At 42.2% G+C, this 72,089-nt stretch overlaps 2 protein-coding genes across 6 annotated transcripts in view; both read left to right on the top strand.

Moving 5' to 3' along the window:
- The first annotated feature begins 14,783 nt into the window (after positions 1 to 14,783).
- ylpm1 (YLP motif containing 1) lies at positions 14,784 to 55,999 on the top strand. Of its 2 annotated transcripts, XM_083791114.1 has the most exons (23): positions 14,784 to 15,605; positions 20,230 to 20,457; positions 21,770 to 21,961; positions 23,957 to 24,486; positions 25,449 to 27,052; positions 27,197 to 28,826; positions 29,114 to 29,231; positions 32,045 to 32,192; positions 32,662 to 32,751; positions 34,173 to 34,347; positions 34,622 to 34,761; positions 34,792 to 34,857; positions 35,384 to 35,535; positions 36,741 to 36,803; positions 37,253 to 37,372; positions 37,970 to 38,146; positions 38,233 to 38,316; positions 38,709 to 38,792; positions 41,127 to 41,219; positions 52,839 to 52,890; positions 54,443 to 54,558; positions 55,052 to 55,237; positions 55,679 to 55,999. In XM_083791114.1, the coding sequence occupies exons 1-22, from the start codon at positions 14,880 to 14,882 to the stop codon at positions 55,196 to 55,198; spliced, it is 6,735 nt and encodes a 2,244-aa protein (XP_083647240.1). In that variant the 5' UTR covers positions 14,784 to 14,879; the 3' UTR covers positions 55,199 to 55,237; positions 55,679 to 55,999. The 2 variants fall into 2 exon arrangements, with proteins under 2 accessions (XP_083647240.1, XP_083647239.1); XM_083791113.1 differs by having other exon boundaries at positions 14,785 to 15,605; positions 34,622 to 34,857.
- A 14,864-nt stretch (positions 56,000 to 70,863) lies between these two features.
- Positions 70,864 to 72,089, top strand: part of LOC310877302 (dihydrolipoyllysine-residue succinyltransferase component of 2-oxoglutarate dehydrogenase complex, mitochondrial-like) — a 22,299-nt gene continuing 21,073 nt past the window's right edge. For all 4 annotated transcript variants that reach the window (XR_014570797.1, XR_014570798.1, XM_083791115.1 and 1 more), the window contains exon 1: positions 70,864 to 70,979. Coding sequence is in view for 2 of the 4 variants with exons in the window: in XM_083791115.1 (XP_083647241.1) it covers positions 70,914 to 70,979 (66 nt within the window). In the remaining 2 variants the exon portion in view is untranslated. The remainder of the gene's footprint in view (positions 70,980 to 72,089) is intronic.

The following is a 72,089-nucleotide window of genomic DNA, read 5'->3' on the forward strand; positions in this document are numbered from 1 at the left end:
ACTATATGTGTTATTGTGTTATATACAACACTATAGTCATCAGAACTATATGTGTTATTGTGTTATATACAACACTATAGTCATCAGAACTATATGTGTTATTGTGTTATATACAACACTATAGTCATCAGAACTATATGTGTTATTGTGTTATATACAACACTATAGTCATCAGAACTATATGTGTTATTGTGTTATATACAACACTATAGTCATCAGAACTATATGTGTTATTGTGTTATATACAACACTATAGTCATCAGAACTATATGTGTTATTGTGTTATATACAACACTATAGTCATCAGAACTATATGTGTTATTGTGTTATATACAACACTATAGTCATCAGAACTATATGTGTTATTGTGTTATATACAACACTATAGTCATCAGAACTATATGTGTTATTGTGTTGTACAACACTATAGTCATCAGAACTATATGTGTTATTGTGTTATATACAACACTATAGTCATCAGAACTATATGTGTTATTGTGTTGTATACAACACTATAGTCATCAGAACTATATGTGTTATTGTGTTATATACAACACTATAGCCATCAGAACTATATGTGTTATTGTGTTATATACAACACTATAGTCATCAGAACTATATGTGTTATTGTGTTATATACAACACTATAGTCATCAGAACTATATGTGTTATTGTGTTATATACAACACTATAGTCATCAGAACTATATGTGTTATTGTGTTATATACAACACTATAGTCATCAGAACTATATGTGTTATTGTGTTATATACAACACTATAGTCATCAGAACTATATGTGTTATTGTGTTATATACAACACTATAGTCATCAGAACTATATGTGTTATTGTGTTGTACAACACTATAGTCATCAGAACTATATGTGTTATTGTGTTATATACAACACTATAGTCATCAGAACTATATGTGTTATTGTGTTGTATACAACACTATAGTCATCAGAACTATATGTGTTATTGTGTTATATACAACACTATAGTCATCAGAACTATATGTGTTATTGTGTTATATACAACACTATAGTCATCAGAACTATATGTGTTATTGTGTTATATACAACACTATAGTCATCAGAACTATATGTGTTATTGTGTTATATACAACACTATAGTCATCAGAACTATATGTGTTATTGTGTTATATACAACACTATAGTCATCAGAACTATATGTGTTATTGTGTTATATACAACACTATAGTCATCAGAACTATATGTGTTATTGTGTTATATACAACACTATAGTCATCAGAACTATATGTGTTATTGTGTTGTACAACACTATAGTCATCAGAACTATATGTGTTATTGTGTTATATACAACACTATAGTCATCAGAACTATATGTGTTATTGTGTTATATACAACACTATAGTCATCAGAACTATATGTGTTATTGTGTTGTACAACACTATAGTCATCAGAACTATATGTGTTATTGTGTTATATACAACACTATAGTCATCAGAACTATATGTGTTATTGTGTTATATACAACACTATAGTCATCAGAACTATATGTGTTATTGTGTTATATACAACACTATAGTCATCAGAACTATATGTGTTATTGTGTTGTATACAACACTATAGTCATCAGAACTATATGTGTTATTGTGTTATATACAACACTATAGTCATCAGAACTATATGTGTTATTGTGTTATATACAACACTATAGTCATCAGAACTATATGTGTTATTGTGTTGTATACAACACTATAGTCATCAGAACTATATGTGTTATTGTGTTATATACAACACTATAGTCATCAGAACTATATGTGTTATTGTGTTATATACAACACTATAGTCATCAGAACTATATGTGTTATTGTGTTATATACAACACTATAGTCATCAGAACTATATGTGTTATTGTGTTATATACAACACTATAGTCATCAGAACTATTTGTGTTATTGTGTTATATACAACACTATAGTCATCAGAACTATATGTGTTATTGTGTTATATACAACACTATAGTCATCAGAACTATATGTGTTATTGTGTTATATACAACACTATAGTCATCAGAACTATATGTGTTATTGTGTTATATACAACACTATAGTCATCAGAACTATATGTGTTATTGTGTTATATACAACACTATAGTCATCAGAACTATATGTGTTATTGTGTTATATACAACACTATAGTCATCAGAACTATATGTGTTATTGTGTTATATACAACACTATAGTCATCAGAACTATATGTGTTATTGTGTTATATACAACACTATAGTCATCAGAACTATATGTGTTATTGTGTTATATACAACACTATAGTCATCAGAACTATATGTGTTATTGTGTTATATACAACACTATAGTCATCAGAACTATATGTGTTATTGTGTTGTACAACACTATAGTCATCAGAACTATATGTGTTATTGTGTTGTACAACACTATAGTCATCAGAACTATATGTGTTATTGTGTTATATACAACACTATAGTCATCAGAACTATATGTGTTATTGTGTTGTACAACACTATAGTCATTTAAAACAAAAGTCAACAGATCTCGATCATTCCTTTTGTGGCTGATTCCTTTTTTGCTCGCTGGAGTTGTCGCAAAAATCAAGTTAAAACACTGACTGGGTTTAGTCAAATAAGCCAGGGGCCTGTTTCACGAAACTTGGATTAACTAATCCAGGATTTAGGCCAAAGCCAGGCTTTTTAAATCCTGATCTTTACAGCCTGGTTTATTCCGTTCCACTAAAGCCAAGCGAGGCTCAGAATCGGTGGATTTGGCGAGCCGGGATCAGCAAGCCTGGCTTAATAGACAGTCTGGCTTTTTGTCTCTAGACCCCTTATGTGGATCACAGATTTACTGATCCTTCTTCTTCATGGGGTATTAAGGCAGTTTGCATCCTTAATAGTTGCATTACAGCCCCCTTCTGTATATCTCATTATCTTTACTAATCTATTCAAGACTTACTGATACAAGGACTTAGCTTCTAAAATAAATACTGCTGCTGTAATTAAAGAGAGAACATACTCTCAATAGTGGATAGCCTGAATGATTAACTACCCCAAAAATATAGTTTACATTTTACCACTACTATTAACTTAAAACAGAATTCTTAATATTGTAAGCATAATGATATTGTCGCATTGTGATATTTGGCCATAACTCCCTCCTCTGAGGGAGCTACCTTTGGGGAAGGGGGTTGTTGTCCAGACAGGGCCGGGTCATGGGTTCATGTAGCATGCCAAAGTTTGTGCTATTGCCATTGAGAATGCATTGGGCGTTTAAGTTAAATAACTCAGAAACTACAAAACATTTCAAAGTAAAAAGTTCCAGCATGTGTCTCCACAGTAAGCTGAATTTTACAAAGTGTGAATGGAGTTTCTAGGTGAAAGTGATTTTTTTAAGTGCCACTATCTGCCTATAAATGTCTCAAATTTGAAAGCACTATATTTCTAAAACTATGAAACATTTCAAAGATTCCTTTTCAGGCACACATGTCCACCGTAGGATGAACCTAAATAGGTTTGAATGGGGTTTCTAGGTGTAAGTATGTAGGACTAGTAGTGGGTGAAACGTTACAATGTTGTAAAACAATGAGTAATGGTAATATTTAGTGGTTTTCACTTTTACAAAAAATAATAATAATAATAATATAATATAATAATTCTTCTTAACCGTGCACTGCACTTGCACGACAGCAAACCTATTCATGGGGAACATTCACCAAAAGCAGCTGATCTACAAGCTCACAAGCTGTCATGATGTTGTGCAGCCTATATATTTTGGTTATTTGATTTTATATAGTGCTTAGTCCTTTAATGCAGACCGATACAAATAAGGCAACATAAACCCATAATAATTGAATAAATCTGGAAAACATCATTGGTTTGTGATCAGTTTGACTGCTTAATGAACAGTAAAGACATCAGGATTAGGTTAAACCTGGCTGTTAGCCTGGTCCGGAGCAGGCTAAATCCAAAGCATTAGTTTCCATGGTAACTTATGTAGCATCACTTTCATGAAACCGAATCAAGCCTCAACATATCCAGGTTAACTGGTTAAGTTAATCTGGCAAGATCAACCAGCTTTCATGAAACCGGTTAAGCACTGATCCAGGATATATTAAGCCAGGATATGTGTTAAAGCCCGGCTTAATCTCTAATCCAAGTTTCGTGAAATAGGCCCCAGGTCGGCTATTATGTTCACTTGTTTGGACTTTTAATTGTTATGTTTCCTAATGCCAAATGTCAGGGTGAATGTGGTTAACACTGAGGATTAGATTGATATAGAATGTATTTTTGGGAAGCACCTGCAAAGCAAACTGCTTTGCATCATTTAGATATCGGGCTCCATTTCCGTCAGCGCTAAACCCCCTTTTTTTTTACTATTTTGCAAACATTTTTCTCTCTCTCTCATTAGCAGGCAACAGTGCAGCACTAATACTATCTCTCTCTCTCTGTTTCTGGCAAACAGCACCCCTACTGGTACTCAGTCATACTCGTGCTCATTAATACATACATGAACACATAGGTGAACACATAGGTGAACACGGACATTGCTGGTTGTAGGAGTGGTTGCACCACTCAAAAAAAAAAGGCAAAGAAGTTTAGGGATAAGGGGTTTAGCGGTGAGGAAAATGGAGCCCCTGTTGTGCTCAGAGGAGACGTGCTGGCCCAGTGATAGGGGTTATGTACTGTACCACACTTTATCTTATCAAGCCAGCATCACCCTATTCAATCTAAATTTTGATTGGACAGACAGTGTGTTGCTGCTGTTGTTGTTCTGGGTTTTTATAGCTTTCAGAGGCGCCGCTCAACTAATTTGTGAAGTGGGGTATTACTAGAGGAGACAATTAGACCTGGGGTTCGATTGGAGTACAGATGCTGACAGACAGTCAAGAGAAGGCTTTCAAATGTCATACCAATTAATCTATCCAGCCATCAAACAATATTCTGTGAAACAAAGTCAGGGGGGGGGGGGGGGGGGTGGGGGGGGGGGGGGGGGGGGGGGCGCCGAGCCAATCAATCTGCATCACTTTTCCCCTCACCGGGTTATGGGAAAATTGATTTGTCAAACAAAGCATTTTGGAAGCAGCGTATGGACTTGTTTTCGAGATCCATTAGCCTCCATTGAGCATTTTGTTTAACATAGGATTTTCATCACAGAGAAAACGCCGTGTCCTCAATATCGGTGACCACAACTTTTAGGATTTCTCTTCTTTTTTTCACTCACTTATAGCTTTATAGAAAGTGCTGCTGATCAACGGTTATATTGTATTATGTTTGATTAAAAATGTATTTATTTCTTTGAAAGGATACGTCTATACCAAAATAATATTAGACCTATAGTATTTCACTTAAAATCGACATAATTCCTTTGTGGATAAATAACTTTGTGCATTTTCTTCCCATTGCGACACAAACAACAATGCATGGAGTCTCCCCGATGCAAAGCAATCTCTCTCTCTCCTCCAGTTTACAAAGCAACAAAGCATTAACCCATTCTGAACGGGCACCCCTTTTGGTGTCAGCATCGTGTTATGCTTTAGCTATTGAAAAATAGCAGATCTACAAGCTCATATCGCGCCACCGAGTGGCGCGATACGAGCTTGTAGGTCTGCTATTTTTTTTAAATCGTGAAAATGTGCCTCAAATTTGGAATATATTTTTTCAGAACGAACGTTTTTAACTCAAATCTTTGCTTCTGGAGAGGTCCCTGGAACAACATATTTTCAGATGGGGGTCTCGGTGGCCAATTACAGATCATTTTTGGGGTCCTTGACATGAAATATTGAGTGATATAGGCCTAGAAACATGAGGTATTTCAGAAAACTGTCAGGATTTAGAAGGCTTTTTTTTATTTCGATGTCAGGCCTAAATGGGTTAAGGCCCGGGCCCGAGCAGCCCCAGAATCACTATTGTATAGCGTGTTTATAGGAGGGCTATCGTTGCCATCCCATACAGCCCCATGGCTGCATGGCCCTAAGCTGTATCATGCTATTCCCTGTGCAGTGGGTATTGTTCAGAGACAGAACTGTATCACATTGTGCCCGTCATGCTGTTTTAGAGGGGAGAGAGAGAGAGGGATTTCTCTCTCACCACCCCCCATCCTCTCTCTCTCTCCCCTGATAATGTATCTCTCCCTAAAGGCCAGGCCTCCGTGACCTTGTCCTATTCAGCGAGGGGTCGTCTTGAAGCAAAAGAGAAGCTGAATCCTGAATGGGCCATTTCCCCCCTTTTAACACCCCTTTAATGTCATCAGTGAAATATGAAGTCATTAGGCGATATTAAAACACTGCTGACAAACTAATTAACGGGAGACATTAAACAGGACTGGCTTGATTAATCCGCTTTAACGATTCTTTTTAAGTGGTTCTGGTCAAAATTAATACAGATTTACTGGTGATCTTAAGGAAGAAAAAATACTCTTATGTGTACCAGACCTGAAGGGCAATCTAAAGTCATTGGCCTTAACCTCCCAAATGTTCACCCTCCCTCCCACCCTTCACTGTTGTTGACTAAAACTAAGACCCTTCACTGTCGTCGACTAAAACTAAGACGAAAGATGTTCGTCGACTACCTTTTTTCACTGACGGAAACTAAATGTGGCGGCGGTGGCTGAGGGGTAGAGTGGCTGGATGGTAAACCGCAAGGTTGCCAGTTCGAACCCTGTGGGCTCCCCCAGAGTTAGTGTCGAAGTGTCCTTGAGCAAGACTCTGAACCTCCTAATTGCTCCTGATGTGCTGGTTGGTGCCTTGCATGGTTTCCACCGCCATCGCTGTGTGAATGTGTGGGTGAATGTGTGTGTGAATGTGTGTGTGAATGGGTGAATGTAATGCAAAATCCATGTAAAGTGCCTTGGATAAAGGCACTATATAAATGCACCATTTACAATTTAAATGGAAACTAAATGAAAACTAAGCTGTGATGACTAAAACTAAGACTAAATATACTGTCAATTTCGTCAACAAATAAAAACCACACTAATGTTAGTGAGGGACTAGTGGACAAGAGAAAAGAGAAAGAGAAAATAAGTGTTAAAACAGTCATTACGACGGCATCAACGCCCGCCAAAATACATTTTAGTCGACTAAATCAACTGTAGATTTAGTCGACTAAAATCTTATTCATATTTAGTCGACTAAAACTAGACTAACACTAAAACATTCCAGGTGACTAAAATGTGACTGAAACTAAATGAAAACTATTATTGAAGAGACTGTGACTAACACTAAAATCAAACTTTGCTGCCAAAAACAACACTGACTGACTTCACTCTCAGTTACTAAAATCACTAAAGTATATTTCCGAGTATGTTCAGAACTCACACCGCTGCAGGCTAATAACATACACTGGGCATATACAGTAGGCCACATACTGTATATAGGCCTACACTGTATAGCAGGGGTCAGTGGCGTGCACAGACATTTAGAGGGGCATGTGCTCAAATGAAAAAAAGGGCACCTTGTGCAGCGCATTTTGGGGCGGGAACCCATTTTGGTGCTTTAGCTATTGAAAAATAGCAGATCTACAAGCTCATAGCGCGCCACCGAGTGGCGCGCTACGAGCTTGTAGGTCTGCTATTTTTCTTTAATCGAAGAACCACTGACATAGAAACATAGCTTTAGATTGTGGGGGGCCTAAATAATATAGTAGAAGCGTTTTTTTATCAAGATTTGATCAATGTCACCACACACTACAAATTAAGAAAAAAGAAAAAAAACATTTTTTTTTCTTTTTTTTTTAAGAGCACATTGCCAAAAGGGCAGGGGGTGATCTAGCACCCCCTAGTGTATATCTGTGCACGCCACTGTCTATAGCCTACACTGTATAGTAGGGGTGACCAAAAGGTAGATCGTGATCTACCAGTAGGCTGTGCAGGTAGACGAAGGTCTCAGGACCGAAACGTTTGCTACTTTTAATTGCACTTCGAGCACAGACCACTTTCAATGAGCATGTTGAGATAAAATAAAAAAGGTTTTCTTAAGTCTCGGTCTAAAGCCCTAATAACCACACCAAAGGGTCCAGACGGTTTTTTTAGCGTTGTCCCTGCGGTGTGATATGTCCTGTTGCACGTTGACCCACGTTGACCCACATTGACCCCAGTGATTCAACCCATGGAATTCAACGGCCCCAAACCAAACCACACCAAAGGGTCAAGACGGTTTTAGCGTTAACTCCTTGCAACCGTTTGGACCCAAGGAGTTGCATGCATGGTGACCCTTTGGTGTGGTTATAGGGCTTAATCTCCTGAGCCCCAATCCCCCGGCGGCGGGGGCTAGATTGTGTCCACCTCATGAACAGCTCTCAGCGGGTAAATGGGGCTGGTCAAGGTCTCAGGTTCCAACTCCGATATTTTAGATTTTCCCTCCCGGACCCCCGTGGGGTTGAAAAGGTTAAGGAGTTTTCCTTATTTTTTAATGCAGTGAGTAATTTTCGGCCAAGTTTTCTATGTTTTTAAGACCACCGCTCCTGTAGTCAAGTTTGAAAGAAATGAAGGACGAAGAAACTGTTTTCTGCAGTGCTTCTGTGCACTGAGGGGCATGTCATGTGGTAGACCACATGACATGCCCCTCAACATAATTATATACGTATATATATATTTTTTTTAAATAAAAAAATAAACTATGTTTGGCTTCTGCCACTTGAATTAAGGTGACTTCACTTGATTGACGTCAAAAAGGGAAGTTCAGACTCCACAATGCAATACTTACTGTTTTCAAGAGTGTTTTGCACCATCATCAGTATTTCAAATGTATGTACAACAAGAACCACTTTACCAATTCCTTTCCCTCTCTATTTCCCCATTCCTAGTGCATCTGTCTAATATGTAACTACAGCAGTGGCGTGCACAGACATTTAGAGGGGCAGGTGCTCAAGTGAAAAAAAGGGCACTTTGTGCAGCGCATTTTGGGGAGGGAACCCATTTTGGTGCTTTAGCTATTGAAAAATAGCAGATCTACAAGCTCATAGCGCGCCACCGAGTGGCGCGCTATGAGCTTGTAGGTCTGCTATTTTTCTTTCATCGAAGAACCACTGACATAGAAACATAGCTTTAGATTGTGGGGGGCCTAAATAATATAGTAGAAGAGTTTTGTATCAAGATTTGATCAATGTCACCGCATGGTCCACACACTACAAATAAAATAAAATAAAAACTTTTTTTATTTTTTAAGAGCAAAATTGCCAAAAGGGCAGGGGGTGCTCTAGCACCCCCTAGTGTCTATCTGTGCACGCCACTGATTTTCAGCAATGGGATCATTCTTTTTTTGGTGCATGGTAGATCTTGTTGAGCTGGTCATGTTGAAAGTAGCTCTCAAGTCTAAAAGGTGTGTGCTCCAGTGTTGATTTTGTCGACTAAAACTAGACAATTTCGTCAACAAATAAAAACGAGACTAAAAATCCAGTATAAGTCATTTTACACTTGGTTGCATGCTGAAAATAGTCGATCTAGGAGTTCACAACGCGTCGCGCTGTGACGCGTTCAAGACTAAATCAACTGTAGATGTAGTCGACTAAAGTCTTATGATATTTAGTCGACTAAAACTAGACACTAAAACATTCCAGGTGACTAAAATGTGACTAAAACTAAATGAAAACTATTCAAGAGACGATGAATAAAACTAAAATAAAAATTTGCTGCCAAAAACAGCACTGGTGTGACCTAAAAGAGTCTCCTTTCAAAGCTTCTGAGATCAAAGCAGATCAACCCTTGATTCCATTTACATTTTAGTCTTTGGTATGGAATCTGTTGTCAACATTACACTCAGTGTATTCAGTGTATTCGATATCAATATGAATTCATCAGCATTATGGGGAAATCAAAACAATTATTAAAGGAGGGCAGTTCATATAACAACAATGATGACAATAATTACATTATTATTATTATAATTATAATTAATATAGGCTACAGACATACGGACCTACAGTACACTGTACAGTCGAGTGCTCCTCATGTAGAGGAAAAATATCTTTATCAATGTCTCCCTCCTGTGGAGATGATCAGCATTACAACGACAGTATAAAACATTGCAGGCTCAGATCCAGGGTCGTCCACTCTGTTGTGAAGTCTCTTCTTAATCCTAAATAATTTATCTGAGGCTGTTTCTCAACTGCTGGCTCGCCCACCACCGGCGAATGAAAGCACAGAAATGAATAGTAAAGTTATATTTGTCAGTCTGGGTATATGCAGCTTCGGCGGGTATAGCAGCCTTTGCCATCTGACTGGGTCCCAAACATCCAGATGGCAAGGCAATATCAGGGACATCTTGTGAATAACTTCTTCATGCACATTTTTCATTTATTTTCCCAGTTTAATTCGTTCTATATACTTTAATTAAGGTCCAGCAGCTTATCGTTTATCTTATTGGGTTCTACGGTTTGGGGAGTCTTAATTGGGACAGGGGGAAAACATAATTTTTGAGGGGCGCTCAGGGTTAGAGTGGCTGGATGGTAACCGCAAGGTTGCCAGTTCGAACCCTGTGGGCTCCCCCAGAGTTAGTGTCGAAGTGTCCTTGAGCAAGCCCTAATTTCTCCTGATGTGCTGGTTGGTGCCTTGCATGGTTTCCGCCGCCATCGGTGTATGAATGTGTGAATGTAATTTACAATCTATGTAAAGCGCCTTGGATAAAGGCGCTATAGAAATGCACCATTTACCATTTACCTCCTATGTGCAGCTTTTGGTGTGTGTGTGTGTGTGTGTGTGTGTGTGTGTGTGTGTGTGTGTGTGTGTGTGTGTGTGTGTGTGTGTGTGTGTGTGTGTGTGTGTGTGTGTGTGTGTGTGTGTGTGTGTGTGTGTGTGTGTGTGTAACCCAAACCTTGTCAAACATTAAATGCCGTTGACAACAATGGGACAATTATGAAAACACAAACATTGATTGATTGATTGAAATATTTATTAACAGTTTGCAGAATTACAGTACATTTCAAGCACAAACTCAATACAAAGACTGTGAGTGGACGACCCAATTAAGCATTACACTTGTTTACAACAGGGTCCACCTTGTTCAATTCATCAAAAACAATGAAGACGACGGCGAGCTAGGACGCAAATTCTGATTGGCCGGAATGAGATGATATATGTATATGATGATGTACGATGATAAGAGCGCCCCTCACTTCACACGGGTGTGATTTTATTCTTTTATTAACGGGGTAAAAGAACATGCCTTTTACAAACCGTCTATAATGCTGGCATTTCGTTGAGTTCAGAGGGAATTATGGTAACAAAAATCAGACCAGTCTGAAGTGAGTGGTTGGTACTCTACAACATAGGGACATACACAGGGACATTGCTGTTCATTGGAGTGCAGGTTGCACCACTCAAAAAACGTTGATTGAGGTGAAAAGTAGTTCTAGAGGTCAGTACAGATAGTAGTCCTTAGGGTGGTTGTATTCCATTGGCTAACCTTTTATCGCAACACACGCACGCACGCACGCACGCACACGCATGCACACACACAGGTGCCTATTATAGATTTCATTAAAGAGGATATTTCCAGAGCACTTAACCTGCCAGTTATAGGTAAAGAAACGTTGATTTGTTGTGCCTGAGCTGTTTTTCTTTTCTTTATTTTCTTTTGTTGTTTGTTATTATGTTCTTGTTGTGTAATGTCTGTTTGTCTTTAAAAAAACCAATAAATATACTTTATAAAAAAATAAAAAAAATAAAATAAACGTTGAATATGTATGTGTTTGGTTCCAAAACACCCCAGAGAATTACCTGCAGGAAAGTGAAGGCTCGTTTGAGAAATATTAAGAACAATCAAAGCATTGATGTCCATTTATTGGAAACACCCAAGTTGAGCTCTTCTATGATTAAAGCGCCAAACGGAAAGATAAGGAGGGAGGGATAGCAGATGTACCCATCATAGGGATGGATGCAGTGGAATTAGGAGTCCTAATTGGCGGAGAACAATATTGGAAAATGGTCACAGGAAAAATGGAGAGACTGAATGAAGGACTATAGTTGCACTGGAAAGTATATTTGGATGGCTGGTGCAAGGAGAAGTCACCACGCTAAATATCATAACTGAAGTTGTGGACATTGAAGTGATGCACATGCGCTGTCAGATCAGTTACGCAACTTTTGGGAAATCGAATCCCTTGGAATCCACATGAAAGAAATGCATTCTGAGAAGGAATATCCCAAGCCGTGCATATCCACGGATATTCCAAGCCGTGCATATCCACGTGCATGCCTATTCCCACTATATAGGCTGACGAAGAAAGGCCACTTGACAGTTTTCAAATCAGCCTCATGGTGGCGCTACAACAGGCCAAGTTGCGTCTCTCACACACACACACACACACACACACACACACACACACACACACACACACACACACACACACACACACACACACGCACTCAGCTAAGGGGTCCCTGCTTCATCTCTCTCTCAGCTAAGGGGTCCCTGCTTCATCTCTCTCAGCTAAGGGGTCCCTGCTTCATCTCTCTCTCAGCTAAGGGGTCCCTGCTTCATCTCTCTCAGCTAAGGGGTCCCTGCTTCATCTCTCTCTCAGCTAAGGGGTCCCTGCTTCATCTCTCTCTCAGCTAAGGGGTCCATGCTTCATCTCTCTCTCAGCTAAGGGGTCCCTGCTTCATCTCTCTCAGCTAAGGGGTCCCTGCTTCATCTCTCTCAGCTAAGGGGTCCCTGCTTCATCTCTCTCTCAGCTAAGGGGTCCCTGCTTCATCTCTCTCAGCTAAGGGGTCCCTGCTTCATCTCTCTCTCAGCTAAGGGGTCCCTGCTTCATCTCTCTCAGCTAAGGGGTCCCTGCTTCATCTCTCTCAGCTAAGGGGTCCCTGCTTCATATCTCTCAGCTAAGACGTTGTGCGGTTGTTCCAATAGCAGACAGCAGATGGCAGCAGAGCCTGTCTCTAATCTCACAATGCTCTAATGTTTTGCCAGTGAATGCAGCTGAAAAAGGTTAAAAAAGGTCATAGTCTTTGAATAAAACTTAAAAGGATCCCTGGCTAATGAAACAAATATGCCATACTTGCCCTCTACAAAATATATATATATATATATTTAATTTATTTTATAAATAAGAAATACAATATTTAAGGTGCTTTTATTTTGTAATTATGTAGGTATAGAGGGCAAGTATAATGTTTTAGGCATATTATTTGTCTCATTAGCCAGGGATCCTTTTAAGAAATGTCTTCCAAGATTTGTGTAATATTCCCAGTCTATCACTTGGCAGCCATGCTTTTAGAAATGTCACAGTTCCATCCAGTATAATGAATGTATTCCTTATTGGTATGGTATCAAAATAAATCTCCTGAAAGCTTCAACAGAATGTAAATTATGAATTCATCAATCCTGGGCATTACAGCATATAGAAAAGGGGAAAATGTCCTATTACACACTGTTATAACCTTATAACCAATTGCTTTAATATATAATTGTACTTGTAATTGCTTGACTATAATTTATATATGCTAATTGGATTCCTCGATCACCAAAACATGCAGGTTAGGCACCAAAAGTACTTGTCTGCCGTGAATAATGATAATCTGACCTTTCGCATGCAGTCAAACTTTGGTAAACTTTTAGTATGTTATTATTAAGGACACCTAATACTACAAAAAACACTTGAGAAACCTTATGGTGCAATTTTTTATTATTATGGTCAAACCATATTGCACCCTCCTAATAAATCACTGACCTATCATAGGCTACATACTCTACTGTATGTGTGTGTGTGTGTGTGTGTGTGTGTGTGTGTGCGCGTGTGTGTGTGTGTGTGTGTGTGTGTGTGTGTGTGTGTGTGTGTGTGTGTGTGTGTGTGTGTGTGTGTGTGTTTATTGTTTATAAGGATCCCCATTAGCTTTTGCCTTGACAAAAGCTAGTCTTCCTGGGGTCCGACACAGACAAACATTTAACATTTATCAAAGGCAATACTTACAATTGTTTACAAACACTAATTCAAAATAAAACATAGTAAAATAAAATATAAAATAAGAAATAAAAAACAAAGAAAAACATAGCAAAAAATCACTTTCAACACATTATACATTTGAATTATTATTTTCCCAGGGTTACTGCAGTATGGTTTACATAAGGTGTTCTTTTAACTTGATTTTAAAGATGAATTTTGTATTTGTATTGGTTATACACTTTGGTAGTGCATTCCAACCTATTACTGCTCTATGATAATAGAAGATTTAAGAATATTTGTTCTTGGTTTAGGGGTGTGTGTGTGTGTGTGTGTGTGTGTGTGTGTGTGTGTGTATGTGTGCGTGCGTGCGTGCGTGCGTGCGTGTGTGTGTGTGTGTGTGTGTGTGTGTGGCTTCTGGCTGGGGCTCCTCAGCATATCCGCTGTGAACACAGTCAAACCGGATCAGCAACCCGCAGAGTGAATTGACCCCCAGTGGTAAAGAACTAAAAACCGGGACCCTTTTTAACGGATATGAGCTCATTTTCTTTTACGTAATGTATACGTAGTACTTCCGACCTTGCGTGCCGTGCATTTTGTTGGCTAGTAGAGAGAGAGGCTAACTAAACTAACTACAGTAGTAAAAGCACACACTGATGCACACTCAATGCATCTTCTTTAAAAAACAACACATATTATTACTGTATCTATTTCTGATGCATCCTCCTTAGCCGCTGTTCTGTTCGATGCCCCGGGGAGTCGGTATAACCAGTGTTTGTAAAAAAGGGTATTAATTTGCACTGTGATGAAAACACACAGACTGTATGAAAGGTCCGCATTCATTCGCTAGCTAAGCTAAGCTAGCATCGTCAGCTTAGCAGCAGCAGCACAGCACAAGGCCCGGATCCATGCTCTGGAGGAGTCGGGACTCGGAAAGAACGGAACAATAAAGGCCTGTAAACTATAGTTCTAGTTCTCGAACCACCATCCATGTATCCTTCTTGGGGGAGTTATGGTGGTGGTGGTGGTCACCAGCAGCCGCAGAGCTTCGGCGGAGGCCGGCAGCCGACGCCGGGCGCCCAGGACTCGCTGGCGGGTGGAGGAGGATACGGCGGCGGTGGCCCCGGAGGAGGAGGAGGAGGAGGAGGAGGGTTCGACGCCGGGAGCAGCGGCGGCGGTTCCGCGGCCGCCGGGTCTCTCTTCTCCAGCCTCCAGGAGCAGCACCAGATGCAGATGGCGCAGCTGCAGATGCTCCACCAGAAGCAGCTCCAGTCGGTGTTGCACACCAACACCGCCGCGGTGCCGGGGGGGCCGTACGGTCACGGTGCCCCTGCCTCTGCCGCCGCCGGAGGAGGAGGAGGAGGAGGAGGGTATTATGGCGGCTCGCAGTGGCAGTCCGGCGGCGGCGGACACAACATGGACATGATGGGCTACGGGGGCTACGAGGAGGCCCCTCTGCCGCTGGAGGAGCCCGAGCCGCCGCCTCCGCTGCCCACCGAGGCGCAGCCCAAGCCTCCCCCGCCCGCCGCCGCGGAGCCGCCGCCGTCGTCGGCGAAGCAGCCCCCCCACCAGAACAACGGCGGTGGTCCCGGTCCCCATGGCCATGGGGGTCCCCACGGGGGTCCCCATGGTGGTCCCCCCCAGCACCAAACACACGAGGTAAAGCAGAAAGAGTCCTCCGCGCCCCAGGAGGACAAGTCATGTTTGTCTCTGCAGGTAAACAACAAAACGACACGTTTAGTGACTTGCAACAGTTTGCATGATGAGTGTCGTCGTGTTGTAGTAAACACAAACAATTAAGAAGTCTTCTAAACACACAGTTAACGTCTTAATTTGAGCTGTACTATATAAATACATATTGTTATTAATTTAGTACTTTGGTGAACAAAGTGCTCCTCAAGATAATAATTCTCATCCCATTTCTTTCTATATTTATTTTTTACATTGATTGATTTATAAACAGTTTGCAGAATTACAGTACATTTCAACTCGATACAAAAAACTGTTAACTGTGAGTGGACGACTCTATGAACTAAGCATTACGCTTGTTTACAATAGGGCCCACCATTTTCAATTCATCAAAATTCATTCAAACATTAATTGTCACTAAATGTCTAGTATTAGACAAAGTCACTTATTCAACCCTTCTGAACCTCGTTCTGAACTGCAGAAGATGGTCTTGGTTATGTATTGTGTACATGGCAATGATGGCATGCCTAAATGCAATGAGTTGCTGCTAGAAATATGTGTCATGTGCAGTTGGACAGTGGCTTGTTAGTGTGTTGTGGGACTGTGTATATCTGTGCATGCCTGCATGGGATGTTTGTAGCCCTACAAGCAGAACCCAATGGTACTGAAGTTTCTGACATTTTTGACGACACAGACCATGGGGTCCTGTTGCAGCAGTATCCTGCCATCTGGTATGCGGACATAATAAAACATAAACACCGTGTTTACGGCCTGTCTGCGCTCTTTGACGACTTTTTTTTCGTGTGAGGGCTTCTGAATCTGTGAACTATAAGTACCTATACATGCCGCTGCGAATATCTCCTGTGGCGCGGAAGCCGTTAAGTATTTTTAATCTTTGTTTGACCGATTTGGTCGCTTTGATTCTTCTTTTCCTTCCTTGTTTATTGACACCTCATTGTACCGCCTATCTGGCTAGCTAGTGGCGCTATAGCTATGACAGAGCAGATCAGAGGCAGGGACGTAGCCGGCACAAGCCAACCGCACACCGGGAGGCGGTACAATAAACGGTAAACAAACAAGAAGAAATAAAGAGACCAAATCGGTCAAACAAAGATTAAAAAATATGGCTTCCGATATTCGCAGCGGTTTGTATAGGTACTTATAGTTCACGATTTCAGAAGCCCTCAAAGGAAAACAGGCCGTCAAACGGCGCAGATACGATGTTAGTGAGCATATTTATGTCCGTGTTCCAAAATTCCCATACGAAAATATAGTTATGAACAGGGACCCTACAATAAAGCGACATCAAAATTTCAGAAAAGCTTTATGGAGGGTTCCGAGAGGGGCTAGGATGTTTGATGATTTGGTGTGTTCAATATTATTATGTTTTATTGTTTTCCGGCCCCTGCCTTGGTAGTTAGTTGGTAAATAACAGTATTATTAACTGTCCAGTGTAGTGTGGAAAAATAGAACTGGGCAGTGGGCATTAGTGGTGGATATTGCTTGCAATCTCACGATACAGAGGCCACAATACGATATATATTGATTTATGGATATATATATATCGATTATACGTTTATTCAAAATAATGACCATGTTGCACAAATACAATAAAATACTCGCAGAGATCACAGAGATCTTTAAATTAAAATAAAATGTCTAAACATCCTAACAAGGGGTCTGGGAAGGGAGTGCATTGCAACTTGCAAGGTGGGCTTTGATAATGTTAAACAACGCTGCGTCACCCAGATAATTCATGCCGTTTATTGCCGTATCGATACAGCAGCCCCTCGATCCATTCACCTATCGTCCGGTTGTTCGATCGATATATTGCCATATCGATTAATTGAATGCACGACAGTGCAGCGGCATAAACGGAGGTCTACGTCCTATCAAATAATCCCACTTGTCGCCCAGGAGTCCAGGACGGAGATTAATGACAGGACGGAACATTAATGATTAGTGCACATTAGTGCACCGCTCCACAGGCTGGGACATTCAATGTCAATGTCAAAGTGGACCCCCTCCATTTTAGTGGATGAGAGGAAAAGTCTTCAAACGTGAATAACCCTAAATCAATCCGTCCAATTCTAACCAAGGATCAGGTTTTTGACGGCCCGTCGCTTGTCGCCTTAAAAGTAATCATACTTCCCGTTGTTGTCGATCCCCTCAGGGGTGTTTTGGCTACATCTACTTCAAGCTACTTCCAAAATGGCGCGGAGCAACCTTGAAATTTGCCCTGAAGAAACAAATCGCTCGTCGTCCTGATTTAATGGTTACAAATACCAAATACAAATATTCTAGGTGTTAAGTGCAAGCTGCCAGATTTCATACAAAATCTCAATTTCCAAATCTTTACCCTCTTTGCATGAGGTAGTGCAAAGAAAAGGAAGCCACCAGTTGAATTGAGCGTTTTTTTATGTTTCAAGTGTGACAAACTGGGACCACATTTTCAGTGAGACGTTTACAATTACAATAGGATTGGGCATTTCTTTCTCAAAAGTCAATAGCACACACTTGTTTTGAGCGTGTAGGTCAGTGACTCAATTGACCTGCATTTGAGTGTCCAGTCATCAAATTATTGGCTTAGGAATGCGCCAAAAAAATATCTAAATTAATTCAATGCTTTGTGGGTTGTGTAATTGATAGAAAATAAGTATTTTTTTAAACTACTTTAAAACTACTTACAGTGAAGACCAATTATATGGAGATGTGGTTGGAATATGGGTGCTCCTTAAGTCCCCCCCCCCCCCCCCCTCATTTATTTGATCAGAATTGAGATTCCTTAAAAATTGCAGGCATGGTTGTTGTTGTTGGGGGGGAGAGGGCGGAGTGGAGTCATTATTTTGTCATTGGTCATTGTTGTCGATATTGTCGACCGTCAGCGTAGCCTTTCTCCCTCGTCAACAGGGAAACAAACCACGTCCAACGGTAAATACACATCGATTACGAAACTAGAAAAAGTGCCCCTCGGGGGCAGGTCAGGTTAGAGGTGGCGCTATAATAGGCCAATGGGAAAAGGGTGACATTTCATCTTACGCCTTGGATGGCAATAGGATGTTTTGACGCATTTTGTTCCAAAAATGTGTTTTGCAAAAATCCACCTGTTTTTTCTTTGCAAAAATCCACGCTATAACAGGCCAATGTGATGTCATGATTTGAGGCTTTTTGTTCAAAACGGGCCAATCCTGCAAACTTTGAAAGCCAATGTTAGCCAATTTGGATGGAATCTGAAATATAGGACAGATCCGTCTTGAACACACATGACTATAGAGATAGTGTGTAACGATTTGCAGGATTTGTGGACTGAATCTGGAGGAGTAATATAAAATAATGGGGTTTTCTGGAAAATGTGGGGCAGAGGTTCATCGTCGGCATCCAGGGAGTGTGTGTGTGCAAAATTTGGCATCTACCGGGTTAATGTTGCCGGAGATTAGCTGTACACGTGCAAAACATACTCTCTCCCCATGCCTTCGGCCTGGTGGAGACATCAGAATAAATATTAAATTAGATATGCTACGTCACGTCGCACAAATCCAACGCATGTATGTAGTCTAACGTAACGAGTGGCGGCAGATATTTATTTTCACCCAAAAACCTGGAAACACAGAAATGGCCACAGAAACGGCACAATGCTTTTAAACCAGAACCATACTCCCTTTAAAGGGGAGTTCCGCAGTAGCCTTTACATTTTTTTACTGAAATCTGATGATAATGTATTAATGTATTAAATTATTATATACGGCGCCATAGCTTTAAGAAGGTAGGCGGAGTCAAACCAGTGAAACAACAACGTGCTGCCGATGCGGGAAGTAACAACATCAACATCTACAACAGATCCAAATAAATGTTCACGCAATTTAAGAAGACATTTATCGTTTGACCGGCCGTGCGCTGTGTGTAAACCGCTGAGGAACGCTCGGCATGGAGCTTTTGTTTTTTTTCCCCTTTTTCGCTACTTCCAGCGATCAATGAACGGATATATCATCATCATATTACGGTAAGAAAACAGCTGGTCCGGAACTCTCCTTTTAAGTCTGTCAATGGCAATGCATCATGGACCATTGAGGCAGTTGTCAACTGACTCACTAAAAACGATCTGTGGTTTCCGAGGCTACTGACTTCACTTGATCACTTCATTCTTTCTGCGCTATCTACGATTATAACTAGGCTAGGGTAAGGCATGTGCCACCTACGTACATGTTCGTACCCAACCTGGATGGGTTGGATGCAACAGGTTAAATGCTGGGAATGTAAGGCTTATGTTGTCAAAGGCTCATTTGAAATTTAAATGGCATTGCCATCTCATCTTATAATGTATCTCTACCACCGTGCTCTGACCACTGGTGCGTAAAAATAAAAGTAATTTATTGTTCCATAATATGCCTGAAGATGACAAAGATGACTCCTTTTGGATATAGCCAGCGCTCACAGTTCACACTAATGAAGCCAGAATAGCCGAAACGTCCCTAACCCTCAAAGTCAAATCGATAAATATAAAGAGTGCGACCTGCCATATTATGATATAGCTCGAATATCTTCTAATTCCCTTTCCTCTCCCTTAATCATTCATGCTTCTTTGTATCATATTTGAATGAGGACCATCTGTCATCTGATTGATTGTCATCTCCTTTATATTCTACCCACTCAGGATCAACAGCAGTATTGGTACAAACAGCACCTCCAGAATCTACAGAAGTTGAAGAATGAGAAGTCCAAACAGAACCAGAGTGAGGGGGGGGGTGGTGGTGCCGCACCTCCACCGCCACCAGCTCAGAACCAGCCCGCTCCCCCTCCCCCAGCGGAGCCACCGAAAGGTGCACCTCCTCCACCTCCGCCAAAAGAGCAGCCGCCGTTGCCACCACCTCCACCTGAGGAGGTAAGCTCACCTAAAATGAGAAATATTGGGGTAGCATTAAAGGACAACTTTAGTTTTTTTCAACCAAGGTTCATGTTTTAGGTTGTTATTAGAGAAAGTAAAAGGTGAGTGTTAATTTTCTTTCATTTGCTGCTTTCTTTTGTTTTTGGGGATTTTAGCAGTTTTTGACAGGGGGGCGGGGGCATTCGAGCACGGGGCTAAATATGTATTTCTTTACAAAATATTATGGCGATTTATTTTTTTATTATTTACTATAGTCCTACTAGACCCCAAGAACTTACATCTGACCACAAAAGATCACAGGATCTATTGAATGTGACAAACTGACATATTGAGCCTATACACACAGTATAAGCCTCCCCCCAGTAGGCTACCTTCACATTCAGTAGATCCTGTGATCTTCTGTGGCCAGATGTAATTTCCTGGGGTTTATTAGGACTATAGTAAATAATACAAAGATAAATCACCATAAGATTTTGTAAAAAAAATACATATTTAGCCCCATGCTCGAATGCCCCCGCCCCCCCCCTGTCAAAAAGAGCTAAAATCCCTAAAACGAAAGAAAGCAGCAAATGAAAAGAAAATGAACACTCATCTTTTACTTTATCTAATAACAACCTAAAACATGAACCTTGGTTGAAAAAAACTAAAGTTGTCCTTTAAAAATGCAGCACGGACAAATCAAGGACTCGTTTCGGCGTCAAGACCTTCCCCGCCGTGTGTCGGATGAGATTTAGATGAGTCATGTCATGTAAATCAAATGACCTGTGCACTAACACATTTGTTTAACCAGCATTATAACAAGGACGAGTAATTTAATGACCTTACGCACATTCACTACGTACCAGAGTTACCTATGTTGTTATAATGCATAGGATGTTGTGTATCACAAAGAATAGATGTGTAAATAAACTACTAATGCATCGGCGTGCAGCCTAGTATATCTACTCGGTGTCACCCGGCAATGACTTCCTCAAATCAGCCAGCAACGGTACAGCAGGGCTGGTGGCAAAACATCTTTTGAGCAAAGGCCCCCAAAAATTTGTTTAATTTTCTGATACATTTTCAATATTCATGAATGCAACCAGGTAACTTTTTGTTTTCAGAACAATCAAACCGATAAAGCCATGTATTTTGTACTATTACTGGATAAAAATGTTACAGTTGCATCAGTAATGTTATATGTTATAATGAACTTACTGCTTAGTGATGTACCATGAGGTCATCAGCCTTCTAATCCTGACTCATCTGCCAGGCAATTTTGGTAAAAAAAAAAAAAGTTCTGATTTCTAGGCTTGTTTTCTTTTTGCAGATGGAACGACTGCAGGACCCAGAGGAGCTCGCCCGCCTCCAGCAGCTGCAGGCTCAGGCAGCCGAGTGGCAGAAGGTGCAGCAGCAAAGGGCAGGCATACAATACCAGGCTCTCATGAAACAGCATGAGAAGCTCCAGCAAATCCTGGAGCAGTACCAGAAGCTGATTCAGCAGCAACCAGCCAACATACAGGTAGCTCATATGTGTTTTCTGTCTTAACGCCACGCAGTCCGTCTTGTTTCTCCCACACACACGCACAAGAAGAGCAGAGCATGGCGGTGTAAGGCAGAAACATGTGGCCTGTAAAACGATGTTACCATCTGTGTCTCACAGCTAACAACAAAACTTCTGGCTTCCCATCATGCACCTGTAAGCCAACATGCACAAGGTTAATTAAATAAGGTTAGGAAGCGAAGACCGTACGGTGGACTCCATGTTGCTCCCTGGAAGGACAGAAGACCGTACGGTGGACTCCATGTTGCTCCCTGGAAGGACAGAAGACCGTACGGTGGACTCCATGATGCTCCCTGGAAGGACAGAAGACCGTACGGTGGACTCCATGTTGCTCCCTGGAAGGACAGAAGACCGTACGGTGGACTCCATGATGCTCCCTGGAAGGAAAGAAGACCATACGGTGGACTCCATGTTGCTCCCTGGAAGGACAGAAGACCGTACGGTGGACTCCATGTTGCTCCTGGAAGGACAGAAGACCGTACGGTGGACTCCATGTTGCTCCCTGGAAGGAAAGAAACATGCGCAATTGAGACCAAGGAAGCTGAACACGGAAGTGTTGGCTGCATGTAGCCCATTGCGCATGTTTCTTTCCTTCCAGGGAGCAACATGGAGTCCACCGTACGGTCTTCATGTTTCTTTCCTTCCAGGGAGCATCATGGAGTCCACCGTACGGTCTTCTGTCCTTCCAGGGAGCATCATGGAGTCCACCGTACGGTCTTCTGTCCTTCCAGGGAGCAACATGGAGTCCACCGTACGGTCTTCTGTCCTTCCAGGGAGCATCATGGAGTCCACCGTACGGTCTCCGCCTCCTAACCTTATTGAATTAACCTTGAACATTCTTTGCACGGCATGACGTGCTTGTCACGTGATCGAGCGTAGCCAATCGGAAGAAGGAAAGTAGCGTAAGAGCTGGTATTGGCCAGTAGTGTAAGATCCCCCCCCCCCTTTCCCCTCACTATATGTTTCTTTTCCCTTTTTGCTTCCTTTATGATGAATTCCTGTTCTGTTCTTTAACTACATAGAAGTGTCTATTCGTACGTCTCTAAATGTTTTGATGAATTGAACAAAGTGGACCCTGTTGTAAACAAGTGTAATGCTTAATTGGGTCGTCCACTCACAGTTGACAGTCTTTGTATTGAGTTTGTGCTTGAAATGTACTGTAATTCTGCAAACTGTTAATAAATATTTCAATCAATCAATCAGCCACCGAGTTTGGTTGAAAACGCAGAGGGGAGCAGAAAGCACAGGCGGGAACAGCCGTTTTGCATACGTCTATGACTTGGCCACCTGAACTGGCGCACATTTTGTGCGCGCCATTACTTTAACCCATTCTGACCTGAGATCAGATTCATACGAGGTTTCCACTGGACACACACTGGTCTGATTAACCCATTCTGACCTGAGATCAGATTCTATAAAAATGTCAGTCGTTCTTCGATTTTCCAAAAATAGCAGACCTACAAGCTCGTAGCGCGCCACTCGGTGGCGCGCTATGAGCTTGTAGATCTGCTATTTTTCAATAGCTAAAGCATAACATGATGCTAGCACCCAAATGGGTTCCCGTTCAGAATGGGTTTATCACAAACATTGATAACAGGAACGTTTTACTTGTATTGTCATTGTATTTGTACACTAGTTGTGAATACATGCTACGCTAACCTGCACTTAATACTTAAAGGTATATTCAGTGATTTCACTCAAAAAACCTTAGGTTTCGTTTTTGGCTGTGGGACCCAGCCTTTCGTCCAATCAGGATAGAGAGTCAAAAACGAAACCTAAGGTTTTTTGACCCCCAGGGGTTAACTGGGGACAGGGAGGAACTCCTTATATGGCCAGCACACTCTATAGTAGGGAGGATTATCACAACAAAACAAAAAAATAAGTGATATTTGAATTAAGTGAAATCACTGAATATACTTTAAATATCTTTCTTTTTAATGCCATTTGTTGCAGTCGATGACCCTCGAAATGCAGCTCAGGCACCATGAAACGCAGCAGCAGCAATTCAACCCACTGTTCACAGACTGGGAGCAGACCTTCGGCCTCTGGTACGAGCAGTTCCAAACGTACCCCCACAAGGACCAGCTCCATGACTACGAGCTCCAATGGAAGCAGTGGCAGGATCAAATGAACACCACGTACGCCCACCTGCAAGAGCGGGTCGCCACTCTGACGGCCTCCGTGCCGCCAGCGTCCGGCCAGTACGGTAGTGGGATGGGGATGATGGGACATAGTGGCCAGTACTCTGGGCAAGACATGCAACAGCAGCAGCAACAGCAGCACATGCTAAGCCCAGGTTTGCAGCAATCCCCGGGTGCTCTTGGAACTAGGAACCAAGGTCCTCGACCCGATGGTTTTGGGCCACATTCAGAATCGCCAACCGGAGCCAATGTTGGAGAAGGCGGACCTGGCGGTATGGGAGCCAGACCCACGGGCTCGCATCCTGGTCAACCACCACACTACAATGGTCCCAGAGACACACAGTGAGTTGGAGGAGCTTTGAGATTTGGGTTTGTTGTTGATAAAACAAAATAAGTTAATTAAGTCCTTGGCAGACATTGAGTTAACAGGATGGATGCCAGGCACCACTAGGGGTGGTAGGTGCTGGGTGCCAGAGTTTTTGATCTAGGACCCTGAAAAACTAGCAGGATGTTTACTTCAGTTTGAACCGGAACTGAAAGTCGCCATTTCACAGCACAGTAATGGAATCAGATAGTCCGTGCGAGTGCAGTTTTCGGCTTAGGCACTCAACCTTTGCAAAATGGGTGATGGTGTTGCCTCTCTGTCCTATTTTTGGCCATTGAAGTTAAAATAAGAAGCCACATTAAGCTGTAATGTTCGTTCTGAATCTGAAAAACTCACACATAACTGAATAGTCTACAATGTTCCATACTTCCTGAATAATTACCAGGATAAGTGTGAAAGTAAAATTTGTTTCTTGTGTGTTGAAGCCTCGTAACTCTTCTCCGCTCCAAAAGTGTTAAACTACATATCCATTGTGGAATGAACACAATCCTGTGTTAAATCTTGCCATTGTGTTAGACCTGGTATTGCGACTGCTGCTATTGAAAATATAAAGTTCAGTTCATCCGATCTGCCGTACATCCTATCAAAGTTCCCTGGGCTCATGAGTGTGAGAAAGTTCACACCAAGATAATTAGAACATTGTTTCCATGCAGCCACGTCTGCTGCTGCTGCTTAATGCATTTCTCCAATGACGTTGCACAGAAGCCCATCTACTATTTATACTTAGAAACCCAGTGGACTGACTGACGAAAGTAAGACTGATTTCCAGGTCCCAGATTTGCATCTTTTCCAGTGAAAGATGAAAGTCCAGTGAAAGATGTCTTTTCAGAATTAACACGTTTTCTCTAGAGAAGGTTGAGGAAGTTGAATGTACTTATTTGGAATCGGTGAATGGTAATATATGCTCATTTTCCTCCAGGTTTGATGGGGACCATGCTCCAAGATTTGACCATCCGACGCAGCACTTTGACGGTCACAACAGATTTGAACATCCGCAAATTGATCAGCCTCAATTTGGCCATCAGTCTAGATTTGATCAGCCCCAAATTGATCAGCCTCAATTTGGTCATCAGTCTAGATTTGATCAGCCCCCAATTGAGCAGCCTCAATTTGGTCATCAGTCTCGATTTGATCAGCCCTCTCGCTTTGAGCGCCCTCCCGGACCTCAAGGCCACCCTCGATTTGAACGCCCCCCAGGACCGCAAGGGTACTCTCGCTTTGAACGCCCTCCTGGACCGCAAGGGTTCCCTCGCAATGAACGCCCTCCTGGGCCCCAAGGCTACCCTCGCAATGAGCGCCCTACTGGACCCCAAGGCTTCCCTCGCAATGAGCGCCCTACCGGACCTCAAGCCTTCCCTCGCAATGAGCGCCCTGCTGGACCTCAAGGCTTCCCGCGCGCCGAAAGGCCTCCTGGTCCCCAAGGCTTCCAGCGTGCCGAAAGGCCTCCTGGACCCCAAGCCGTCCCTCGCTTTGATCGGCCTCCTGGACCTCAGCAGAAAGGTCCCCAAGGTGCCCAGCCTAAGACAGAGCAAGATAATAAATCTCATCCACCCAATATTGACTCCAAACCTCCAGTGAAATTGGCAGGACAGCTGCCAACTACAAAAGTAAATGAATCTAAGTCAGATGGTAAAATGAAAAAGGAAGGGGAAGAAATGGCAACTGACGGCAAGAATCAACGTGGGGGATTCTTTGTTCAAACCGCTCCCATCCCTCAATCAAAAGACGCAAATGAGAAGCCGAAAGCTCCCGATGCTGGTAAAGATTCTGATAAGACTGATAAAGCACCGCCAGCTGGCGCCAAGCCCCCCGTAAAGCCCCCCGTAAAGCCCCCCGTAAAGGCTCCCGTAAAGGCTCCTGTGCCTCCCAAAACGGCAGCTCCCAGTCCCGCCAACAACAAACCAGGAGGAATAGTGAACAAAAGCAACGTGTCTCAGCAAGGACCAAAACCCCCTGCAACAAAACTGGGTGGTTCACAGCTTCCTGACCAAGTAGATTCAAAGCCAGAGCCGCCGCCTCCAACCCCGGCAGCGGTGATGGCACGCGGCAGAGGACGCGGTCAGCCCCCGGAACCCGTCCGTGGACGAGGGCGCGGCGGCGTCGGCGCGGGGCGCGGCGAGTTCACAGGTGCGCCTGCACCTGCACATGAGCAGGAGATGGAAGAAACGCCTTATGACTACATGCCCCCACACGAGACCACGGAGCAGGTGGAGTACCAGTGGCAGGACCCCGCGTACGAGGAGCCTCAGGGTGAGGAGCCAGAGGTTCCCCCGGAAGACGACTTATATTATCAGGAATATCCGGATTATCACTTCCAGGCAGAGGAAGAGTATTATGAAGAACCAGAGATGGGAGGACCTCCGATGGGTAGAGGAGGCCCTCAGATGTGGCGAGGTGGCCCTCCCATGGGCAGGGGCGGGCCGATGATGGGCAGAGGGGGACCCATGATGGGCCGAGGCGGGCCGATGCTGGGCCGAGGCGGGCCGATGCAGGGCCGAGGCGGACCGCCCATGGGCATGGGAGGTCCAATGGGCATGGGAGGTCCAATGGGTAGGGGAGGTCCAATGGGTAGGGGAGGGCCAATGAATAGGGGAGGGCCAATGGGAGGTCCAATGGTTAGAGGAGGGCCAATGGGAGGTCCAATGGGTAGAGGAGGGCCAATGGGAGGTCCAATGGGTAGAGGAGGGCCAATGGGAGGTCCAATGGGCAGGGGAGGTCCAATGGGTAGGGGAGGGCCACATATGGGCATGGAAGGGCCACATATGGGCATGGAAGGGCATATGGGCATGGAAGGGCCGCATATGGGCAGGGGCGGGCCACATATGGGCAGAGGAGGGCCACATATGGGCATGGAAGGGCCACATATGGGCAGGGGCGGGCCACATATGGGCAGAGGAGGGCCACATATGGGGAGGGGCGGACCACCTATGGGCAGGGGAGGCTCTCATATGGGCATGGAAGATGAAATGGACCGGGAATGGGCCGACCCGGAGTCGGCAGAGTACTGGGAGGAGGAGGACCCCTACTGGGCAGACATGAGAGCACCGATGAGAGGCATGAGACCCCCGTTCCCACCGGGCCGAGGGGGCCGCCCGCCACGCGGCCACCCGGGCTTCGCACACCCGGGAGGGGGCCGAGGAGGGCGCCCGCCTCACGGCGCCATGGAACACGATCCTCTGGGTCCTCCGGTGGACCTGGACATGGACATGGACCCCATGAGACACCCCATGCGTCACGGCCACGACCCTCACGGCCCTCCCATGCCTCATGACATGGGCAGAGGCCGGCGGCCGCTGCCGCCGCACGACCTGATGGATCCAATGGCCGATGCTTCATACGACGACGGTTTGGAGAGAGAACCCGGGTGGCATCACCCTCCCCACGGGGACCGAGGCCCTTCTCCCCCGCCGCACGAGATGATGGACCGGGGAGGGACGAGGGGTGGTCTGATGGACCGAGAGGGTATGGGTGGCCGGGGGCTGCATCGTCCCCCGGAAGACTACGACGGAGAACGCGGCGAGAAAGAGCGCGGCGAGAGGGAGCGTGACGAGCGGGAGCGTGACGAGAGAGAGCGAGGCGTGAGGGAACGGGACGAGAGACAGCGAGGCGAGAGGGAACGGGACGAGAGGGAGCGGGACGAGAGGGAACGCGAACGCGGCGCCATAGAACGCGGCGAGAAAGTGGTCACCGATTACGGCCACGGAGAAGATCGATACGGCTGGCGGCCACCGCCCAGGGACTATCCCCCCGACGAGTACGACCGCAGAGACCCATACTTGGATCCCGAATGGGACAGACTGGGCAGAGATCGCCCTCTCCCCGACAGGGACTACCCTCCTCATCGCGTTCCTCCGGCAGATCGCTACAGAGACGACCCGTGGCCAGAGGAGAGAGAGCGAGAGCGAGGCCGCCCGTATCCATACGAAGAGGAGGAGCTGCGGAGAGGAGGAGGAGGAGGGGGCGGCGGCGAGCTCAGGGCGCCACGCGACTACAGGGACGAGCCGCCGTACAGACGGGACGAGGCGCCATACCCGCCGCTTTCGTCTTCCGAGTGGGATAGACCTCCGAGGCCTCCCCCGTCTCCCGACAGAGCGTATCCTCCAGACTATAAGGAGCCCCGGCCGCACTATGACGATATTCCACCTCTGCCGCTCCCCCCGGCCGCGGCCCCTCCCCTCGCCAAAGCTCCGGAGAGCGCCGTCGACCCGGCCGCTCAAGGAGCGACTGGTGGACTGGCGCTCTCGCAACGCCAGCATGAGATAATCCTGAAAGCTGCGCAAGAACTTAAATTGATACGGTAATTTGCCTAGAGACCTTCTTTTCTGATTTCATGATCAGTAATGCTGGTGAAAGTTACACATGATATTGAACAGGTCTATTGTACTGCATTTTTTTGTTTTGTTATACAAACATTTATTTTCCCAATAAATATAAGAGACAAAATGTGGGATTTAGAGAAAAACTGACTAGTTGCAGAACTACTTACTGACTTAGCTTAAATTAAAGATCACTATAGTTCAATTCCAGCTTTTGTGTTCATGCAACAAGGTTGTTTTGTTGACCCATCCGTCTCTTTGTCCACAGGGAGCTGCAGGACGTGAGGCCTCCTCCCAACGAAGCCCCGCCTCCTGAAGTCAAGCCTGCGCTCTCGGCCGGCCTGCTTGGACTGGAGATATCTGAAGATGTGAGGAATGCCCTGAAGGTAAATACAAAACTATGATAATGTAATAGTGTTATCTGAAGATGTGAGGAATGCCCTGAAGGTAAATAAAAAACTATGATAATGTAATAGAGATATCTGAAGATGTGAGGAATGCCCTGAAGGTAAATACAAAACTATGATAATGTAATGGTGTTATCTGAAGATGTGAGGAATGCCCTGAAGGTAAATAAAAAACTATGATAATGTAATAGAGATATCTGAAGATGTGAGGAATGCCCTGAAGGTAAATACAAAACTATGATAATGTAATAGAGATATCTGAAGATGTGAGGAATGCCCTGAAGGTAAATAAAAAACTATGATAATGTAATAGAGATATCTGAAGATGTGAGGAATGCCCTGAAGGTAAATACAAAACTATGATAATGTAATAGAGATATCTGAAGATGTGAGGAATGCCCTGAAGGTAAATAAAAAACTATGATAATGTAATAGAGATATCTGAAGATGTGAGGAATGCCCTGAAGGTAAATACAAAACTATGATAATGTAATGGTGTTATCTGAAGATGTGAGGAATGCCCTGAAGGTAAATAAAAAACTATGATAATGTAATAGAGATATCTGAAGATGTGAGGAATGCCCTGAAGGTAAATACAAAACTATGATAATGTAATAGAGATATCTGAAGATGTGAGGAATGCCCTGAAGGTAAATAAAAAACTATGATAATGTAATAGAGATATCTGAAGATGTGAGGAATGCCCTGAAGGTAAATACAAAACTATGATAATGTAATAGTGTTATCTGAAGATGTGAGGAATGCCCTGAAGGTAAATAAAAAACTATGATAATGTAATAGAGATATCTGAAGATGTGAGGAATGCCCTGAAGGTAAATACAAAACTATGATAATGTAATGGTGTTATCTGAAGATGTGAGGAATGCCCTGAAGGTAAATAAAAAACTATGATAATGTAATAGAGATATCTGAAGATGTGAGGAATGCCCTGAAGGTAAATACAAAACTATGATAATGTAATAGAGATATCTGAAGATGTGAGGAATGCCCTGAAGGTAAATAAAAAACTATGATAATGTAATAGAGATATCTGAAGATGTGAGGAATGCCCTGAAGGTAAATACAAAACTATGATAATGTAATGGTGTTATCTGAAGATGTGAGGAATGCCCTGAAGGTAAATAAAAAACTATGATAATGTAATAGAGATATCTGAAGATGTGAGGAATGCCCTGAAGGTAAATACAAAACTATGATAATGTAATAGAGATATCTGAAGATGTGAGGAATGCCCTGAAGGTAAATACAAAACTATGATAATGTAATAGTGTTATCTGAAGATGTGAGGAATGCCCTGAAGGTAAATAAAAAACTATGATAATGTAATAGAGATATCTGAAGATGTGAGGAATGCCCTGAAGGTAAATACAAAACTATGATAATGTAATGGTGTTATCTGAAGATGTGAGGAATGCCCTGAAGGTAAATAAAAAACTATGATAATGTAATAGAGATATCTGAAGATGTGAGGAATGCCCTGAAGGTAAATACAAAACTATGATAATGTAATAGAGATATCTGAAGATGTGAGGAATGCCCTGAAGGTAAATACAAAAAACTATGATAATGTAATAGAGATATCTGAAGATGTGAGGAATGACCTGAAGGTAAATACAAAACTATGATAATGTAATAGAGATATCTGAAGATGTGAGGAATGCCCTGAAGGTAAATACAAAACTATGATAATGTAATAGAGATATCTGAAGATGTGAGGAATTCCCTGAAGGTAAATAAAAAAAACTATGATAATGTAATAGAGATATCTGAAGATGTGAGGAATTCCCTGAAGGTAAATAAAAAAAACTATGATAATGTAATAGAGATATCTGAAGATGTGAGGAATGCCCTGAAGGTAAATACAAAACTATGATAATGTAATAGAGATATCTGAAGATGTGAGGAATGCCCTGAAGGTAAATACAAAACTATGATAATGTAATAGAGATATCTGAAGATGTGAGGAATGCCCTGAAGGTAAATACAAAAAACTATGATAATGTAATAGAGATATCTGAAGATGTGAGGAATGCCCTGAAGGTAAATACAAAACTATGATAATGTAATAGAGATATCTGAAGATGGGAGGAATGCCCTGAAGGTAAATACAAAACTATGATAATGTAATAGAGATATCTGAAGATGTGAGGAATTCCCTGAAGGTAAATACAAAACTATGATAATGTAATAGAGATATCTGAAGATGTAAGGAATGCCCTGAAGGTAAATACAAAACTATGATAATGTAATAGAGATATCTGAAGATGTGAGGAATGCCCTGAAGGTAAATACAAAACTATGATAATGTAATAGAGATATCTGAAGATGTGAGGAATGCCCTGAAGGTAAATACAAAACTATGATAATGTAATAGAGATATCTGAAGATGTGAGGAATGCCCTGAAGGTAAATACAAAACTATGATAATGTAATAGAGATATCTGAAGATGTGAGGAATGCCCTGAAGGTAAATACAAAACTATGATAATGTAATAGAGATATCTGAAGATGTGAGGAATGCCCTGAAGGTAAATAAAAAAACAATGATAATGTAATGGAGATATCTGAAGATGTGAGGAATGTAATATCAAGAGCTTTGACCCATTTAGACCTGAAGCCTTCTAAACTACCTAAAATATTTTTTCAAAAATGACAAAACATGTATGTTGCTATAATACTTTCCATGGCAACAACTACCCCTCAAAAGGTTTCCAGTCTTGAAAGGTAATTCTTTTACCATAAAACACTGTGTGGTATTCTCCTCTTTTTAGGGCATGGCTGCCACCAGTGGACAGGCGCCCAGCGGTGGTCCGGTGTCTTATGATAATTCCATGGCCACAAGTTACCAACAACAATCCATCCCTCCTCCGGCCGCAGTTCCAGTGATGCCCAAGACTGTGGATTATGGTCACGGACATGGTAGGAAGGGCAACTTTTCATTCACGTTTTTAACCCATTTAGACTTGAAAATTACAAAATGTCTTCAAATCATGACAGTTTTCTGAAAAAACCCCCATGTTTCTGTGTCGGTGGTTCTCAAACTATTTCATGTCAAGGACCCCTAGAATTATATGTAATTGGCCGCCGACCCCCCATCTGAAAATATGTAGTTCCAAGGACCCCCCAGAAGCAAAATTTTGAGTTAAAAGAAAATATATTCAAAGATTTGCGCCACATGTTCACGGTTTTTCAAAAATAGCAGACCTACAAGCTTGTAGATCTTGTAGATCTGCTGTTTTTCAATAGCTAAAGTATAACAGAATGCTTAAAACACCAACAGGGGTTCCCGTCCTGAATGGGTTTTAAAGCATGGAAACAAAATTGAAAAAGAAAGCGTAAAAGAAATACAAAATGAAAACCTTGGGTGAAATGAACCGTCTATATTTAGAGCCTGGCGCCACCGTAGAGCGGATGTCCTACGGCGAGCGGATCGTGCTGAGGCCTGACCCGGTACCGTCCGAAAGACACTACGAGAAAGGTGAGTTCTCTGTACTCTGTACTCATCAAAACCTTGAAGCATATGGTTGCTGTTGGGCAGAAACCTTGTGTGTGTTTTCCTAAATTAACTCATCCTTCGCTAAGGACTTCTTTAACGACTTTTTTAATGAGATTTAGATCTATTTATCTATTTAATGATGAAAGCTATTAAGTTGGCTTACCGTTAATCAAAGCTTCCCCTTCAGGCACAACGCGTTGAAAAAAGAGTGTTCCATTTCAAATGGTGCTGGATAAATAAAGCCACTGTTTAGTGTCTCTTCCCCATGACCGCACATCTAAAATATGAATGCTTCTAAAGTCTCTTAGCGAGTGAATACGCCACACCATCATATATTCTGTATGAAGATCACGACACTGATCTCATCAAACCCTGGATAGCCATACATATGTTGATCCGACCTCATCAAACCCTGTACACTCAATATATATATATACGCTCCATATCTATTAATAAAACTTTATTTGTATAGCACCTTTCATGACATGAAATGCAGCTCAAAGTGCTTTACAGAGCAATGGAGAAAAAAATAAAAGCAAGGCATTAACATTAAAAAAACAAGAGCAGTAATGCAATACAGTGAGGACATGAATAACAAAAAAGGAAAGGATCAATTAAAAGCAAGGGTGTAGTAGAAGTGGGTCTTGAGCTGTGCTTTAAAAATGTCTACAGAGACTATATATGGTTATATATGGCCAGTACATAATTCATTCCATATGTTGATCTGACCCCACCATGCCCAAAAGCGCCAGCCCTCAGGGCGTCTTGATTGGTTATATGTAGTTTTTGTGAAAGGGAGCTATACGGTCCTGGCCCGTCTGGGTTTTATAAATATATCAAACATATAGACAACAAATCAAAAGTATTAGATCTTGTGGCTGTATATAATAACTACATTTGATCCATTGGATTGGAACACAGGTTCTGTATTCCATTTCCTGGAAAGTAACCGTTTTGGACATCTCTGCTGTCAGGAGGAAACCTCATGACTCCAAAATGTTCATTTTTCAGGGAATGAAAATTTTAAAAAAAATCAGGAAATAAGGAAAACCTTATATTTTTAAAACAAAGCAATACAGCCTCATCAAAGTTGGTGTTGTAACTTTATATATTGTCAATTACTTCCATGAGAGGGGGAGAGGTGGTGGAGTTAGTTGCTTTAGCAGACATTTTGAGGGTCCAATGGAGTTAAGAGGTTTTGTCCGAAGCACTTTTTACTACACACAGACGTAAAGGGTGTTCAATAGCACTGATTTATGCCAAAAAAAAAAAAAAACATTTAGTTGTGAGGTTTCCTCCCAACAGCAACGAATACAGTTTCTACCCGACAGTGACGATATGGATCTGGTTGTTTTGGTTATCCAGGTTTACTGAATCTATTTGTTTTCTCTCCTCCTGTGTAGAGTCACTGGGTGGCAGAGACCCTTATGGCAGAGACCCCTACTACGACAGACGCTCGCCTGACCCCTACGAGCGCCGCTCGTACAGCAGAGAGAGAGAGTTGCACAGAGAAATGCCTCCTTCGGACTACGAACGAGATCGATTTGAGAGGGAGCGCTTCCACCAGAGAGATGAAAGGTATGCCACTCGACGAAAACCCTTTGTCCAAACTGTTTATGCTACTTTGTTACATAATGTAACTTTGCTTTCTTTTCTTTTTGTCTTTTTTTAATTTTATTTGCTTCTTTTTTTTATTTATCCAAGCCCACAATCCATGGCTTTTGAAGAAAGGTAGTATATCACATTGTGTCGCACGTTGTGATGAGTCAGCCATGTCTGTGTGCAAAACTACTGGACTAAACACGGTCGTTTAGTTTTGTTTAAATGTAACGTGTGTGTGTATCTTCAACAGACCTCCACTGGGACCCCCGTCTCGCCCCCCGGCCTACAGGGAACGGGAGAGGGACCTGCGAGAGAGGGAGGGGCGGAATAGTCGAGACCGGGAAGATCGCTACGGAAGGTCTGGATACGACCGGCTCTCGCCCGAGCGGGGCCTACCCGAGCGAGGCCTACCCGAGCGAGGCTTACCCGAGCGAGGCTTACCCGAGCGCGGACCGGATCGCTATGGCCACAGTTCCTCACCCTATCGTACGTTAACATTCCGCGTGTTGTGAGACGCTCCATGCACGCTAGGGCATTAAGCAGCTAGTCGACTATTCAACTAGTCGACTAGTAAATCCACTAGTTGACCATGTTGGTAGTGGTACTACTTGACTAGTTTCTTTTGTAGGCCTCGAGATCAGGTAGATTATAGTTATAGTCACCAATGTACACAGTTTATAAATGTACAAAGATTTATTTCCCCTATTTTGTTTTACATAATAGGTAGTTAAACAACTAGTCGACTAGTAAACTAGGCAACTAGTAAAAATGATTAGAAGTGAATGCACGTATACACACACACACACACACACACACACACACACAAAGCAGGGCATTACGTGCACAGGGATGCGACTGATCCCGAGTACACTGTAGTCCTTGTTTGTTCAGCTCAGTTTATTTCACTATTCAGAAAAAATGCATCAATGATAATGAATGATCTGATTTAGAATCATAAACATGGCACGTATAAAATGAGATGCTTCTTTAACTGTATGTGATGTGTACGCAGTGGACAGAAGAGGGTATCCGGAGGAGCGAGTGCCCGGCCCGGCGGCGTCTCTCCCTCCACCTCAACCGGCGCCGCGGGTCGAGAAGAAACCCGAGATCAAGAACATTGACGACATCCTCAAGATGCCCGGCAGATGCTCTCGACCAGAGAGAGTATGTTGACCCATTCTGGGCGCCAACCCCTTTTAAAGCATTGTTATACTTTAGCTATTGAAAAATAGCAGATATACAAGCTCAATCCTACGACCTACGATCTTGTAGGTCTGCCATTTAAAAAAAAATCGCCCGATTACATATCATTTTGGGGGTCCATGACATGAAAATGTTTGAGAACGACTGACGGAAACATAGGAGGTTTTCAGAAAACTGTCAGGATTTAGAAGACATTTTAAAAATGTTGACGTCAGGCCTAAATGGGTTAATGATCACTGCAGCCGGCCCACATTGTTCACTCTTTGTATTGAACAATTTGATTATTGATTGATAATACTGCAACGGGTTGAACGAGACACACAAGTCTTTGAGACACACATACGGGTATTTCGGGGAGGGGCCGTATCATAACTTCATGGGGTGAAAACAACACTTGGCCATTTGGAATTGCATTATGGAACGTACCGTAAACATGGTTACATTATGGAACGTACACATGGTTACATTCCATGGGTTGTTCTCGTCATTACGGTGAAGTATTGTAGTGCAGGTGATTGAAAAATGAAAACGAGACCGCGGAATACAAACAAAGAATCATGTGATGTTGATGATCCCTTCCCCTATTGGCTCATTGAAACATCTAGTCCACAATGGAAACAAAACTGTCCTTCGACATAGAACTGACTAATGTTGTGGTGGTACTCGAGTCCGGGCCTCAAGTCCACATTTTCATTTACTCGGTCTAGTCTTGGTCTCGCACGTAATTTGACTCAGTCTTGACTCGGTCTCAGACCAAGGGACTCAGGACTCTTCTCCCACCGAGTGCACTCGAGTCTCGACATTATACCAGAGCTGTTGGTGCTTAGACTGTGCTATCTTGTTAATTAACAAGTGCAGCTGACGCGCCTGCCTGCTCTCTCATCGAATGAGAAACACCTGGTCTCTGTCTCGCCTCCCGACGGTTTCGGTCTCAACTAGGACTCAACCCCCTCCCACACGCGGTCTTGATTGAAGCATGCGACTTGCCCTAGATACCGTAAAGAACATAAGGGGGGGAAATATATGTGTGTGTGTCACAAGAAACCGATGGTAAGTCCTGTGTTGTGGTCAGTCCTGTGTTGTGTGTAATTGCATCGGTATGATAGAGCCTGTTTTGTCTTCTAGAAGATTATAAAATGTATTCTTTTTCCTCTTTTCTTTCTTAGATTGTGATCATAATGAGAGGGCTTCCGGGAAGTGGGAAAAGCCACGTTGCGAAGCTTATACGAGTAAGTAAAACGGTCATAATGTAGCACAAAGGTAAGGAGTAAGGTTTACTGGGATGATTGAACAGTTATTGTTCTAAGACATTATGGGCTGCATTTTGCATGTCTTCAGTACTAGGTCTTATTACTTAACTAAAGACCTGGAGGCGTGATCAATGCCATTTGGCCAAAGAGCATTGACCACGCCTCCAGGTCTTAAGTTAAGTAATAAGACCTGGTACTTAAGACACGCAAAATACAGCCCTATAGCTTCTCTGAACGATACACAATCTACTACATTTATAATTCTTATTCTTATTTCCAAGGCAATAATTGTTGTGATCAGGTCTCTTTTTTTTCCTTCTCACAAACATCTATCTAAAACATAAGCGATTTATCTCAGTATTATTAAGTAATGAGTTGCCTTTCTCAAATGCAATGTCTTTTTTGTTTGTTTTCTTTTTGTTTGTCAGGATAAGGAGGTAGATTGTGGCGGAGCCCCGCCCAGGGTCATCGTCCTGGATGACTACTTCATGACGGAGGTTGAGAAGGTTCGGAAGGACCCCGACACGGGGAAGAAAGTCAAATCCAAGGTGTGTTCAGAGACTGAGAGTTCCCCTTTTGGTGTTTTAAGCATTGTTATACTTTAGCTATTTAAAGGTTTGGGGGTCCTTGACATGAAATAGTTTGAAAACCACTTATATAGAAACACAGGTTTTTCTGAAAACTGTCATGATTTAGAATACATTTTGTAGCATCTGGTTTCAGTCCCCATTTTGGGGCGGGAACCCCTTTTGGTGTTTTAAACATTGTGTTATAATTTAGCTATTGAAAAATAGCAGATCTACAAGCTCATAGCCCGCCACCGAGAGGCACGCTACAAGCTGCTATAGGTCTGCTATTTTTGAAAAATCGTGAAAATGTGGTGCAAATCAGTGAATATATATTTCATTTTTAACTAACATATTTGCTGGAACTACATATTTTGAGATGGGGGTCCGTGGCCCAATAGAGATATTTCTGGGGTCTCCTTGACATTAAAAAGGTTGAGCACCACTGACATAGAAACATTTAGAAGCCTTTTTTTATCTACCTCAGTCCAAAATGGGTTAATTGGAGAGCTAACTGTACATTAATATGAATGTTTTATTATTATTGCCGTTAACTGTAAAGTGACTAAATGCCTCCAGGAACTGGAGTATGAGTATGAGCCAGAGATGGAGGAGACATACCGCAGCAGCATGCTGAAGACCTTTAAGAAGACCCTGGAGGACGGCTTCTTCCCCTTCATCATCATCGACACCATCAACGACCGCGTGAAACATTTCGATCAGTTCTGGAGCGCAGCCAAAACCAAGGGCTTTGAGGTGAGCCCTTTATTTTTATTTGCATGAGTTGTTCTTTCAAATGTTATCTAATTTACTAAGGAGAATATCTCCCCACATTGTTTTAGGTGTATTTGGCTGAGATCACTGCAGACTCCCAGACCTGTTCAAAGAGAAACGTCCACTCACGCTCACACAAAGATATATCCAAGGTTTGTACGGAAGCCGGCACCACATCTAGAAATAAAGTCAATTGCTATTTCTTTTTAGGGGGCGGCGGTGGCTCAGGGGTAGAGTGGCTGGATGGCAACCGCAAGGTTGCCAGTTCGAACCCTGTGGGCTCCCCCAGAGTTAGTGTCGAAGTGTCCTTGAGCAAGACTCTGAACCCCTAATTGCTCCCGATGTGCTGGTTGGTGCCTTGCATGGTTTCCGCCGCCATCGTAATGCACAATGTAATGCCATGTAATGCACAATCTATGTAAAGCTCCTTGGATAAAGGGCGCTATATAAATGCACCATTTACCATTTAGATAACGGAGAATAATTTCTATAATGGTTCCTAACAGCAACATGCTCTTGGTTCATGGATTCATTCTTTACACAGATATCAAACAACTGGGAGTCGTCACCTCGTCACATGGTGAGACTGGATGTCCGCTCCTTGCTTCAGGATGCTGCTATTGAGGAGGTGAGCTCTGACACATCATATCACACCCTACACCCTACACTCAAACCAAGCTAGAGAAACCATATTTCAACAACGAATGTAATGTTTGTAAAACAAACATAAATGTAGCATCCGTACCGAATCGATGTCGATCGGTATTGATGCATCACCAGCCAAATTTGTAGAATGAATGAATGAATTAAACTTTATTGACAGCCGTAGCCAGTAGATGACAACAATTAAAAACATAATTTAGTTACAAATAAATACATTGGTTCATAAAACTCTAAAACGCTCTCGTAAAAAAGAAGAAAATCTATAAGAGGCACTCGTACCAATGTTTCCACATGAAAGAGCGGTATCTAACAGTGCTAAACCTATAGGATTAGTCAACATCTTAATCACGTTATTATGTGACCCATCAAGTCTGCTTTTAAAGCTGAACATGAGGTTTCTCAAGAGAGCCTGGAAGGTGGTTAGACCAGAGTCGCAGAAGAGCTGACTAGCACTGCCACCCCTAGGCTTCTTCAGGAGAATCCTGAGAGCATCGTTATAAGCAAGTAGAAACATTGTAGGAACAGCTTAAATGATAATCCGCGGTACACATATTAGTGGTTTTTATGCTGAGAATGGCATCCAGTACCATGTTTATAGAGCCTATTAAAACATGAATCCGAGCCGCGCTAATTATGATGATCCTCCGGGGCGACCGTCCACCACCTCTAGGCCCTTCGCTAGGCTACAGATCCAGACTACATCACTCAGGCGGAAGTGACTGTTCTTCTCGGTTTATTTCGCGCATTTCTCCGGCACTGTCGCCATGATCTCACCCAGAGGGCTGGGCAGGATTGTGTGTTAACCACTAGCATTGTATTACATGGGTTTGTTTTTTTTGTACCTGTGTAGAGCCCAAGTTAACAACCACACTTGTCCTTTGGCGGCCCAGTGCTCCTGTTTGTTCTTTATTCTTTAGCTTCCACAAAGTGGTCGCTAGTCTTCCTGGGGTCCACACAAGAATGTATACAGTAAAAACGGATGATAATTAAAATCTAAAACAGAAGTCGCTCTGCATTTAACAGACGACAACAACCAATAGTCACAAATACAGTGTTTACACAAAATAAGAAAATAAGGTACAACAAAGATTTAAAAAAAATACAATTACATCTATAAAGGCAGGGCTTAAAGTTCTCATTCCTGGGGACGGTTTTCAGTCCTGAAAATTTCAATGGGGTCATTTGATGAGATTTGCAAAAAAACATTTTCAGTCTTGGGATGTTTAGTTGTTGTTGCTTTAAGCCCTGTATAAAGGACTCATGAATGCATGTTTAAGTACCTTTTTTAAAAGAAAATCTGCTTCTGGTGTGTCTTAAGATTTATGGGTTGCATAAAAGGCTCTATGAAGAACAGTTGTCGTCATAGTATTTCCGTTGTGGTTTAGCAGCACCAGATGACCTGAGCTCACTTGACGAGTGTAATGTTGGTGACAGAAGCCTGTGTATAACTGCTCATGACTTTGTCTCTGTGTGCAAAGACAGTAGTTCTATGTTGTTGAAGACTAACCCATTCTGGGCGGGAACCCACACACAGATGAGCTATGAGCTTGTAGATCTGCTATTTTTCAATTGCTAAAGTATAACAAAATCCTTAAACCGCCAAAAGGGGTTTCCGTCCCAAAATGGCTTAATATGATTAATCAATTTGACGACATAAGCTTGTAGTTCTGCTATTTTAGAAAATTTGTGAAAATGTGGCACAGATGTTTGAATATATATTCTTTCAGAGCAAACGTTTTCAACTAAAATCTTTGCTTCTTGTGGGGGGGGTCACTGGAACAACATATTTTCAGATGGCGGTCTCCGTCAATTACATGTAATTCTGGGGGTCCTTGACATGTTGAAATGTTGACAAAATGTTTGAGAACCACTGACATGGAAACATGAGGTTTTTCAGAAAAGGATTGAGAAGGCATTTGTAGAATCGTCGTCAGGTCTAAATGGGTTAACCTATTCTGAACGGGCACCCATTTTGGTGTCAGCATCATGTTATGCTTTAGCTATTTAAAAATAGCAGATCTACAAGCTCATATCGCGCCACCGAGTGGCGCGATACGAGCTTGTAGGTCTGTTTTTTTTTTGAAAAATCGAAGAACGACTGACATTTCTAGAATCTGATCTCAGGTCAGAATGGGTTAATCAGACCCAGTGTTTGTCCAGTGGAAACCTCATATGAATCTGATCTCAGGTCAGAATGGGTTCATCAGACCAGTGTGTGTCCAGTGGAAACCTCGTATGAATCTGATCCCAGGTCAGAATGGGTTAAGCTGCAGGCTAAACTGGATGTTTGTGTTTTCAGGTTGAAATGGAGGATTTCAATCCTGATGATCACGACGCGGAACCTGTATCCAAGAGAGAACCCAGGAGGGAGGAGGAAGAAGAGGGCGATATGGTAGGATAAGACAAACCCGCTTGTCATCACGTAGTTGTCAAACATTACGTTTCCACTGACCTTTTTATTCACATCAACAACAACAACAACCCATAGATTCACAGCAAGACTTCTTGTTATTTAGCTTGGTTACAGTGCAGGTTGAGGGACTTTTACTTTGCTTTGTAATGATTGTCACTAGTTTTGTTGTTGCCTTTTTTTGAACGTCAGCTGTAGCCTTTCATGAAACAGGTTCCATCTATCTCGGGTAATATTTAAGCAAAAACACCTTGGAAAAAGTAACCTTCCAGGAGTTCTGCTTGTTGATAACATTAGAGCCTCATTCACACACGCACTGTAACCTGGAAGTTATCTAGACATTAACTGGTGGGGCTGTATGTGTCCGACTCAATAGAACCAGACATGCAAGGAACATTAATTAAGCTGCCCAGCTCCCTTGAGCCAATTATGTGTATGATAATGTCTGAGTGGACATGGTTTTAGTCTGGTGAATTTAAATTGAGCGTGTTGGAAGAGTTTCTTAGGTGTGTGGAGAAAGAATCGATCCCTGAAAAACGGTTAATGAATTAATTCGGCAGGTTCTATTTGCTGTTTTAGGTTGGTTTCTGTGGATCAATGGCGCTTAAGTGAAACGACGTTAAAACGCAAACGACGTCTCTTTCCTACTATAGTTGGGTAAACTTGTCTGTACATTAGAGATGATTTATTCAGCTCGGAGGACGGCTCGATTCCATGAAATGTAGGCAGTGGCTTGTCGTCTAGGTTAAGACCTACCATGTCGTCTACGTTAGACCGACCATGGCAGGAAAGATGTGTTTGTGTTTTGCATCATGGTTGCATCAAGCAGTTAAATTAATCCGTTGTGTTCTGTGGACGGAAATTAATAATTTGTCGCATTTGATCCTCAAAATCTTCCTGGCGCTGGGAGTGACACGTGCCTCTCCCCCAGACACAGCAGCTCGGCTAATAACAGGTTATTTACAGTCATGACAAAAAGGAGAATGTCTGTTTTCTTACTAAAAACGCATCCGAAACAGACATTCTCCTGTTTCGTGCTACATGTATGAAAGGTCATGTCCTCCTGACATTTAGAGGTCTTCGGGTAAGCCTGAGATCCGAAAACACCCGGGATCCGAATCCAAACCCGTCCGGTTCCATCCACGAGAAGTGACTCGCGGGTCGGTTCGAAAGCCCCTACCGTATGTCTTGTAATCTAAAAGTGAAATGACGGTTCCACTAATATCTGAGTGTACCCGGCGATTGGCTGTCACAGCTGTCAATCACCCCCATTTACTGTGAAGTGTGAGTCTTCGTGAGCCACGCAACCGATAAACGGTGACAGACTGAAGCTACTAACTACATTCAAACAGTTCGAGCGGCCGCGATTACATACAGAGTCAATGCAAAGATGAGACGTCATGACAGCCAATGACAGATGGTTTTATTCATCCAAAAACAATACACAAACCTTTTGCAAAGACACAAGTGATATGCTGTTACTGTAGTAGCAGGAATTATGTTAAATATATTGATGTACTGTAGTAGCAGGAATTATGTTAAATATAGTGATGTACTGTTACTGTAGTAGCAGGAATTATGTTAAATATATTGAACCGAGTGTTTTCCAGCTCGGCTGTAGATGTGTTTCGAGGTACAAATGAACGAGCGGGTCCATTTGGTTACACTTCTGCAGTTAAATCATTTTTACATCTGTTATATCAATAATGGTAAAAAATAGGAAGTTACCAACGCTGACCTGCAGCGACCAGAAACTAATATATATATACAAAAATATATATCTGAATGCACCTTAAGAGTGCTCATTTTCCTTCTGTACAACAACGAGAAAGAGCCTCGGGTCCCTGGGTTTTCTCTCTGTGCTGCTCGGGTCGGAAATCATATTCTATTATATTCAACTAGTCGACTAGTAATTCCACTAGTTGACCTCGTTGGTACTAGTTTCCTCCTGTTTTTGTAGGCCTCAAGATCATAATAAACTAGGCCACTAGTAAAAATCACTAAGTGAAAGCCCAAATTTGAGGTATAGGTTGTGGTTCTAATGACAGTCGGACCAATACTACTGTATGTCTAAACTAAAGCCTGTACCCACAGTATACCGCATTGGTGGAAAATTGTACATAAGTTTGTTTACTTATATAAAAGTATTAATACTGCTATGTAGAAGTACTCTGTTACAAGTAACAGTCTACTATTATTATTTTTTTACTTGAAACGTATTGGTATCAAAATGTACCAAAAGTAAAGTAGTAAAAGTACTCATTCTGCTGACTGTCCCATTTCTCAAGGTTCAAAGGTATAAAATCCTTAGCTTGTAGATCGGTGGCTATTTTCAAATGGCCAAAATGTATATAGGGTTCAAGTGGTTATACTGTACGTTTTGAAAATAATAGAAAATGTCTACAAAGTAACTAGTAACTAAGGTTTTCAATTAATTGTAGTGGAGTAAAAGCACAATATTTGCCTCTGAAATGTAAAAGTATTGAAATATGGACACAAGTAAATGAACCTCAAAATTGTACAGTACTATGTACTGAGTTACTTTCCTCCCCCGGTGTACAGTCTCTGAACCTGTGCATAACCTATATGAAAGCAGTCTCTTGAATGGTTTTCATTTAGTTTTAGTCACATTTTAGTCATTCTGGAATGTTTTAGTGTTAGTCTAGTTTTAGTCGACTAATTCTACAGTTTATTTAGTCAACTAAAATGTATTTTGTCTGGCCTTGATGCCGTCGTAATGGCTGATTTTACACTTGCTGAAAATAGCAGTGCGACACGTGAGCTTGTAGATCTGCTATTTTCACTTCAGCATGCAACCAAGTGTAAAATGACTTATTCTGGATCTCTTCGTCCACTATAGTCCCTTCCTAGCATTTTAGCTAGCGGACTGACCTCATGCTTCCTTCTATGCATGAGGAGTCCAAGCTGCTTCTTGTTTCCCCGACCGGATGTAGCGCGTGGAAGGAACACGTTATTCCGACCAGTTCCTTTTCCCCTCCATCAGGCGCCCCGGGTGGTCAGGGGGAGGTCGTTTAGTTTTTCGTGAGGGTACCTAACCTAGGGGACATGGGGAGAACATGTGAGGGTACCTACCCTAGGGGACACGGGGAGAACATGTGAGGCTACCTACCCTATGGGACACGGGGAGAACATGTTAGGGTACCTACCCTAGGGGACACGGGGGGGAACATGTGAGGGTACCTACCCTAGGGGACACGGGGAGAACATGTGAGGGTACCTACCCTAGGGGACATGGGGAGAACATGTGAGGGTACCTACCCTAGGGGACACGGGGAGAACATGTGAGGCTACCTACCCTAGGGGACACGGGGAGAACATGTGAGGGTACCTACCCTAGGGGACACGGGGGGGAACATGTGAGGGTACCTACCCTAGGGGACACGGGGAGAACATGTGAGGGTACCTACCCTAGGGGACACGGGGAGAACATGTGAGGGTACCTACCCTAGGGGACACGGGGGGGAACATGTGAGGGTACCTACCCTAGGGGACACGGGGAGAACATGTGAGGGTACCTACCCTAGGGGACACGGGGAGATCATGTGAGGGTACCTACCCTAGGGGACACGGGGAGAACATGTGAGGGGTTTTTTGCCAACGGCTGATTCGGTCTGGTTTATTAACCAGGCTAACCTACCCTAGGGGACACGGGGAGAACATGTGAGGGTACCTACCCTACGGGACACGGGGAGAACATGTGAGGCTACCTACCCTAGGGGACACGGGGAGAACATGTGAGGGTACCAACCCTAGGGGACACGGGGAGAACATGTGAGGGTACCTACCCTATGGGACACGGGGAGAACATGTGAGGGTACCTACCCTAGGGGAAGGGGGGGGGGGAGAACATGTGAGGGTACCTACCCTAATGGCCGTTCCTCTAATGCCGCCTTTCGGCCAAAATATCTCATTATCAATATATGGATTTACATAATCTTCAGTTCACAGTTCTCATGTGTACCAAGGGTGCTATTGGATAGTAAGTTGTTTTCAACCAGTGGTCCGGTAGCCTCGGACGTTTTTATTTCCAGGGAGAGAAAAAAAATGTCTGGGGCCGAGTCCACTTCACTTCAATTTGGCATACAGTAGCACAAACGTCGATCACTCTCTGCTGATTTCTGATCATCTGCACCTTTGTTAAATTGACGCACACACGTACACACACTCCTCTCTCTCTCTCTCTCTCTGTCGCTCTAATTAATTAGTCATGTCGCACAGCTGCATGCATTCTGCATTCTCCCGGCGGATCCTGCCGGGAGCTGCCCATGCCATAGAAAGCATAGGTGGGTTCCAGTCTAGTGGTCCGGGGACCACCAGTGGTCCTTGAGGGGGTTCCAGGTGGTCCCCAGCTAAATGATGGTAATGATGGTAATCAAATGGACCCTACACTATTAGAAAGTGTAGATTTCTATATATTTTTTGATCAACCTGTTATCTCTACTGTGGTACCACATCAAAATATTCTTTAGATTTGGGTCTGAGAGGCTAAATCTCGCCATCCATTGCTCAAATGATGAATAAATAATAGGCCTTGATATGAAAAAGGTTGAAAACCACTGGGATAGTTCATGGTCTATGGAGCAGCTCTAGATTATGCTAAACTTTTGACAATCTGTCATTTAGCTAAGGGAGAGACTTGTTCATATTCACCAATTAAAACCGTGCGGTACAATTTTATAGAAATGACCTCAGCCTGAATACTATTGTTTTAGGGTCAATTCTCCCTAAATATAGAGCGCATTAGGCCTACAGCTCACTGCAAAGGTCGAGGCCTAATGTGTGCTTCACACCCATAGCCCTATTTTGTCACGAAGAGAAGAACATATAATTTGATCAATGCAGCGCTGTGTGGCGGTCCATGTTTGACGTGCTGAACTCTTCCTGTAGCTCACACAGCGGCGTTCTGAGCACAGTGACACTTCAGCAGGCCTTCTTCATTGGCCAGCCACTGCCATCATGAGATGATGAGATGAGATATACTTTATTGTCCCACGAGGGGAAATTTGTCTTGGGCAAAAGTGCATTAGTACATCAACGCTTTTTAAAACAGACAGACAATACACATAAGACAATACACAGTAGCAGCAAATAGACAAGTCACAAGAGTATCACAAGAGAAGTGCAAATTGCAATAAGAGAAGGTATATAATATAAGTAAAGTGCTAGAGTATTCACAGTTTATAGTATCACAGTAAAGTGCAATAAATAACTGAAGGTCAAGAAGTCCCTTCCCGACTAAGAACTATGAACTATGTGGCGGTTGTTTAGTAGAACAATTGAAGTGGGTTGATATCCGTAGGGTTGATATTGTAAGTTATCAGCCCTAGGGTTACTTGACGCCCACACTGTCCTTTTATTACTCCCTTCACCCAAAGGGCAAATAACCCATTCTGACCTGAGATCAGATTCATACGAGGTTTCCACTGGACACACACTGGTCTGATTAACCCATTCTGACCTGAGATCAGATTCTAAAAATGTCAGTCGTTCTTCGATTTTTCAAAAATAGCAGACCTACAAGCTCGTATCGCGCCACTCGGTGGCGCGATATGAGCTTGTAGATCTGCTATTTTTCAATAGCTAAAGCATAACATGATGCTGACACCAAAATGGGTGCCCGTTCAGAATGGGATAAAGGCCTCAACAGATGAGCTGTAAGCCTCATAATTCCTCATTCTGTTTTGCACGAATACCACAGAGGTTTGACATCCAGTTGTAAAAGAGTGCATCCTGACCTGCCCACCTATAGTTAACTGATCATTAAGCTTATTGGTATTAATTAAGTCAGCCGTACACTTTTGATGCCTGCCCTGCCCGCCCGCCTTATACAACAAACTGGGCGGCTGTGGCTCAGGAGGTAGAGCAGGTCGTCCAATGATCCATGGGTCGGCGGTTCGAATCCCGGCTCCTCCTCCTGTCTACATGTCGAAGTGTCCTTGAGCAAGACACTGAACCCCAAATTGCTCCCGATGTGCTGGTTGGTGCCTTGCATGGCTTCCGCCGCCATCGGTGTATGAATGTGTGTGTGAATGTAATGCACAATCTGTAAATGCACCATTTACCATTAAAACTGCCACACAACTCACTGCTGGTAGTACATTTTCTGCCCACTAGAGGGTGCTTGTGTTCACTAATTAACAACCTCTGACTACAGTAGTACTGACACATGTGTGGGCTCAGGATGCAGATATGTGATGATCCCATAATATCCTGTGATGAGCCCAGGGCTCAAAATTAAACTTTTTTTAATTGGTGCAGTAGCACTGGGGCTACCAATCTCTGAATTAAGGAGCACCAGAAGAAAATTAGGAGCACCCACCAAAATTTAAGAAGCACCAATATGTAATTTGATTTTTTTATTATTGGCATTACACACAAAGACATTTGGTGTATGAGAGATAATATTTTTTGTTTAAGAAGTGCCAATAAACCATTTGAAAATAGATTTTTTTAATAATACATATATATATATTTTGCATGCTCAGAAATGTATGCTCTACAAGTCTGATTGAATCATCTCGTGGGCTGGAACTGTCAGTTCCAGCGACAGTTTTGGTCGCACTACAGCAATTATTTGCAGTGGTACTGGTGCTCCCAATTGTATTTTTAGGGTCGCACAGATAAAAATTCAGGTCGCAATTGCGAGCCCTGGAGCCCTGCGTTGCTAAAACGTATGGCTGTGTGTGTCAATGTAGTCTTAATACACTGTCTCTCCAACCTTTTTAGCCCGTGACCCAGAAGAGAAATGTTACGTCTCCCCAAACTAGTGAACGAGTGCAGATCTCATAACCTGTCGCTTCGTTCGCACCATGTTGTGAGCTTGTAGATCGGCTATTTTCACTACTACTTAAACATTTTGTTTTCCAATTTATGGAGTTTCTTAGATTTTATTTTATTTTATTCATGAAATTAGAGAGAAAATATTTAATTTGTTTTTAATCCATGAAAAAAAGAATTGTCCACGGCCCACAAAAGGGTCCCGACCCACTGCTTGGGGAACGGTGGTCTAAAAAAACTCAACATTTTACAAGGCTCAGTGGTCTTGTGGTTAGAGTGTCCGCCCTGAAACTGGGAGGTCGGGGGTTCGATCCCCGGCCGGGTCATACCAAAGACTGTAAAAATGGGACCCAATGCCTCCCTGCTTGACACTCAGCATCAAAGGGTTGGATTGGGGGGTCAAATCAACTAATCAAATGATTCCCGAGCGCGGCACGGCTGCAGCTCACCGCTCCTTGGCTGCAGCTCACCGCTCCAAGAGATGGGTCAAATGCGGAGAACAAATTTCACTGCGGTAACGTGTGTGACAAATCGTATGACTTTGACTTTGACTTTGACCTGTCCTAGGAAAAGCAATACACTTTTCCTGTAGGTATTTCCTGCTGAAATCCACTGGTTGGTGAAAGGTGGGCCTTGCAGTGAATAACTATAGAGGAGCTCCCTGTGTTTCAATGGATTTTAATTTCCTGAGGCAGCGGTGGACGAACGGTTTGCGGAGCGGTCTTGATATCGGAAGGTCGCTAGTTCGTATCCCCGTAACCGGCACGTTAAAATGACCACCACTGAAGTGCCCTTTGAGCAAGGCATTGAATTGAACCCCTACCATGAAATGTTCTATGAGCAGGGCCTGGCTGTAAACAAGTTATTGAGCTTAGTCCAGTTACCCTGCAGGGTAAACATGGTACCTTTCCTTTCCTTAGTCCAGTTACCCTGGGTAAACATGGTACCTTTAGTCCAGTTACCCTGGGTAAACATAATACCTTTCCTTTCCTTAACATTTCCTATTTGGGACATTTTCAGATTCGATGGTTCTTTAACAGGAACTCAACATTTCCGTTCTCTAAAACCCAATTGAGCCGGCAACGGCTAAACTGAAGGTGTTTATTATTGGCAGTTATCTTATTATATAAATGGTTAAGATCGTTTTTTTGAAAACGGAAAGTATTTTATAGAATATAATGTCAGACTTTTTGTACGGTTCCTGCAGATCTCTTATTAATATTTGTTTGGTGCAAAATATACACTATTAACACACACATGCGCACACACACGTGCAGTCACACACACGCATGCACGATTGCACACACACACACACACACACACACAGTTGAACATGGCTCGTTCCCCCAAACCACCAGAAAGGTGGGAAGGTGTAACGCAGAGACGTAGAATGATGTCACCACGTCGCTGTTTGATGACATCATGGCATAGATTGGTCCAATGATGTGCCTGAATGATGCGTTTTATATTATTTTAAACTATCTATTGAAAAATAGCAAATCTACAAGCTCACAAGCGCGGCAACCGAGCTCGTAGATCTGCTATTTTTTGAAAAATCATGAAAATGTGGTACAAATCTTTGAATATATTCTTTCACAGTGAACGTTTTTAACTCATATCTTCGCTGGAACTACATATTTTCAGATGGGGGGTCCGCAGCCAAATACAGATAATTCTGGGGGTCCTTGACATGAAAAAGGTTGAGCACCACTGACATATAAAGTAGAAACATATGTTTTTCATAAAACTGTTAGGATTTAGACATTTTTTTAGAATCGGCCTCAGGTCTAAATGGGTTAGCAGAACAAGCTGGGTAATGAGATTGAAGCCAACTTCGAGGTTCTTTATTAAATCAAAGTGAAAACTAAAAACAAGCGCAAAACCCACATAATCAATATATATTGTCTCAAATACATTTCCACATGACCAATACAAGGTGCGTGTCTCAAAAACACTAATAAATACCATATGGAAAAGTACCAACCACAGCAATAAAATGACAGACAAACCACTAACCATAAAATGACAATAACCTTATTCCCTCTTCCAGTTCCAGCTAGGTGCATTGCTACCACCAGGGGTCTCTCCAGTAGCATGGCGTCACTCTAACCATAAAGCCAAGAAATCAAAAAATTACAATCCAAACGGTCCCATTTCCATAAGTGTTATTTTTCGGCACTCACTTTGCTCCATTTAGCGGTCCGTTTCCATCCCGTTCCTCAGACAATGTTCAATGTTTATTCTTTTAAATTCTCTAAACTCGTTTCCAAACGCATGAGAAGCAACCCTTTTGGTGTTTTAAGCTTTTTTTTTTATGTTATACTTTGGCTATTGAAAAACAGCAGATCTACAAGCTCATAGCGCGGCACCCGGTGCTGCGCTACGAGCTTGTAGATATGCTATTTTTTTAAAATTGTGAAAATGTGGTACAAATCTTTGAATGTATATTCTTTCAGAGCGAATGTTTTTAACTCAAATCTTTGCCTTTCTCCATCTGAACATATTTTCAGATGGGGCCGGCGGCCAGTTACATATAATAATTCTGGTGGTCCTTGACAGCTTGAGAACAAATGACATAGAAACTTAGGTTTCTCTGAAAACTGTCATGATTTAGAAGACATTTGTAGAATCGTCGCAGAGAACAGTTGTTGGTTGATAGCTTCTCACTGCAGATTAAACAAACAGGCATTCAATCTGCATTGGCTGTGAAGGCAAAAGCCTCTGTCCACGAACTGTTAAATCCTCTGTTTTTCGTCGGCTATCTTTATTTCTCTCCCTGTAGAAGCCATAGCGTAGCAGGCAGCAGCCTCACACACCCACCGGTTTGTGTATAATATACACCTGGTCGGCAAATTTTAGTTTAGTTAAGTTTTCCAATTTTGTAAAAATGTGTAGAATAAATATTAAGAATGCTTGTCACGTTTGGCCTCCTACAGAAACCATAAATGAAAAATAATTTATTTATACTTTTAATGCTACAGGGGTGTGCTCTAGAGTACTTATAAACAGTCTGGGGCGAGTTGGGAGGCAAGTGTTGGTAAACGTTGACCCTATTCTGATTCTGGTAGTTAGATGGATGACACCTGGAGTGCTTTATTTCATAACCATCCACCCATCTTCAACCGCTTGTCCGTATTCGGGTCGCGGGAGCAACAGCTCCACCAGAGTGCTCCAGACTTCCCTCTCCAGAGCAACATTAGTGACTTCCTCCTGGGGGGGATTCCGAGACGTTCCAAGGCCAGTGAGTCGATGTGTTTCCTCCAACTGCGCCTTGGTCTGCCCCGGGGTCTCCTCCCAGTGGGACGTGGTCCTTGGTCTGCCCCGGGGGTCTCCTCCCAGTGGGACGTGGTCCTTGGTCTGCCCCGGGGTCTCCCAGTGGGACGTGGTCCTTGGTCTGCCCCTGGGTCTCCTCCCAGTGGGACGTGCGTCGAGGACCTCCCTACTAGGGAGACGCCCGAGAGGCATCCTAACCAGATGCCCCGAACCACCTCAGCTGACTCCTTTCCAGGCGAAGTAGCAGCGGTTCTACTCCGAGTCGCTCTCGTGTGACTGAACTTCTCACCCTATCTCTAAGGGAGATGCACTGTTAAACGCAGTAAACTTTAAAAGGCGGAGAGTTATAGTTTAACAAAGCTTTTATAGTGCTGAATGTTGCAGAGCTGGAATGCGGCAATGCAACGGTCGTGGATTCATTAGTCAAATAAATGGTCGACTCATAGTGGAGCTTGTAATGATGGGAACAAAATTTTTGAAAGCAAGAAATGGATCTACTATTTGTATGGGAGAAAAAGGGGTTAAATGTAATGGTACTCTTGTGGTAGAGCGTTGGTGAATCTGTAAGGCTGTACAGCTTGTCTACTTTTCTATGCCACATAGTTGTGGTCTCCTGTATGTTGCCTCCGACAAGGTGGTTGTGTTTCTCACCCATCTGTTGGTCTATCTGTGACCAAACATATCTCAAAAGGTTCTGATTGCCATTAAAATTGACCTATAGCAAAGCCCCTCCCCAAACTGCTATGGTCCAATCACAGCTAAGCATAACATGAAATGGACAAACCTCTCCACCAATAGTTTTCCTATTATGATAAAAAAAAATGTTAAAAAAAAAAAGAAATGTCACGCACATATTTTTCCAGTGCATATATGGCAGGCCTTGTTCATGGATTTGGAAGAGATTTGGAAGGTCTGGTTCCAAAAATGAACCAGTATTTAATGTGTAAAATCCATGATATTTACATTAGAATGAATGAGCCTGGCTGGAAAGTGTCCCAAGCTTGTAGGTCTGCTTTTTTTGTAGGTATTCTTTCAGAGCGAACGTTTTTAACTCAAACCTTTGCTTCTGGGGGAGTGGTCCCTGGAACAACATATTTCCAGATGGGGCCAAATACAGATAATTCTGGGGGTCCTTGACATGTAAAAGGTTGAGCACCACTGACATAGAAATTAGAAACATAGGGTTTTCTGAAAACTGTCAGGATTTAGAAGACATTTTGTTGGTCTAAATGGGGTCATATAATCTTTATCAAGGCCTTAGTTTGGACACATAAGCTTCTCTCAGCTTACAGAGGAATCATAACATCAAAACCTGTTTGCATGTCTGTGTTTAACTCTACGCCTACCGTGTAATTGTCATAGCAGTGTCATTCCTGCAACTGTTGTGATATTTTAACCTGTCAAAGTAATTCTCTCTTTTATTTTTTAAATGTGTTTTCTATGCTCTCTCTCTCCTCCTCCTTTTCCATTATCCCAACCCCTTAATCATTCATAAGTTTAACTGTTGCAGTGTTTCTCTGTATAATATAGGCTTACATTCCAAAAAGCAAATGGGAGATGGACACTTCTGAGGCAAAACTTGGTAGGTATTCCCTTTTTTTACATGTGTTAACTAACCCTATGCCATAACATTTTAGAAGACATTCTTTCCCCCCCTGAGTCGATTTCAGTTTGACATGATTTGATGTATTTATGTCACAGTACGATTGGAAAACCAGATAAATGTGCACTTGGTTTCGTCGCTAGAGGCGTGCCGTCAGAAGGTGACATGTGGGGCGGGCGGTGGTTCAGCGGTAGAGTGGCTGGATGGTGACCGCAAGGTTGCCAGTTCGAACCCGGGCTCCCCCAGAGTGAAGTGTCCTTGAGCATTCTATAGCGCCTTGGATAAAGGCGCTATATAAATGCACCGTTTACACGAGCCACAAGAGGCACCGCCGAGCGAGTCGCCGTACCGAACGTTGCGATGTCTCCTTCAGCCGACGCTGCGCAGTCCGACTAATATGTTCCCGATAGTGACAGCATCGCAATGCATCGCCCTCTAGTGTCGATTACACAGATCGAGAAAACTACTACACTCTTTCAATCTGACTGGTCTTCCAATCATACTGTAACATTTATATTTCTTACATACCGGTAGATTTTTAAGATGATATCTGGCCACACGTTTACACCGTCCAGTATCTGGATCAGAATGGGATAATGCAACATATGGTGTGTTTTATATACATCTGTGTTGTGTCTGACCTTCCCCAGTTTTGCGAATAATGCCTTTTGTATCCCCCCGTTACACTGCCACTCTGCAGTGACTTGTTCCGAGCATGTGGCAGCATTTACATTTTAAAGATGGAGTGCCATGTTTTTTCTTTTATGTGGACACCACCCCCACCTGTTCATTAAGTATGCCTGGTTTGCCTGGTGGGTTGGCGATCCACCTGAATCTGAAGCCGCGCCCACAGCTGCTTGTTGTATGATAGTGTGATGTCACTATATCAATGTTTTTTTTCTAATTGGCACGTTTGACTGTCAAGGTTTCAGCCTCGGGGAAGAAATCCTAAATACAAAGACATTATTGCACATGACAACCACACCAGGGGGTCTAATGAAGTACCGTCACCTCATAAACAAATGACATAACAACCACACCAGGGGGTCAAATGAAGTACCGTCACCTCATAAACACATGAAAAACTGGGGGGACAAAAATACTAAAATCACGGCACTCCATCTTTAAAAATGACAACGGCAAAGTTATTCAAAATTTTGCTCACATTTCTGTCACACATCTTGAATTGAACATAATTGATACAAAACAATGATCGTTAACAACATTTCAGACCAATTATTATAGGCCTGTCAGAAGAATATCCAAGTTTTTTATTGGCGCTTATACAATACAGCAGGTAGCAAAAACGTTGGCAGTGCAAACATTGTGCTGCTAAAGCTTTATGGATAAGAACAGAGGGGACCCTGTTCTGTTCTGTTCTGGACCCTGTTCTGGAAATCTTGTAAAAAAAAAAAGGCTTGTCATTAATTCAGAAGATGCAATAATATGCCAGGTCAGGGAGTTATTACAGTACGGTGTCATGTGGTGCTGGAGGGTAACCTGGACACACCGTTCATTCTTTTTGATAAAGACAAGTTGGACGGGCTGATGGGCGGCGGGAAGAGGAAGCGCGAAGACGAAGACATGGACCCGTTTCAGCTGCCCGACGACTACAACACCCGCATGTCGGAACCCGGGAAGAAACGGGTAAATGGAACGGATCTGGAACAATCTTTGATCGCTTTATAATTAACCCATTTTGGGGCGGGAACCCCTTTTGGTGTTAGCATTATGCTATGCTTTAGCTATTGAAAAATAGCAGATCTACAAGCTCGTGGCGCGCGCTACGAGCTTGTAGGTCTGCTATTTTTGAAAAATCGAAGAACGACTGACATGGAAAAAAAATTCAGAACACTGTCAGGGTGTAGAAGACATTTTTTTTTAATCTGATCTCGGGTCAAAATGCGTTAATGAAAACTAATAATATAATGTCAGTGACATTGAAAAAGGCAGCAGAGCCGAATATAATATATCTATAATTGTCTTGCTGTTTACTACTGAATTAAGTTGAGTTCAGTCCCTGTTTGTAGTGATGGTGTTGTCAACAATAACTGCATATGATACTCTTTAATATGAAATATTAGAAGAACCATATCATTTTCCTGCTCATGACGCGCTGCGGTCGCTCCCCCTCCCCTAGGTCCGATGGGCGGATCTGGAGGAACAGAAAGAGGCCGATAGGAAGCGAGCCATCGGCTTTGTGGTGGGTCAGACGGACTGGGAGAGAATCACCGACGAGACCGGCCAGCTGGCCCAGAGAGCGCTCAACCGTACTAAGTATTTTTAAGAAGAAAAAACATCACTCTTTTGTCTTTGTCATATAAAGGTATGTATCATATTCTACTAAAATACACAATCAATTTTATAGTATAGAACTTAGTGTTTGGCAGTAAAAGGCATAAGAGTATGCAATTGACTGTGCAGTTCACAGTAGTTTATTTATTTATTTCTAACTACTGTTTTTTTTATCTAGTTACACACGCATGTACGTAATGATGAGATGTAGCATGTTTTTTTCAGCTACATTCCTACATGTATGTAGCTACATTCCAGCTACATTCTTGTATGATGACAATATGCCATTTCATGTTAAGTTAATCTGCTAGCAGAGTAAAGTATCTTAAGCGTAATTGCTTCCAGTTATCTATTTGAATTGAATGCCAAAAGTTAGACTAAGTCTAGTTGAGTTGAATACCAACATTTTGCAATTCGAACAAATCCAATACAAATGTTTTCAATTATTATTTTTCATTTTTTTTCTCTGCAGGTATCCAGACTGTGAATACTTGTGGATGAACTGCTCAGTGGAATGGAACACTCATCTAGAAGAAGAAGAAGTTACTTTTCAAAAAAATTCAAAAGATTAATTTCAGTGCTGGGTATTGCAGTAAAATATTTACTTTTTAAATGAATGTTCCTGATATCGACTTTATAGTTTTTCATTTTGTCTCCCGTGCTTTTGGCTACGCAGTATTGTCGTATCCAGTGGTCTTTGCGTTGTCGTTTTGCACTGTTCTGGGTATACCTGTAGCAGCTTGTTGTCTTTCATTCTCAAATAAGAAATAATAAAGTTTTACAAAATACCTTATCTGGAGTGTCTTGTCTGATATGAGTGGTCATTGAGCTTGACCAGACAAATCTGTGTGAAGCCTGGCAGATATTGCTTAACCCATTCTGAACGGGAACCCGTTTTGGTGTTCGCATCATGTCGTGCTTTACCTATTGAAAAATAGCAGATCTACAAGCTCATATCGCGCCACCGAGTGGCGCGATACGAGCTTGTAGGTCTGCTATTTTTTTTTAAATAGAAGAGCGACTGACATTTTTTAGAATCTGATCTCAGGTCAGAATGGGTTCATCAGACCAGTGTGTGTCCAGTGGAAACCTCGTATGAATCTGATCTCGGGTCAGAATGGGTTAAAAAGCAGAGTTCTGTACTGGGCAATGTGCAATTGTGTCACAATTGGCTTTTTTGAGTGGTGCAACCACTCCTATAGACGGCTATGTGTGTGCCTGGGTCCCTGTGTCTGTGTCCCTGGCTGTGTGAGCACGAAAATAGTGTTATAGCGTTTGTTCACCACCAAGTGTCACTGTTGCACCGCCTAAAGGCCTATTCACAGTCTGGATGTTCGATGGTGAGGTGACCACCGCTCCGGTGGTGAGGTGACCACCGCTCCGGTGGTGAGGTGACCACCGCTCCGGTGGTGAGGTGACCACCGCTCCGGTGGTGAGGTGACCACCGCTCCGGTGGTGAGGTGACCACAGCTCCGGTGGTGAGCTGACCACCGCTCCGGTGGTGAGGTGACCACAGCTCCGGTGGTGAGGTGACCACAGCTCCGGTGGTGAGCTGACCACCGGAGCTGAAATAACGTTGAGCGGTGGTGAGTAAAAACAGAGAGAAGGGCTGGAGCGGTGGCGGTGGTTTGCTCTTCACCGCGGCTCGTGACGTCATGTTGTAGTTCGGTGGTCACCTAACCACCGGAAATCCAGACTATGAATGAGCCTTAACACACAGACACACACAGGCCAGGGAGGAGGGCTTGTACAGTACAGTACAGTACAGTACAGTACAGTACAGTACAGTACAGCACCACTCACTTCAGATGGGTGTGATTCCCTCTCCCCCCCAACAGTTAGCCTTTTATATAGTGACATTACCAGGTGCCAATACCAGACCAGACCATTCAGTAGCCTGCTTTAAACCAATATTGTCTGGTTTTACACAGATTTGGGTATGGGGTTATATTAGGTAACATGGTTTTAAGAAGGTTGTATATCAGCCCATTTGAAATATATTTTTTTATTGTGCCACAAGTACATTTCCATTATATATTCGTTGTTGTCGGGAGGAAACCAGCTAACTGCATTTTTTGATTTTTTCTTTTTTTTTAAGTGCTTTTGAATACACTGTTTAAAAAGAATTCTTGAACCAATGGAAAGTATTTAAAAAAATGCTTTGGACTAAACCTCTTAACTCCATTGGCCCCTCAAACTGTCTGCTACAACAGCTAACTCCACCACCTCTCCCCCTCATGCCAATAATTGACAATATATAATAAAATCACAGATCAAGATTTTTTCTTTTTTTAAGTTTGAACACCAATTTCTGCTCCCAGACACATCTTTACTTAAATGTGGACTTTAAATAAAAATTCTTGATCTGTTCAAGGTTCAAGGTTAGCTTTATTGTCCCTTGCGGAAAATTGGTTTGCAGCCAGATCATAGTAAAAATACACACAACAACAACATTCAATACAGGACTAAGAACAGGGCACCAGAGACAGAGAATTCATGACATACAGCAGTAGCAAAGTCAGCAAAAGTGCATTAGTGGGCAGTATGTGCAAAAGGGCAAGAATAAAGTGCTATCTGCTGTTCAGCAGTTGAATAGCAGCCGGGACAAAGGATAGTTTGAACCGATTGGTCTTTGTGGCGGAGCACCCTCAGCCGACGACCTGAGGGCAACAGTTCAAACTCAGACCGAAGTGGGTGATCCGATACCTCCAGGAGGGAGGAGGTTTTCTTAAGCATCTGCCTCTTGTACAGATCTATAAGTTGGGCTTTTTGGGTTCTCCCAGAAATCTTACTTACATTTTTTGTGACTTTGTTTCATCTTGCACCCAGCCTATTAAGGTGTATGGATGTGTGTGTGTCTTTGGGCTGTTTTTCAGCCTCCTCTGCCACCATATATAAAGTCACAACACCAACTTTGTTCAGGCAGAATTGCTTTGTTTTCAACGTTTCCTGAAAAGTGTATATTTTTCATTTTCTGGAGTTACGTGGTTTCTTCCCGACAGTAGAGGTATTAGAAGCTGTAACAATGTGTGAAGAAGCTGAAATGAGTCTGTTCCTGATAGATTTTTTTTTTATATTTAACTCTTCAGTATTGTCTGATCTTTAGCCAATTGAATTGAGCTTTCTCTGCTCTTATTCAGCCTCATGTCAAAGTCCTGTGTTGTTCTGTCTGGGTGCTTAAAATACAGTCAAATCAATATGAAAACTTGTTGACAAACATGTTTTTGAATTGGGGACTGAAGCCATTTTCAGTTTAACGTCATGCAGTATTATTAATATTCACCGTTGACATTGCTTTATGGAGTGACGATTGGATGTTCCAGAAAACGGATCAGACGTAATGTGAGCCAAGGCTTAATGGGGTTTTGTTTATTTCGACAATATACTGCCAATACATCCGGCCTCATGCAGATATCAGTACCCAAAGTTGTGGACTTTCATGAAAAAATCCAAAATCCACATTGTTACATATTTACTCTTAAGAATTGTATGAGTATCATATTTTGCATGTTTGTTTTTTTTTGTTCTAAAAGTCCAGGACATCTTATAAAATGTCAAAATTATTAGATTGGAGTAAAATGTAATACGTAAAAAAAAAACAGGATCATTGCCTACTATCTAACCACTATCAACATGTTAACACAGCAAGTACAATTGCACAGATTTTGGTTACAGGAAAATGTTCCTTTGTATATCCATTCACTGAAGTATTGTGTGTAGCAGGCCTCTGTCTGTGGAGTGGTCCGAACTCAGAAGTAGAACTGCTGTGATCATATGTTGGATCAACGCCTGACTACAAAACGAGCACTGCGTACTGTGAACCTTTGTCGGGATGTACACATTATATTATGTAGTGAACGTTCCAACATTTGAGATGTTTTTTCATCTTAAATGACAGTGTAAGGATGCAGCATTTTCACTTCACTTGTAGTTTTATTGTGACTTTGATTTGTTTCTGTGAAATTACTCTTCGACTTTTTTCCATGACATGAGTTGTTCGTTCATTCTTCGTTACTAATGAATGTATTACTACACTTTCTCCGAGCAATTTGAGCTGTCATACCTTTACCTGCTGTATGAGAATAGTTGACTCGAAGGGAGGGAGAAAAGAAAATACAGTCCTGTTCATAAATGACGAGATACTGAACGCCAACAGTTAAAAGGCTCAAAACCAAATATTTCAGAGATACTCAAGACGAGAACTTCAGGATCATAAATGGGCCAACATTGATGCTGGGATAAAGGCAGATGAAGCGAGGAACCGTATTTAACTGCACCTGGTAACGGTGAAAGAAGACCTCGCATATTTGATTAATATCAGGTGAACAGGGTCTAAAGACTAACGGGTAAGTTTTGAAGAAGAAGAGAAGTTCTAATTCAAAATATAATTACAGTGTAATCATGCATTCTGTAAGAACAATATTCATCGTTATTACATTTGCTTAATTGTGAACACTTTGTTATTAAATCATTTTTTTCTCTTGTGTGATGTGTAATTTGTTATGTATTTTATTACTGTGTGTGTGTTGTGTGCTCTTAATGTTGACTCGTGTGGAATATAATGGCATGTTTTTTTCCCCCTTTTTAGTAATGTGCTTTCTCTAGAGGCACAAGTGACTCTTCCTCTAGTCTAGATGGAAAGAACACTATTAAAATAATCACATGCAGTCATGATGGCTAAACGGATCATGGTGTACATTTGGCAAAGTCACCCGTAAACACATCAACTGCACTTTTTAAACATTTTAGCATCGCTATTCAGTAACTCCAATCGTAGACTTGAAAGAACTGCTACTTTTGCTGGGATAATTTCAGCGATTTATAGCAAAAAAATACATTGTTTAATTGCACCGACCCATCACATGTTTTACAAATTATTCAAAAGGAAAGGACTTAATGTACTGCCTTCATATTGTTTATTAGGTACATTTGGGCCGTTATGATCATAGGTGTGCTTGTCCATGAGAACTGGCTTCATCAGGCCTCACGGACAATAATTCAGCAAATAATATTAAAAGAAAATGAACAGTGAATATATATATATTGCAAACAAACATGTCACAGAACATGAAGTGTATTCTTCACAACTAGTACTGACTCTTGAATTCAGATGGTGTTTCACTGTCCAGTTTACATATTAGCTTGTAGATTCCCTTCTTCCACGAAGGGTCACAGTCATTTCCCATCGCAATGGCAATGTAGAATTCTCTCACTGTAATCTCTGCAACTTCAAGGAATCGATCAGGAACCTGTTTTATAAACAGAGCAATGTCTTATAACTATTGTGTTCAGATACAGTACTGTGTGTGTGTGAGAGTGAGTTGAATGTATGTACATTACTGATATTCTGAATTATTATCCAGTTAAGGTAAGTCACAAAAAAAAAAACAGGCTTGGCCATACACAAAAGATGATGCTGTCATTTTTGCAGAGTGGTTTGGAGGGGGAGGCCAAATCACTTAACGCTGAGTAACTCCCTTTACTTGTCTTATAGAAAACCATTGGTGAATTTGAATGTAATATAACACATTTCTTTCCTCTGTGAAGCTGCAGCTGTCGTGTGAATTGAGAATGAGTTAATCATTCGTTCGTATCCATATACATAATCCACGTGATGTAATCCAATTATGTCCCTTTGAGAGTTCAATGTCAAAGGTCACCTACTAAAGCCCACTTAAGGACATCTACAAGGTCAAAATGTGTAACGTTGCGACACGTGAGCCTGTAAATCTGCTATTTTCACTATTTAAACACTACTTTTCACCCATAATGACGTCAAAAATAGGGATGCCAGGTTGAAGTCGTTAAAGAAACTTCAAAGGGAAATACTGCGCTAACTTCCTATACTGTACTACAAAAATATGTCTCAGGCTTAGTTGGACTGTTTTTTTTTACTAATCTAGAATTACAGATCTGGTCACATTCTAATACACTTAGGAAGTTTAGATACTTGTAATCAATACTCGACTTGTAAACTTGTATTTTATACATGACTAATTGGGTTTTATTGGCGATTGAGTTTCCTGTGATGTGTCAATATAGTAATATCCTTGGTTTAGGATAAGAGTCTTGTATGTATAGTCTTAGGTTTGTTAATGGCATAGTACAGTAGTTTCCACCAGTGGTGGAAAAAGTACATGAGTAAAAGTACAAAAGTATTGGTATCAAAATGTACTTAAAGTACCAACAGTAGAATGTTATGCAGAATACCGTTTCAAAGTTTTTTAAATGAACAACGCATGAAAATAGCTGATCTGATGCGACATTGTGATCTTGCAGATCTGCTCTTTTCAAATGGACGAAATATAGTGCTGATGTGGTTACAGTGTGTTTTGTAACAATAATGTACAAAGTAAATAGTTAACTCGGGTTTTCAAATAATTGTCGTGGAGTAAAAGTACAATATTTGTCTCTGGGATGTATAGGAAATAAGTGAGGGGGTGCTAATATATTTAAGTCTAACTCATGTTGATTAGCAAATACAAACATTAAATTATCTTTATTGTTAATGGCATTTAATGTTTATGTTAGGGACAAGATGACGTGAATTTTCCCTTCATTGTCTATGGCGTTTTTAAAAACAAACATTGAACAAAAAAACAAACATTCAACCTGTATATAGGATGGCCCTCAAAATGATACCTCAAAATTGTACCCATTTTGGGGGCGGGAACCCCTTTTGGTGTTAGTATTATGTTATGCTTTAGCTATTAAAAAATAGCAGATCTAGGTCTGCTATTTTTGAAAAATCGAAGAACGACTGACATAGAAACACAGCTTTTTCAGAAAACTGTCAGGATGTAGAAGAACATTTTTAGAATCTGATCTCGGGTCAGAATGGGTTAAGTGCAGTACTTGCGTAAATGTACTTGGTTAAGTTTACACCACTCCGACGCATGCCTCTGCTTCGGGTCACTCCCCAGCTCTCAACTCCACACTTCCTGTCAACCTTACTGTTCTGTCAATCAATCAATAAAGGCATAACCCATTCTGACCTGAGATCAGATTCTAAAAATGTCAGTCCTTCGATTTTTCAAAAATAGCAGACCTACAAGCTCGTAGCGCGCCACTCGGTGGCGCGCTATGAGCTTGTAGATCTGCTATTTTTCAATAGCTATAAAGCATAACATGATGCTAACACCAAAATGGGTCCCGTTCAGAATGGGTTTAAAAAGCCCAAAAATTAATATAACTGCTGCATCCTGGGATTGAATTAGCCTTTTATTTGAACCTGTTGCATGTTGTCGTGTCTCCCTGTCTTCTGTCCTGTATCTGTCCATGTTGTCGTGTCTCCCTGTCTTCTGTCCTGTATCTGTCCATGTTGTCGTGTCTCCCTGTCTTCTGTCCTGTATCTGTCCATGTTGTCGTGTCTCCCTGTCTTCTGTCCTGTATCTGTCCATGCCTGATTTGTAGGCCCTACTTGGTTGTGCATTGTCTCGCACAGTGTCTCACTACAAATACGAAATAACACATCTACAAGCTCACACTGCTTTTTAAACTTGTATATTGGCGATTTTAGGTGCGTAACAGGCATGCATATTGTATACTTATTTTCTAATCATAATTGTGTTACGATTAGGTTTTGGGGGGTTTTTTTTAATCAAATTTGTGAATTCCCAAAATTACAAATATATATATATACAAAGACATTTCACCAACTGATTTGCGCTAATCTGTTGGTAATTCAAACAACTTGAATGAACATGAGATTATTTAGTGTCAAGATGGTCATAATAGGCTAGTGGACAATAATTTGATTTAACTTAAAGGTATATTCAGTGATTTCACTTAATTCAAATATCACTTATTTTTTTGTTTTGTTGTGATAATCCTCCCTACTATAGAGTGTGCTGACCATATAAGGAGTTCCTCCCTGTCCCCAGTTAACCCCTGGGGGTCAAAAAACCTTAGGTTTCGTTTTTGACTCTCTATCCTGATTGGACAAAAGGCTGGGTCCCACAGCCAAAAACGAACCTAAGGTTTTTTGAGTGAAATCACTGAATATACCTTTAAAGGTATATTCAGTGATTTCACTTAATTCAAATATCACTTTTTTTTTTGTTTTGTTGTGATACTCCTCCCTACTATAGAGTGTGCTGGCCATATAAGGAGTTCCTCCCTGTCCCCAGTTAACCCCTGGGGGTCAAAAAACCTTAGGTTTCATTTTTGACTCTCTATCCTGATTGGACGAAAGGCTGGGTCCCACAGCCAAAAACGAAACCTAAGGTTTTTTGAGTGAAATCACTGAATATACCTTTAATGAATGCAGTGAGTGGTTGGGAACGTGCACTGAACTCTGAACCTCTGGCACCCGAGTATACCTATTCTGGGATCTACAAGCTCCATGCATTGCAAAGTAACGCGTTGTGCGCTTGTAGATCGGCAATTTTCACAGATTTGGTGTAGAAAGAAAAAAGCTTGAGTTTACTGTACAATAGTACAAAGCCCACCACACGGTCAAATTAAGTATAGAGGGTTTGTGGTTAAAGGTATATTCAGTGATTTCACTTAATTCAAATATCACTTATTTTTTTGTTTTGTTGTGATAATCCTCTCTACTATAGAGTGTGCTGGCCATATAAGGAGTTCCTCCCTGTCCCCAGTTAACCCCTGGGGGTCAAAAAACCTTAGGTTTCGTTTTTGACTCTCTATCCTGATTGGACGAAAGGCTGGGTCCCACAGCCAAAAACGAAACCTAAGGTTTTTTGAGTGAAATCACTGAATATACCTTTAAGATACAGTCATTGGAATAAAAAAAAACTTGTATTGGGTGTTTTGTAATGGTGTTAAATATTGATCACTGCTATTCCTTCTCACGGATAAAATGCTGTTCAACACTAGAGCAATGTCAGTGAAATCCTTATAAATGTGGAATATTGATTTGCAAAGTATTCTCACCAAGGAATAATGTGTTTTCTGCTCATCACATTACACTACTTGACCTGGCAGTAGATCTCTTTAAAATACACCACAAAGTCATTTTTAAGGTGCCAAGCCCGAAGGGCTTATGGTACCTTATTGTGTTTGTCTGGGGTTTTTTTCTTCCGTGAATATGTCAGTTCTGGCTTAACCGTGCAGTTGGTTTCCGTGAAACGCTGCAATATGATAAAGGCCTATACCAAACAGTGAAGACGCGAAGCCCACAACCATTGTCCAAAGGGTGGCGCTATAGCACTCAATTGAAAATACAAACTTTGAACAGGCATAGATCGTGAACCGTTTGACCGTCGGCAATACATCTTCGATACCCATATGCGTCTCCTCATGCCAAACAACTTTCGTGTTCTGACATTTAACCTCTGACCTCTAGATCACCCACTACTTTGAATTATGAATAATTTCTTCTGTCGCTTTTTACGAAATGCAGCAATATGGTAGAGGGCCATGTCCCCCTGCTTAGAGACACAAAGCCCACAGTTATTGACCAAAGGGCGGCGCTACAGCGGTCAATTGAAAGTTTTGAACAGGCATAGCTCATGAACCATTTGACCGTGCGTCTCCTCACGAGAAACTAATGCGGTATTGGGATTTGGGACCTGTGACCCTTAGACCCACCATTTTATGTTTTATGAGAAACCGTTTAAATCGATCTTCTGATTTTTCTGATTGATCTTCTTCTTTTTTGCGCAATTATTTTTGCTCAGCCGTTGTCACCCCTACACCGTAGTCTGTACTGCACTGTTACACTAAGAACTCAGCCTCCCATCATGCACCTGTGCACAGTGTGAAGCTCAACAGCGCCACTTTGTCACCTGTTGGTAGTGGTACCCTAAACAGACATAGAGACATACATAGATTGCTGGTCATTGGAGTGGCTGGCTGCACCACTCAAAAACCCAGTGAGAAGAAGTGAAAGAATTAAAGGACCACTTTTCAACCTATCTTCATATTATAATAGGTCCTCACTAATGATCATGATAAAATGGCACATTTTTTTCCTACTCAATCTGTGTCTCATAGAAGGGCTGTGGGCAGTTCAGAAACCCGTCCACCACTACTGGAGGTTAGGTCAGGGTCAGCTATTTAAAATGCTCAATAATTATATGGTCTTCTTTCTCTCAACTTCAGTGTTCTATGTTTCTATGGCTTATTGTGCATATTGCATGCATGCATATATATACTGTATATACACACAAACAAAAACACACACTTTTTTGTATTGCTTTTTGCAGCTATATTTAGTATATTTCTGTACCGAATCATTCACAATCTTTTGTGTGATTCTGGGAATGGAAATCTGCTCATATATACGTCACCTGGAAGTCATTGGCTTTGTTGTAGTGCATGTTGAGAGCTCTGAAAAGTTCCGATTCTCTTCCAACAGTCAGATCCCCGACATCGGCCACTCCCTCCATGAAGGCGTGACGGGCATGCTTCTCCATCTGGATGTAGTAGAACTCCCGGAAGTTACTGAACCACTTGATGAGCTGCGAGGTGATGCAACGAGTGAACTGGGAAACAACACCAACACAGGTGGGTGAGACCAGTGGCGTGCACAGATAGACACTAGGGGGTGCTAGAGCACCCCCTGCCCTTTTGGCAATTTTGCTCTTAAAAAAAAGATTATGAGCTTGTAGATCTGCTATTTTTCAATAGCTTACGCACCAAAATGCGCTGCACAAGGTGCCCTTTTTTTTCACTTGAGCACCTGCCCCTCTAAATGTCTGTGCACGCCACTGGGTGAGACAATGCAATCGGTAGCGTGCACAGATAGACACTAGGGGGTGCTAGAGCACCCCCTAGTGCCCTTTTGGCAGTTGAAAGAAAAAAAAGAACATGGTGACAATTCTTGATTAAAAAAAAACCTAATATATTATTTAGGCCCCAAAATCTATAAATCTCACACTATTAATTAAGGCACACACACTATCACTATCTCACACTATTAAGGCAACCGGCCGGTTCCATGCACTGCACAAGGTGCCCTTTTTTTTCACTTGAGCACCTGCCCCTCTAAATGTGTCTGTGCACGCCACTGAATGCAATGATGTCTGAAGATAATGAATGCATTGAATGAATGGTGAATGCATGTTTTTGTCACAATTATTTACTTAATTATTTCAGTGGAACTTGAGTTGGTTTTGAATGTTTGGTTTATGACTATTAGATTCCCCCCCCCCCCCCCCCCCATGAAAGAGAAATTACAATAAAGCATATATTTTATACTGTATGTCACGTGTTGTCGTCGTTATTCTTTCTACTTTACAGAAATTATATTGTCAAGATGATATATTTACTGTTGGCAATCATAAAGTTATAACTGACTCAATGTTAAAGGTATATTCAGTGATTTCACTCAAAAAACCTTAGGTTTCGTTTTTGGCTGGGACCCAGCCTTTCGGCCAATCAGGATAGAGAGTCAAAAACGAAACCTAAGGTTTTTTGACCCCCAGGGGTTAACTGGGGACAGGGAGGAACTCCTTATATGGTCAGCACACTCTATAGTAGAGAGGATTATCACAACAAAACAAAAAAATAAGTGATATTTGAATTAAGTGAAATCACTGAATATACCTTTAATTGAAACTTGATAGGGGTTACCACAACCATACAAAATACTAAACTATCATTTAGCTGGGTACCCCCTGGAACTCCCTCAAGGACCCCTGGGGGTCCCCGGACCCCGCTTTGGGTACCACTGGCTTAAGATGTTTTAATAATTTGGATTTTGCAATGGTTCTTTTTTTTGATAACTGATAACATTATTTGTGATTAATGCTATAAATCAGTGGTTTTCAAACCGTTTCATTTCGAGGCCCACTATTTATTCTGTGTTTTGCGCCACACGGACCACCATTTATTTGATGACATTAATAGCCTCTTATACCCAAAACAAAAGAATATTTTGTTGTCGTTGGATACGACTTTGTCTACAATTCCATGCTTTTGGGAAACGTTCATCAAAATAACAATTCTTCTACATTCTCGAATTGTGTAAGTAATGCGGATGTTTAACAATAATATAATGTAATTGTTGAGAGAGTAAAATTTGGTATGATTTTACGCTCTCAAGAGTTAAAGATGTATAAGGGTCCATTTGGTTACCAACTCGTCATCGTTTAGCTGGGGACCACCTGGAACTTTGTTAACCCATTCTGACCTGAGATCAGATTCATACGAGGTTTCCCACTGGACACACACTGGTCTGATTAACCCATTCTGACCTGAGATCAGATTCATACGAGGTTTCCACTGGACACACACTGGTCTGATTAAGGACCACCGGTGGTCCCCGGACCACTGGTTGAAAACCACTGCTATAAATGATTGCAATCACTCCTGTAAATTACAGTTTAAAATGAGTTTATTGCATTTGTCTATTGAAACCATATACCCCATACCTACCTGCACATCATGGAAGAAGGTTTTCAGCAGCAGGGAGCTGGGGTATCGAGTGAAGAAGAACATGAGCTTGGCTTTCTTCAGATGATTGGTGGTTAGGCCCTCCTACACAAACCACCGTTGAGGATACACACGACTTATACAAGAGCACATGGACAAAAGAATAACATGGACAACAGCAGCGCTTTGGAAAGGTACATGGGGAACATATTTTCTCTACAGGCAATCATTTCAATCCAGGACAGGAAGATATGTTGCAGTACAATTTATAATCTTATTGAAGGTGGTACAGTAGGCTATATCTCCAAGCTATTGTCCTTAAAGAGAGTAAAGTATCATGAACAGACAATTTTTACACCACATGTCAGTGGTGGTGATGACAACACCTTCTTTGATGCTCTAGGGTCAAAGAAGGTCTTAAATGTGGCATATAACAAATATATACATACAGTATTCTATAGCTGTCCATTTTTTTCATTAAAATGTCTGCTTAGAGAGCAGATTACACAATTTATCACCAAGGAAATGTCTCAGTTTCTTATAAAACAAAGTTTGAATTAAGCAGTATTAAAAAAATGGAATAACATAACATTGGGTAACGAAAAACCTTTGATATTATCTTTAGAACACTTTCTAGAAGGATACATTCAGAACATAGACGTTATTCTTCACCGTAGCGTGTAGGTCGTCACAGTGCGGGGCACACTCGTAAATCATCTTGGGATCCGTCGCCATAGATGTTTGGGGACTTCTGATTGATCTAGTAGAGTTAAGCTTTGTCCTCATTTGGACTGAGATCCATGGCACATGGACTGCATCCATCGTTGGGTGACGTAGTGCCCCACCAGATGGCCTTCCATCCTGGAAGAATCTGAGGCTGTTTCTGGGGGTTTTCTCTAAAGCCTTATCTTCATGCAGAGCAACATGACAGCTATTCAATGGCAGGGGAGACTTGGAATGATGGTGGCGAGCTCTCGCTAGGGGCAGGAGGAGATCAGCAACATGAGATTTGTCCGGTGGAGACAACCTTTTCACGACCAGGGAGAGAGCATCTGTTTGAACCTGTGGGACATATTGGGCCTGTGTTGTCTCAGGACAGGAGGAAAGATTCGATGTGCTGTCTCTACAAAAACACGAGCGCTCTCCTTGAAGGTGACGAAGCTTATCAGTCAGTAGACCTACGTTCCCATACGGTGGCCGCCGCCGTAAGAGCGGCATGTGTTTGAAAATGGAGTCGATTCTTGTGCTGAGAGCTTGTGACAGCTCATATTTCAAAAGGTCCGCCATCAGTTTGTTTACCTTGTCAGGTTTGGATCTGAAGTAATGAATCAGTGTCAACTCTTTCCATCCTCGGTACGTCTCATCTGAGGGGGTCTCGGCTGCATTGTGCGGACCTGTAAGAGTATCCTGTGGCCATGTGTTGCTATGATAATCATCCCAGGTGAGATGGTTCTGCTCAAGAGTCCCAGCTTCGCCAACCTCAGACTCACTTGCTTGATCATCTTCAAGGGCAGATCCTCCCTGAAGATCTCCCTGCAGTGTCATCTGTCTGCCGTGCATTTCCTTCCTTACGCTGTGGGTCCCTGGACTCCCCCGACTGACAGTAGTAGCACCCGCTCCACTTCTCTCCGAGTGGTTGTAACGGTGGAGCTGAGGGCACTCCTGTGCCCTTTTGCCTCCCTGCATGTTGTTGACTGATGATGCCTCGTCTTGACTCACATGTCTTATAGGGGAGCCTGCCATGCTTCTGATGATGTGTTCTACCCTGGCACGCTTCGCTTGATGGCCACTATTCAGGGGCCAGTCAGGAGGAGGAGGAGGAGGACCACTGACTCCAGGGGATAAGTACCGCCTCGCGGGTGACGGTCCCATGTTGCTAGCATGTTCGTATGGATCCGTTGGGTTTGAGCTACCAAGGGCATTGCTGTTATAATAAGTGTTATCTAGTGTCCTCCTCTTTGCCCTGATGCCTTCATGTGAAATAAGGGAAATACCTGCAGGTTCACCTGAATTAGAAGACGGCGTTGGGTTGGGTTGAAAAGACTGGTAATGTTCTGGATTGTAGTCCTCAAGGTGGAGGTTGTTGTAGGAACACATGTTCTCCTTGTATCCCAAAGCCTTGGATCAAACCTGGTTACATTAAGGTAAGACGTTTAAAACCCATTCTGTACGGGAACCCCTTTTGGTGTTTTAACTAAGCAATATGTTATACTTTAGCTATTGAAAAATAGCAGATCTACAAGCTCATGTAGGCTCAATTGAATTAGAATGCATTTGCAGTATACATTAGATATAGATTATTATGCTACTTAAAACAAATCAACTTTATAGGCTACTGTTTGGTGACGGTCACGTTAAAATTCCTTGCAAGCTACTTTTAAGATGTACATTGAGAATGTATGACTAGCCTATACACTTTATTAGCTATCAAAGCCTTGTACATTATTATGTACAACATATTTGCATGCTTTAAAAGCATGCAATGTTGTAAACCAATATTCACAATGCCAGGGATATATGCCAGTAGCTCTTTTTTTGTTCAGTTTAATTTAACTATTTTCACAGCGTCAAATTAAATTGTATTCATATTTATGGAAACAAACGCATCATTAGCCTATTAGACACCAATAGAGGAACTTGAGGAAGAAAATACTTGAATACAAATTTGAAGAGTATTTTTTACCTGTTGCCTTTCGTGAAGAGTAGAAGACCAGTACAATGCTGCTGAAAGAGGGGGGTCTTTCATTTATACTGTCACGAATGACACACATGGGCACACACACACAGGCACCCGGACCCCCCCCCCCCCCCCCACACACACACACACACACACACACGACAGGAGGTGTGGTCAAATATGACTCATGTGCATTTTCTCTATGGAAAGAGAAGATATTTTCCTTTCAGAGAGAGAGAGAGAGAGAGAGAGATACATTTGACCAGTCTAGTGTAGCAGTACAGAAACTTGTTTCTTAACTATAATCAGTTTAGTTTTGTCTATATTATTAAGTAAGTATCCAGACTAGGAAATACATAATGTACTTAGACCTATATACTGTGTATATATAGGCTACTCGCAGGTCTTGACTTTGATTAATTGAAGAAGGTGGATGAAAGTGTTCTAAAGCTTCTAAACGTCATTAACATATATTGTTTTGAAAAAAGGGTGAAGTGTCCCTTTAATTAGCTGCTTACTTTACTTGTGAGTAGATTTAACAAACCGTTGCCTGGACAACCAAACCAGCCCAGCCAATCACAGTACGTCCGTCCCTTCGGACTATGGGACGTAGAAGACCGTTTCCCTTTGGACCAGCGGACCCCTCCTTCAGAGTCAGTCGCCCCGACACGGACGGCAGACAGCAGCCATGTTATTATCACGGTCCCGGTGTGTTTACCGAACGCTCGGCCCCTCTCTATCGGTGGCACGGCAGGTAAGACGGTTCATGTTCAGTGGGATAGTGGAAGGAATGCATGGCGGTCCTCCTTGTTGTTGACTGTGTTTGAGGTGAAGTTCATTACGTATAAAGGCCAAGGTTGGTTTAGCTTCTTCTTGCACTGCTAGCTTTGTGTGAATGAAGCAATAGGCCTCTGTCTCATCCACCAAGGACAGCATGACACACACACACACACACACACACACTCACCGCAACCCCACTACTGAGATCACTGCACTGCAGGACTTATGTTTGTTAAAGTTTTAAGTGTATGCGCATGCATAAAGTGAATGGCAAAATCCAGTGGCAGAGTGAGTTTAACGTTGTTTAATGCAATCACACACTGTACTACTAGGACTTTTCTGTTTGGATGTCATGGCCAGAAAGTATAGTTTATTTCTTTGCCACTCACTCGGTAGGCATTCCCGCATATCTTCCGGGTATGATGATTATGAATATGATGATTATGCCGTGCGCATACATTACAATACATACCCTCTTCTATATTGAAATGCACAAGCTATAGTTTGCTGTGATCAACCAAAACGTGTTTCTAATGTTAATTGTGAGCCGTCCAAGACAGGGAGGTCCTATAATTTCTTTGCCCCTGACGATGCGAGTCTAGTCTCTAGACTAATAATAATAATAATAATAATAAACTTTATTTGTATAGCACCTTTCATACATAAATGCAGCTCAAAGTGCTTCACAGGGCAGGACACAAAAATAAAAATATAATACAATAAAACACAAGTAGTTGAAATGATAGAACAATGGCAAAGAACAAAATTGAATATAAGAACATAAAATAAATGAAAACAAATAAAAACACCACATGCAGCAAATCAGTCAGGGCAGGGTAGGAACGTGCATAGTGAGTCTTGAGTTGAGATTTAAAAATGTCTACAGAGGGTGCGTGTCTGAGCTCGAATGGAAGTTTATTCCAGGCTGTTGGGCCGTAGAAGCAAAAAGCTGCCTCAACCATATTTTTTTGTGCACATTCTTTTAGGCACTTCAAGTAGGCCAGCATTGGAGGACCTGAGGGGGCGACTAGAGTCTAGTGACTATAATACTTTCTGTGGCGAATGACCTGACCGCATACAGACT

Source organism: Protomyctophum parallelum, assembly GCF_964188405.1.
Source record: "Protomyctophum parallelum genome assembly, chromosome: 19".
Lineage (NCBI taxonomy): Eukaryota > Metazoa > Chordata > Actinopteri > Myctophiformes > Myctophidae > Protomyctophum > Protomyctophum parallelum.

Bases quoted from the DNA above. Each gene is read 5' to 3' on its own strand.
- ylpm1 (XM_083791113.1), top strand. From the start codon at position 14,880: ATGTATCCTTCTTGGGGGAGTTATGGTGGTGGTGGTGGTCACCAGCAG. The intron at 37,373-37,969 runs GTGTGTTCAGAG...AAATGCCTCCAG, and splicing joins GGAAGAAAGTCAAATCCAAG to GAACTGGAGTATGAGTATGA. The intron at 54,559-55,051 runs GTAAATGGAACG...CCCCTCCCCTAG, and splicing joins CGGAACCCGGGAAGAAACGG to GTCCGATGGGCGGATCTGGA.